The sequence below is a fragment of the Haliotis rubra genome, unplaced genomic scaffold (assembly GCF_003918875.1).
Source record: "Haliotis rubra isolate DU_JTF1 unplaced genomic scaffold, ASM391887v1 Scf72, whole genome shotgun sequence".
NCBI lineage: Eukaryota > Metazoa > Mollusca > Gastropoda > Lepetellida > Haliotidae > Haliotis > Haliotis rubra.
The window spans coordinates 2,483,461-2,544,408 of record NW_025767435.1 but is presented as its reverse complement, the minus strand read 5'-3'; the positions used below and the strand labels follow the sequence as shown (position 1 = coordinate 2,544,408).

General features: G+C 40.4%; 2 protein-coding genes across 2 annotated transcripts; both read left to right on the top strand.

The window, feature by feature from the left end:
* The first annotated feature begins 4,888 nt into the window (after positions 1-4,888).
* LOC124259415 (SH3 and PX domain-containing protein 2B-like) lies at positions 4,889-19,229 on the top strand. Its single transcript, XM_046693557.1, has 3 exons — positions 4,889-5,688; positions 17,995-18,092; positions 18,568-19,229. The coding sequence occupies exons 1-3, from the start codon at positions 5,427-5,429 to the stop codon at positions 18,700-18,702; spliced, it is 495 nt and encodes a 164-aa protein (XP_046549513.1). The 5' UTR covers positions 4,889-5,426; the 3' UTR covers positions 18,703-19,229.
* A 23,358-nt stretch (positions 19,230-42,587) lies between these two features.
* Positions 42,588-46,201, top strand: LOC124259401 (ankyrin-3-like). Its single transcript, XM_046693532.1, has 2 exons — positions 42,588-42,936; positions 43,855-46,201. Exons 1-2 carry the CDS (start codon positions 42,934-42,936, stop codon positions 45,388-45,390), a joined length of 1,539 nt encoding a protein of 512 aa, XP_046549488.1. The 5' UTR covers positions 42,588-42,933; the 3' UTR covers positions 45,391-46,201.
* Positions 46,202-60,948: the final 14,747 nt, after the last annotated feature.

The window sequence follows — 60,948 nt, the reverse complement described above, 5'->3', positions numbered from 1 at the left end:
AGGAAATCCACCAGCACAATCACACTTAGTATATTTCCACAAAATATCTTGAGCAGATACATCCAACCATCAGGTATATGCAGTGTATCGTGTTGAAAATAGGTGTAGACCCAACTGCATTTTCCCCAGTACATCTAGATGTTTTGATGGGTTGGGACAAGTAACCCTGTTGATGTGAAGAAACAGAATGAGGTATGACTGTACTAGAACAATGAGTCATTTGCCCACCCTTGTGACCTTTATTTTAAATATCTACTAAAATAACATAAAGTACACAGTCTGAACTTTTGAATCCTGGGGCCAGGTGCAACAGCTTTAGTTCCTGTCATCATTGTTCTGAATGGCATAAGAAATATAAATGTTTCAAGACGGCTCCTGGTCCAGACACTTATGGTCACCAAGAAGTCAAGTTCAAAGGCGAGAACACAGCCTCACACTTTTGTGTCTGGCTTTTCACTAAAGGTCACAAAAACTTTTCGTTCTTTGCCCATAATTTCAAGGGTAATGCTGACTTGTTTCCTTTTGGATTATCTGATTCAAACCAGGAGTATTCCTGACAACATTGAGTACAATGGGTCTAAACTCATGTCCATTTCAATACCAAATTGGCCAACCTTCCAAAGATGTTTGATCTGCAAGAGTTGAAGAGAGGCTATTTCCCTCGTTATTTTAACACCTCTGTCAACCAACAGTATGTAGGACTTTATCCTGATGCTTCTTTCTATGGAGTGAACAGCATGTCTACACAAGGCAGGAATGATTTCCTGCAATGGCATGCAGACCTAAAGAACAAACTCTTTGACTTTGCTCAAGAAATGGAAGACTGTTGTTGGTCAGACGTCCAAATTTGAGGTAAGCTCTCATGAACTTCCGACAATTATTATTGTCTGTCACAGAGACGACCTATCTTGTCAAGGACCCTAAAACACAGCAGATCACAGCAGTTTTTGACAGACCACATCCATGTGAAATTACTCCTTGGCCTTCTTTGAAAGAGGGAAAAGGACAGCAATGGGTGGAAGTCAAACCTGGCGAGTCTACAGAATGCAGGGGTTGTTGTTCATGAAAAAGAGACCCTTCCAAGTCTCATTGCCAAGGTACCTGGAGATGGATACGCCAAAGATCATTGCAGTCTGATCTCCATGCAGTGGCTGGAATGGTTCATCCACTCCCAAGGCAATCACATTCAACACGCTTTGAATGAAGGGGGATATCAGATCCCAGGGACCAAGTATAAAGTAGATGTGGGCTGTCATGACAGCAACACTGTCTACCAATTTGACGGTTGTCTCTACCTTGGTTGTCCTATGTGCTATATCCTCATGACCGAGACAAAACAGTACTGCCTCACACCAAGCAGTCTGTCAGTGAGTTGTATGCCTTAACAACGAAGAGAAATGCAGCCATCAAACAGAAGCATTATGAATTTGGGAGTTTGACATCAAGTCAAAACCAAACCTAAACTGAAAACGTATGTGTCCACTTTAAATCTTCAGGAACGTTAAGATCTGAGAGATTAATTTTTTGGTGGACGAACCAATGCCTCCAAATTCTTTCATGAGACAGGGATTGGTGAAGACATTCTCTATTTTGATTTCACTTCATTGTATCCTTGGATGAACAAGTATGGTCAGTACCATGTTGGTTACCCTCAAATCATCACCAGAAATTTCACATCTTTGGATCAGTATTTTGGGATTGCCAAAGTCAAGATCCTACCCCTTCGTGGACTGTATCATCCTGTTTTACCCTTGAAATCTTCTCGCCTGGGAAGGGTATCTAATAAGGCTTTGATACGATCATAAAATGTAACTTCCTCTTTCTCCTACAATATCATAAAAAAATGAAAACGAACTAAGAAAAGGATAAAAAATAGTTCCTAGGACAGTTATGTTAAAAGTCATATTATAAAAATGGAACTTACCATAATATCCGCCTTCATAAACTTTGTTAAGGTGTTCTCTTGTACCAAGACATCCACTACAGCACCAACATTGTTGATACTGTCATCAAGATTAGAGCGATTCTTCTCAAGATCTCCTTGTGTCTTCAAACAATAGGCCAGATGTTGATAACATCATAAAACGAAATCGGCCGATTTGGGACTGAATACCTTTATCAAATTATTCCTCCCACCATGCAAGTTTAAAAAATCAATGCTTTCCTGAACATATTTGTTTGCAGTGGAATAATATGCTCAAATATGAGGACGAAATCGTAACTTTTTGGTCGAAGCGGCTTCTTTTGCACGTATTTTGAATGTTTTATTTTGAATATGAATGCACGCATGTTTGTAAATACCTCAGAAGACTCACTCAGCAATATACAAGCTATATGCCGGCGGTTTGTAAATAATCGAGTCTGGACCAGACAATCCAGTGAAACACGTCATGAACATCCACCTACACAGTTTGGATGCGATGACAACCAAGTCATCGAGCCTGACCACCCAATCCCGTTAGTCGCCTCTTTCGACAAGCATGGGTTACTTAAGACCAATTCGAACCCGGATCTTCACGGGGCTGATAATCAAGTAAGATGAAATATTATTCATGCTTCGAAAGAAGGACTTCAAAATATTTCACCATTGTTCATAAGACAAAGTAGCAGCGAGTTGAGAATCCTCAGTGAAATGTCCTGCGATGTGAATGGGGTCGTATCATAGAATAGGTGTTTTTAACAGTAATGTGAAGATAAAATTCCCAGGATGTTACATAACACCCCTTGGATTAGACATAACTACATATTCTGAAGTTCATTTTAAGCCTTGACCTGAGGTTTATCGATATGTGGATCTATAAAAATTATTACATTTAGTTTCTTTAGTTTAGGTTCCAGGGCATGGCGCCGTACTAGTAAAGCAAAGCATTTGTCTTGTATGTCTACATGAACAGATTCACATATAAAATTGCATTGCAACACGCTTCATGGAGCAGATACTTGATGATGATTGACCGAGGTCCTGTGTTACTCAGCTGGTAATATCGCCTTAGGGACGGGGCTAGAATGAGCCAGCAAGCGAGTATTACTTTAAGCCGCCTTTAGCTACATTTCAGCCATATCATGGCTGGGGACACCCGAAATGGGCTTCACACATTGTACCCACAACGTGACGAGCGGGCGGTTTAACCACATGGCTACCCCACCGGCCCCGGGCCTCGTCCGCTTACCTTGACTTCAATGGATGGGATGGTCAGTAACTGGCCTGGGTTGATAGCATGTCATGGAACCCGAACACGTTAGAAGTTGCTCATATTGTCAACCTCTGGTAAACTGGTCAAGACACGATCAATGTTTCTTACTACGGCGCGTACATCGGTAGAAAAGGTTAGAGACCAGGGCCTCCTTTCACAAAGCACTAAGCTGATCGTAAGTCACTAAGGTAACCTTAGTGCAATGTTAAAGAATGGGAGTTAAGGTTAACCTTAGTAAAGGTTGCTTCGTGAAAGGAGCCCCAGGCCCCGATTTCTCGAAACAATCTTAATTCTGAAGTTTGATCAAGTTAGAGTTTTGGCTGAAATTTGAGCAAACACTGGAAAATCTATTTGCCATAATATAGTGAAATTGATATTGAACTTAAACTTAATAGGCAATCTGAGTTTGGTAGATACTTTACTTGAGACGTTGTTGCTTTTTGGTCTTAGAAATGCAACTGAGTTAGAAACTCAGCTGTTTCAAATTGTCAAACTGAGTTAGAAATTTGAGTAAACTTTTCTTTGGAGAAATCAGGTCCAGGGGAAACAGCGTTGTCAACGCGTCGACTAACGCACGTCGATGTTACATACGGCGGTTACGAAATCGTTACACTAAGGTATCGTGTTGTGAATATAGTTGAGCACAATTTGGTTTCATCTTAGCAGAGGTCAAATCTGGTATAACCTAATTATAATAATGAAGATTCACACTGGTGATGACGTCATTATTAGGATAGTTGTCTTGTATACTGACTGAGACATGCACGAACTACAGTAATTGTATTTCAGCCCTGAAAACCTGTCTGTAGATCGTAATCATAAGAAACGACTTGAGTGTAATAGAAGTTTTCAGAGCCTGAGCATCGATGTAGGTGGTAGGAGTTAGCCTAGTGGATAAAGCGTTGGTTCGACACATGGTTGCGACTGGGATTAACTTTCCACAGTACAGCCTTGTGTCTAGCCTTGCTCCAAGGCTGTACTGAATGCTGAGCCCATGGGTGTATAGTAATTCTATCCTTCGAAGAGGCGAGTCTAGGTAAGCGGACAGTACAGTTATTTATTATTTTTTAGATATTATCATCTAAACTATTAATTTTTTCCTTAGAGACTTGTGCAAATCTGCCTTGCGCGGACTGACGTTAAGTGCTTGAAGTATTACTGAACGGACGTAACACCACATTTTCATGAACGTCAAATGCCCTTTTCGATTCCCAGCTTGTACATTCTAATATGCCTGAAATATTGCTAACAGCGGCCTAAACCCTCACCACTTTTACAGGGTGTGCTTCAGATCACGGAATTTGTTTTACCTTCAAACCTGTGTTCGACATAAACGACTCAGCATGTCGGAATAGCTGTCTGACTTCGCCAAGCAGGTGTTAATTGTAAAATCAGGTACCTTCCTCTTTAGGGAAATAAACCATTGCTGCTACCTTTTCAGACCAATAAATAAACGTTAATTCGGCCCAGATTTATATCCATCAAGACACCGGATGATAGCGATGGGTCTTTTTGAAGATAATCGTTTTGAAATAATTGGAATCGGAAGCGTAAATTGAGAAGATGAAGAGACTGTTTCACCATAGTTACACGAAAAATGAAGAAAACTGATGTACTTGAAGCCCTAGCCAATCTGCTGCAACCTTGAAATATGATCTCTTTATGAAAGTGTGAGAAGTTCTATCTGAGCCTGTCGGTCATGCAGCCAGGCGCGATCATTCCGAGACCTCTGTTTCAGCGGTTTCGGCAGATTCATTGTGTGTGTTGTTGCAGATGTTGTTTATTTTATCCACGCATACAGTAGCGATGGGCGCGGTGCAGCCAGTGGTGTGCAGACGATAACTCGCTACTCGAAGTTTTCAACAATCTTGGGATGATTGTGTTTTAGTCTTTCTTGTGTTTTAATGGATGATCGGTTTCCACAGTGCTAACACAAAAGAAAATCACCCAGCTGCGTGGCTGATGATTTCAATGACAGTATCTTAATAACCAGCCATAATTTGAAAGGATCGGTGGTTTGCGTTGTTTACGGCCCACTGTGGACTGCCTTGATAGCCGAACCTGATAACAGATCTCGCTGTATTGAGATGTGAAGAGAGCGAGCGCTGTCGTCTGCTCGACCAACATGGCGGACGGGGAGCGTAAAACGGTGTAATTATTTCCCTCCTTACAATGAAGTCGACAAAGAAATGAAAGTTTATAAATGTCTCAGCCGGCTTAGAAGTGTTGAGAATGGCTTCGAGTGTGTGGGACTCGCTCACATGCGCTAATTTATTTGTAGCTTTCGCTGCAGTCACAGGATTTGCCGAGAAGAAGATGGGACGATTGAGTATGGAATATGTGTTCGTGGTTGAGGTGTTCTGGTCTGATGGTAGGACTTCTCATATCAAGAGAACTTACAAAGACTTCCTCAGGTTCTATAAACTCCTTGTGTCACAGTTTCGATCAAAGGACGCACCTGACGACGACGTTCTACCACTTCCTCGACTAGAAGGTAACATTAGATTATTACTCTAGGAAACTTCAGTAAGAAACGAAATACACAAAGTATATAGTTATTACTTCATCAATTCCGAAAGTTGCCTTTTTAATGTAACTGCGTATCTATGTTTTGGTATACAATCTGTCACTGTTTTGATGGTGGTCGTGTTTACGTGTTACACAGGAGTTGATTCATTTGTATTTATTTAAGGTGATCCGTATATCAACATTCAGTTTTGAGTGTTACACATAGAAATTACGTCACGACTTGTAGCCACGACAATATATCCTGACCCCCTGTCGCTATGTGAGGAAATACATGTATATTAATGTGTATCTAGGTTCTAATGATCCCCGAGATGCGGTGTGCGTATGACCTGGATCGGTTTCCAACAAGTGCCGGTTGTTCAGACGAGGTCAAACAGTAAACACTGTTGAAACAGCGACGTGGCAAGTACCCGCCTCGGTGCAGAAAGTTTCAGTCACGTGGGACATTCTCCGTTAACTTTAATATCCGTGAAATATATCTTGCCTCTTGTCAAAACACAGCGTTATTAGTTACCGTACATGTTTAAATTTGCCACTGACATTCTGTTGCGGGTCATGCAGTGTAGTACATAGGGATTCTGAATTTATAATCTACGGTGAAGACATGTATTCAGTGATGCTTTGAGGAAGGTTTGTGTAAATATGATTACTTCCCCTTTTCTACAATTTACATAAATTATTATCAATTTTCGTAAATAATATTATGGTTAATGATTTATAAAAAATCTTAGCATTGATCATAAATGATTCAATTGACGTCCTCAAAGATAATACATCTACTTTTCAATAAAACCTATGCTAGTATCGTTTTATTTATACATGATATTAGAAACGGTATTCACTGTCTACGCATAGGCAGAAGGGCAGTTGGGTAGCACTGAGGTAAGGCGTTTACCGTCACGGATACACCCAGGTTCGATTTCCCAGTCGCATAATGTGTAAAACGTTTGTGTACCGAGAGATATGGCTGTCATATTGATGGTCGTCACGTCAACGCCTACTATCTCATTCAGTGATTTGATCATGGAATGTTGCTGTATCCGATGGCAACGTTGATTATGAGTCCTATCCAGGTCAACCCACACCCGGAGAGCAAATTGCTGTTCAGGTATAAGTATACACGGGTATGTGTGTGTTATGTGTTGGAGACCTGGAACCATCAAACCGTGTCGCCCTTGCTAAATACACTAAACTATGTCAGTGAAAGCAAGCGGACTGATTCCCTCTTGTAAGCGTTACACAGACGGCAAATTCATTCATATTGAATGAGCATGTGTGTATAGATAGGTATCTGAACGTCTAACAACGATATGACCCCAGGTATAAACATGACAGGAGAATGAGCTGGAAAACAGCAGGAGGTCCTGACCTCCTTCTTTGTTGACATTGTTTTATGCTGAGTGGGTTTAGTTCGTGCGAGAGTGATCGAAGTCAGGAATCTATTCAGGGGTGGAAATAACCCATTGCCCGACGCCCGAGTCCAGCGTTTTTTTCTGTCGGGCAAGCAAATTTGTATATCACACTGTACCGGTGTCCATTTGACTTTCCAATATTAATGATGTTGTTTATTTAAAAAATCAACAAGAAAACGGCCGGTATAGTGGAAAATTTATCAGGGCAAGTGATTTTACATGTGCTAAATGTACCGGAGTACACTAGCAATTTTAAAGTTATTTCCACCCCTGCTATTGCCCATGCGTATGGTTATGAAAGGGAGCATGTGTATGTTCACTATTCATTCCTTACATGTACGCTTTGGGGTATTTGAGCAAATGAGACTCACATCAGCGAAGTATGTTTGGTTGTTAGAGATGTATAACGAATATAACATATGGCAATTTGGATTTAGCTCTGAATTTGGCTGTATTTCAGTTATATTACGAGTCGTCTGCGAGGAGTTTGGATTGTCATAACATGGCAGCCCTCATATATTATTCTCGCATTCAATCTGTATTTGTTATGGTTGCATATATTTAATAATTTGAAAGAGAGTTCCACAAATGGTACTAACTGGTATGTCTGGGCTCGACAATAGGTACCATAAGACGGGGGATAGCCCAGCTTTACTGTTGAGGGGTGTGTGTGTGTGTGTGTGTGTGTGTGTGCTCTAAAGTCGCAGTTCACAATCACATGCATTTGCGGCCGAGGTTAAATCATCATGGACGTGTATACTAAGATATGTCTCAAATGAAGATGTCATCGCAGCTAGGAGAGATTCCCAGATGTTGATGCTTGTCTTGCCGACGTACAGACAATCACTGTCACTGTTTGTCTGTCTTAAACAGCCCCTGGTATATAATTAAAATATCCCCGAGCACATTCATTATTAATAACGCTACGAACTTCTTAACACATTGGCTACGATCAAAGTTAAGAATTCTTAGGGCTACGAACGTTTCGAGAATAAGGGCCCAGGTTCATTTCAGTAGCCTAGTGGTTAAAGCGTTTGCTGGTCACGCCGAAGACCCGGGTTCGATTTCCCACATGGGTACAATTTGTGCAGCCCATTTCTGGTGTTCCCCGCCGTGATATTGCTGGAATATTGCTAAAAACGGCGTAAAACCAAACTCGCTCACTCAAAAAACTGTTTCATTTTCATCCACAATCTGACACGGAGGAATACTTTCTTTAGCTCGGGAGTGTAGAAATTCCGGCTAGCAAGTTGAACGTGACAATGACATCCCGTATGTAATTTTAACCGCATTCTAGTCACTTATCTCGACACACTTAACACATGCACACGATGTGTGCTCATTGAGATTGCTAATAATTATTCCAAACTCGTTACCGACAGTCTTTAGCCAAGTTTCAAAGGTAGTTTCTTCAGCACTTGATTGTGTTTGTTCTGGCACGAGTCGATTCTCAGAAGTAGATATCCGGACATCATCCCAGATTTAGCTCGGCCCTTGACGCAATGCTTAGCGAAGCTAGAGAGTTTGTATGAAACAGAGGACATGCATCTCCTGCCTCACTTGAACCACTTTAGAACTATACCCTCTTGGAGTATCAGGCTCGACAATTAGATATCGGTTCATCCACATAAGAAAGTGTCCAAAATGTTCATGCCAGAGCATCTTGCATCGTATCTGCTTTTGTAGGTTTCTGTCAGGAGGCGCCCATCACCTGATTGTTGGAACAGCAAGGGAAATCAATTACTCTAAGGTTTGGAGGGTCCAGAGGGGCGGTGCGGTAGCCTAGTGGTTGAATCGTTCGCTCGCCACGACGAAGACCAGGGTTCGATTCCCCTCATGGGTACAACGTGTGAAGCCCATTTCTGGTGTCCTCCGCCGGGATATTGCTTGAATATTGCTGAAAGCGGCGTAAAACTAAACTCACTCACTTACTTGGAGGGTCCAGAGAAACATATATCGTCAGTTTCATCAAGTCACGTAAAGATCTATTTCAAACATATGTAGGTATAAAAATATGAATTATACACACTGCTGTCTATAATATCTGTATTGCGTTATACATACGTCTATTGCATGGCAAGTATCATTACATGAACCATTAAGCTCCAATGCACTTAAAGTCTACTTCAGATTCTCTGAGTAAAGATAAGATAAATAGATGAAGAACAGCTTCTTTACTGCAATAGGAGCGACGTTTCGGTGTAGGTTCTAACGCCGTTATCAAGCTATTGATAGAACCGACACCGAAACGTTGCTGGTAATCTTATAAAGTTGTTCATCCATATATCTTACAGTTACTTAGTACTCCAACTTCTAAATGACCCTCAAAGAAGTTCTCAGATGCAGTGATCAAGGACACAAATAACAGGTTACATTGTGTGTATGACATTCCTAGAATAGCGATCTGCCACTTTCTACTACCGTTATACAGAATGTTGTACGTGGAGTTACGACCACCTGTAGTGCTTCAGTGACTCTCACGTAACACCTGTAGTGTGTATATGTGTACGGAGGGGCGAACCTTGTAACGCTGTAAGCACGTGGGGTTACATATGGGCAGTATGTGTTGATATACTCGGTCAAGGACAATAACACAAGTCTGTTAGGTGAACCTGGAAGTCACGCTTTCCTATGAAGAATTGCCTTCCTGTATTCTCCCGTACTTTGAGTCGTGACTCAGGCTTTGTTTCGTTTTTACTCATTTGCGTGTTCAGAGTCACTTGTTCGTGCCTTTTCTGAACATGTACTTCAACACATCTACAAGTGTGCTCTGTTTTGTCAGTTAATGAGTTTTTGTTAAGATTGTTCACAACAGAAGCCCTTTAACTCCATTTATGTGTAGAGACGATGTCACTAAGTGGACCTGGCAGAGTTCATATCAACAGTGATGTGTTATATCGACACTGTGGTCCCATGTCAACAGTGATGTCTTATATCGACACTGTGGTCTCATGTTAACACTGCGGTCACTGTGGTCTCATGCTGACACTGTGGTCCGATAACGACACTGCGGTCTAGATAGTGGCGAGTCTGTGGTCTAATAGTGTCACTGTGGTCTCATGCTGACAGTGTTGTCCGATGACGACACTGCGGTCTAGATAGCGGCTGGTCTTATGGTGACACTGTGGTCTCCTACTGACACTGTTGTCCGATGACGACACTGCGGTCTAGATAGTGGCTGGTCTTATGGTGTCACTGTGGTCTCACGTGGACACTGTTGTCCGATGACGACACTGCCGTCTAGATAGTGGCGAGGCTGTGGTCTAATAGTGTCACTGTGGTCTTATGCTGACACTGTTGTCCGATGACGACACTCCGGTCTAGATAGTGGCTGATTTTATGGTGTCATTGTGGTGTCATGCTGACACTGCGGTCAGGTGTAGACTCTGGTGTCATGTCGACGCTGTTGTCTCAAACTCCACGGTTTCCTCATTTTTGTGATACCGTCGCTAAGCCTCTGTCTAGTAAAATCAGACACACGAGCAAAAGGAAATGTGTTTTATTAGATAAACTGAAGTTGTGACGTCAAACCGAAACAAAAGTTCCATGGTTAAGGGACCCAGTGTAGTAACTGTGGAATTGTGACATAACACGGTGGATACTTGAGTATGCAGAACTTGGACTCCACGTCTTTCAGCTCCAGATTTCTCCTCACGCCCTGGCTGCAGGACATCGCACTGGTCCATGATGCGGACGTTGTTCATCACCTTTGACCCGATAGGGAATAACACCTTTGGCCCCGTTCATCACCTCAGTGGATACATTTGCTAGCTGTCAGTGACTCATGTGCCACGCGTTGACAGGTTGACATAACACTGGACCCCGATATCAGCTATGAGGAGATAGCTCGACTATGATAAACAGAATACCTGGATGATTGAATGTTTGTTTCATCCGATGTTGATATGTGCCATGCACAGATGTGTGACAGCCATTGCTACTTTCTTTACATGGCCTGTATTCGTAAGTGGTGATCGAGTTAGGTTGTACTGTGTATTTAACCACAACACACTGTTGTACACGTGTCCATGGCTGGAGTGAGTGAGTAAGACAGTTATGTTGTACGGTGTATTTAACCACAACACACTGTTGTACACGTGTCCATGACTGGAGTGAGTGAGTGAGTAAGGCAGTTATGTTGTACGGTGTATTTAACCACAACACACTGTTGTACACGTGTCCATGGCTGGAGTGAGTGAGTAAGACAGTTATGTTGTACGGTGTCTATAACCACAACACACTGTTGTACACGTGTCCATGGCTGGAGTGAGTGAGTAAGGCAGTTATGTTGTACGGTGTCTATAACCACAACACACTGTTGTACACGTGTCCATGGCTGGGGTGAGTGAGTGAGTAAGGCAGTTATGTTGTACGGTGTATTTAACCACAACACACTGTTGTACACGTGTCCATGGCTGGAGTGAGTGAGTAAGACAGTTATGTTGTACGGTGTCTATAACCACAACACACTGTTGTACACGTGTCCATGGCTGGAGTGAGTGAGTAAGGCAGTAATGTTGTACGGTGTCTATAACCACAACACACTGTTGTACACGTGTCCATGGCAGGAGTGAGTGAGTGAGTAAGGCAGTTATGTTGTACGATGTCTATAACCACAACACACTGTTGTACACGTGTCCACGGCTGGAGTGAGTGAGTAAGGCAGTTATGTTGTACGGTGTCTATAACCACAACACACTGTTGTACATGTGTCCATGGCTGGAGTGAGTGAGTGAGTAAGGCAGTTATGTTGTACGGTGTCTATAACCACAACACACTGTTGTACATGTGTCCATGGCTGGAGTGAGTGAGTAAGGCAGTTATGTTGTACGGTGTCTATAACCACAACACACTGTTGTACATGTGTCCATGGCTGGAGTGAGTAAGGCAGTTATGTTGTACGGTGTATTTAACCACAACACACTGTTGTACACGTGTCCATGGCTGGAGTGAGTGGGTAAGGCAGTTATGTTGTACGGTGTCTATAACCACAACACACTGTTGTACACGTGTCCATGGCTGGAGTGAGTGAGTGAGTGAGTAAGGCAGCTATGTTGTACGATGTATTTAACCACAACACACTGCTGTACACGTGTCCATGTCAGAAATGAATGAGTGAGTGAGATTGTAGGATTCCTTGAGGCAACATCACAATTAGATTCGGGGCATCGTCAGCAGAGGATAAGGTGCCGTCTTGCGTATTACGCAAAATATATAGAACACGACCCAATTCCTTTTGAGTTGTTTGCTTAGCATGGAGGACTGCGAAACTCAAGAGAATATCTGCACTCAACATAGTTACCCAGTGTATCTTCCTCAGCTTGCTCACCTGTATTTTAATAGGTCTGTATTTACTGATCGGATGCAGGCACCACACATGGCCTCTAGTCTATGGCGTGAATAATGCATTACAAGGTGCTACATCTCGCTTGTTGATAATAAGACACATATATTGCTGTTGAGGGTATATGAGCTGTTACACACTTGAGGATACCCAGATACCCCAGAAACACCAATTAAACAGACTTATTCTAAAAAGAAAATTCAACAAATTCGTGTAAATAAAACGACAAAACACTTTCCACATCTAGTCGATTGTACAATTCCGACTATATTGGACTATGTGTCTGTTTGTATAGGTGTATGACATCGGTCTGTAAACAATCGCATCTGGACCAGATAATCCAATGACTGACATCATGATATACGAATGAGTGAGTGAGTATGGTTTTACGCCGCTTTTAGCAATATTCCAGCAATGTCACGGCGGGGGACACCAGAAATGGGCTTCACACATTGTACCCAAGTGGGGAATAGAACCCGGGTCTTCGGCGTGACGAGCGAACGTTTTAACCACTAGGCTACCCCACCGCCCTCATGATATACGACGACAGAGCATGTGTTTATGAATCACTATCAAATAGTGATGATACCTGGTGTTCGAGGAGAGGGTAGCATATCCTGACCCTCCGGTGGCAACCGTCATAAACGCACGTAAAGGCTAGTCACCTGAAATAATTCGGGAACGAACGGTCAAAAGTCAAAATTGGGGATTGCATCAGACAATTTTTGGAAATGTCCTCCACATGTCTGTAGCCACATAGACTTTTTGAAAGCTTTACTGAGGCCTTGAATGGTGTAACCTGTTGTAACTTTTGAGTCGTGTGAAGCTCTTTGAAATCTTGATGAAACGAGCATGCTCGACTGTACCTCAAACGTTGTGAAATGTAAACACCAAATGCTGGAGCTGCTGGAATATTGCTCGACATGAAAGGGAAGTTGACTTCTGGAAAGTTGAAATAACCTCTTTTGTCCTACAGCCTTGCTGAGAGATTTCTGTCCTACTCAGTCTTTATGCATATTCTAAATATGAAACACGCGAGGCGGTCTCACTTGTTTCCTTTATTTCAACTTCAACTTTCAAGAAACCCAATACACGGGGCGCAATAGTGTAACAATACCTCCAAGAAAACTACAAACAGTGGTTAATTTTTAATGTATTCTGTAATACTGACCCTGGAACAAATATATCCATGAAAGCCAATGCAAGTCTAGAATATGTGGCAAGTCTAGATTTCCACAGTTTCAGGAAAATGAATTTTTTTTATTTGGCCCCCTTTTCATTATATTTTACGATTAGTGTTTGTTAACAGTTTTTTTATGCAAAATATGTTCATTTCAGAGACTAGATGTTAGTCTGGCTATAATACATTTAGGACAGTAGTGCGAAATAATGATATTTGATTTATGTGACAAGTTTCGTCTTGTGAAATATAACACACGACTCAATAATACGAAGACAAGCACCGCGCATCCTCAAATGCTTTCTTTGTTCATTCGTGAATCCAGTCACGATTTTCTATTCTTAAAATCAAGCATGGTTCATATCACAAATAACTAGCGTCTAGTCACTCTTTGCACAGCGATGAAACGGCGAAAGATATAGCACCCAGGGGAGACAACTGTAACCGCGGCCGCCATCTTGATATTTGCCATTTGGCCCGTGAACCATGCTGTTTCATCTTTTATCTCGGCGTTATTGTTTACTCGCTCCCGCGAGATGTGGCATGAATTGCTGGAGTCTGACCTCCTTGGCAAGAATACCGTTCCTTTACGACCATTAACTACAGTCCAAGCTGATTGAATAACCGGCTTCAATTCTGTGATAAGAGAAGAACGAGGCATTAATAGAATTCTGGCCATATTGTTTTTTCATTTACTTGGTTTAGAAGTAAGAAAAAGTAAAGTTTTGGTATAAAAATGTCTCAGTAAACGCTGCCCATGCACTGGCGATGTTTCTGCGTCAGACTTAGTTGGACCCTCAAACAATCAGATTATTTATAATGTTGTGTAATAAATATTGGTGGATTTAACTTGATAACAACAAATATTTTAAATGCTAGCTTACTGTTGTGTTCTGGGTCCAACACAAGTTGGGAATATACGTTGTTTCCCGTGCATGAAAAAACCTCACGAAAACATGTTTCTCTATGTATATAATAATATATATAATGCCCGACATATCGAAAAAATTGAGTTCAAGAGTAAACGATGTCATAGGCATGTTATTCTGGTTATTACCGTATCCCGACCCTCACAATTGCCCTAGTTTCGTTTCCCCGGGGGTAAGCGAGGTATGTCAATGGCCTTTAGCACAGAGCCACCACATGGAATGTTTTTGACATTTTCAGGAATACAAACGAGCCCAAGTCAGGTGGGGACACACTGCGTTGACTTACTTCTCATCTACGTGTGTAAACACTGAACAGTATGGGGGAAATGAGAGGGTGATTCAGGTCGCTTTGATCAGTATTTCAGGTATCTAGTGTAAGATTCAGTGTTGTCAAACCCACAATGATTTGAACTGTTGACGCTAATCATTTCATGAGAAACACACAACTACGATGTGTGGCGTCCACAAACCCAGGATCGTGGTAAGGGCGAAACTGGGATTCGAACCCACCATCGGTGGATCCTTGTCCTGCTTAGTGACGTTTTTGTTCTGCTACGCCCATCGTAATGCCTTAAACCGTTGAGCTATGGTGCCGATCAGTGAGCAGAGAAAATATATCTGAGACATATTTCAAAAATCGAATTTAATCAGCCTCGTTTGACGTTTGACAGGGCCTTTGCGGTTATAGAAAATTCTGTTTCCTTAGCAACAGAAACGAAATACAGTACAACCAGAAATTGTTGAGAATTTAAAGATTGTAATTTTTTAATTTTTTCACTCATTACTCACGTATTAAATGTGAATATTAGCAGAACATAACACCAGATTCAAAGACAGGTGAACAGTTAGTATTTGTCAAGTCACCATGGGCAGCAATGCAGGCTTCAATGCGGCGGGGCATACTACTGATCAAAGAAGTTAGAAAGTCGTGGTCCATGCTGTCCCACTATCGGACCACCTCTTCTTTCATTTCAGCAATATATGTCAGATTTTTCTTATTGACACTTTCCTTCATAAGTCCCCAAACATTTTCTATTGGATTTAGGTCAGGGCTATAGCTTGGCCAATCTAATAATGTCATATTTTGGGTCCGAAATCAGGCTTTGAACGATATTTTGGGTCATTGTCCTGCTGGAAAATCCGAAAAATGTCCATAGAACACGTGAGCAGATGGAAGTAAATGTCCCTCTAGAATATATGTGTACCGCTCACTGTTCATATTGCCTTCAAATACACAGAGGGGCGTTGCCCCTAAGACAGATATGCCACCCCACACGTTAAATTTCGGACTGTACTTTGGGCGCTGATACAAAGGTTTTTCAGTTTGTTTGGTCCAGAATTTCAGTGTATTAGGAAACAGCCACACAGAACTTTCATCTGAGAAAATCACATTGTCCCAGTTAAAATTTCTATGCTGTAAGCACCAGTTCAACCTTCGCTCCTTTTGTTCAGGTTTCATGATCGGTGATGGAATTCCTCGACTTTTCTGCCAACCCATTGCATGCAGCTCAGTTCTAATTGTCTCCTTACAGACAGCCACAGTTCCTCTATCAATCATATCCAGCCTTAAGTTTTCTAAACTCCTTCGTTTGTTTTTAGAAACAAGAATACCAAGCTGCCTCCTGTCACCGACAGTCAATTTTCTGGGCCTACCTGCGCCTCCCTGGTGCTCAATGCCATATCCATTTGCAATATTTTTCAAAACACGATAAACAGTGGACAAAGGGATGCCTGTTCTGCTTGAAATCACTTTAGCTGATCTGATGTCCTTGTTATAATACTCTAAAATCAACTTCCTCTTCTCTACATCATCCATACTGAGGATCACTGAAAATGTCGTCTGCTAGCAAGTAAACAAAGGGGGGATAACTCTTCACAAACTAATGAAAAAGGATTAACGGAGTTGTCTTTCTTGAATGAAACCAAGTACTTGATAGCTGGTCAAGGTTGTTTATACTAGAAATCCAATTAAACATATTCCTAAAATTCTCAATAATTTCTGGTCATACTATATATTTCTGAGTCGTGTGCCAGTGTATATGGCTCATTTTACTTCCTGTCTTATGTTGGTACCTACGATGAATCCAACGCCTTAACGGAACATCACCTTCATCTATTATATATGGAATCCTGGAATGGACATTTTGGCCGTTAGTCACATTGCCGCTATGTCGCATTGTCGCGCTTTGAATAATATTTTTTTTATTCATCCAAAGGGTGACAGAGCGACAATATTCAAGGCCACTATGTGGTATTGTGGCTCTGACGACCCATCTAGATGTGTAAAAAAGCCTTAAAATGCGCGACAACGCGACATAATGAATATGTTGCGTTGTCGCGCTTTGGCTAATTTTGCCACTTTAAGCTTGCTTTCGTGAGGGCGACAACGCAACAATGTCCCTTCTAGGGTTCCATAATTTAACGATTGATTTCAATATTCCCATCGTGTACACATGTAAAATATGAAAACCCCGCCCCACTGAGGTAAATTCTTATCTTAAGTAAGTCAACAAAAATACATTCACAGGCTGTCTGTTTGTGGGTTCTGACTTTTCAGTTTTAAGGAACCATATATTTGAAAAATGGGATATTATTACTACGTATATAATACGGTGGTGAACGTACATATATGCGTCATCACACATTTACAGATTCACATGTATTATCACATGCAGTCTGTCTACAGTCCGTCTTGCTAAATACCCTGGACCCATGCGCCGCTTAATTTTCTTTTCGCAATGGAGGTCGCAACCTTCATCTCTGTAATATCGAACCCTGTAACGACTTACTCCCTCAAGAGAGTAACGTAATTGGGTGGCTGTATATACCACCGTGAATTTAAGGAATGCAAAGAGAGCAGGATACATGTTACAACATACAGGTAATATAATATACTGGATAACTGGAGAGTGGCAGTCGTTTACCGTTAACCTATGTCAGCCTGGTACACACATCCGGTAATACCGTTTTACGAATCTTGAAATATTCTTGACCTACTACAACGAATATCTCGAACAGACACCAAGACTAAATGTACAGGAACGTACTTGGCTTCCAAGGTCGCACAATAGAGAAGGTAAATACTCGGCTTTGTGCAGTTTAAGGTCTGTGGGTCGTCAGAGATCATTGCTCCACTGAACTAATAGCCGCACAGTCTGTTTGAAATTAGCTGACTTTCCATTACTCCAGTGAAGTCAGTGTGTTGTCTTCATTAATTTTATTTACGGGGCGGTGGGGTAGCCTTGTGGTTAAAGCGTTCGCCCGTCACGCCGAAGACCCGGATTCGATTCCCCACATGGGTACAATGTTTGAAGCCCATTTCTGGCGTCCCCCGCCGTGATATTGCTGGAATGTTGCTAAAAGCGGTGTAAACCTAAACTCACTCACTCATGTATTTATTTGCCAGGTAAACGCTGGTACAGACGGTATACGCGGGGCCTGGCGGAGGCCCGGGAATTGGAGCTACATAACTTTGTGAAGGAATTGCTCAAAGCCAGTCCAGAGGTAACTTGATGCGTTTGTTGTTCAACGTCATAAGTGTTTCCCTTATCCATTCTTGTCAGTGTGTTACAGATCCAGTTGATAAAACTATCTTTGTTTCTCTGAAATATTAACCCGTGAAGATCCGGGTCAGAACTGATCTTCAGCGACCCATGCTTGTCGTAAGAGGCGACTAACGGGATCGGTTGGTCAGACTTGCTGACTTGGTTGAAACATATCATCTTATCCCAATTGTGTAGATCGATGCTCCTGGTGTTGATCACTGGATGTCACTGGTCACTTGATCACTGGTCCAGACTCGATTATTTACAGACCGCTGCCAAATAGCTGGAATATTGCTGAGTGCGGTGTTAAACAATAAACAAACATAACAATTGACAATTGTAATAATGAATAATTGTGATCATTGTAATGATAATTGTAATGAATAATTGTGATCATTGTAATGAATAATTGTGATCATTGTAATGAATTTCAGATGGCGTCCGAAACTGTAGTCATCGACTTTTTCGAGCAGAGACCAACCGACCCTGTTCCCTGTCCAAAAGAAGACAAGCCGTTCGAGGTCCCTAACGGTAGAGATCACAGTCAGACAGATCTCAGAGCAAGCTGATCCAGTCTCCACGCAGACCGTGGCGCGCACAAACCACACACGCCATCATATCTCCGCTTGCTACGGATAATTTTATTCTGATCAGAACGTTGTTGCCAATGATGGGACATTGATTTGAACACACGATCAAACGGGATGACACAGGGGAATCCTTTACTAGACATCTGCTTCTGTGAATGATGTCAGTTGTTTCCAATGAAAAGACATTGATTTGAACACACGATCAAACGGGATGACACAATAGGCATCCTTTACTAGACATCTGCTTCTTCTGTGATTCCGACAATGGGGCATTGTTCTGAACGTGCGATCAAACTGGTTGACAACGAGCTACCATATTTGCTACCAATGTGAATGTGTCAGTTTTTTTCCAATAGTAGGAAGATTTCAACACAACGTCAAACTGTTTGACACAACAAGCATGCTGGACGTCAGCGTCTGGGAATGCCAGTTTCCATTGATTGAACATTGCTCTTGCCACACGATCAACTGTTTGGCACTATAATAAAACCGATGCCACCTATGTATTTAACGACCTGGAATTGAGCCTTTAACATCCATGTTCCGTTACACAGATGACCAGTAACTTTTAATAACTTATAAATAGGTTCGCCACAATCCGTAATTTACATGACGACTTGGAAAGAATTATTACAAAACAAGAGGGTCACATCCATTATGCCCCAAAATCTGAAAGTTTGAATTGGTCTACATCAACCCATGCTAGTCGTAAGAGGCAACTAACGGGATCGGTTGGTCAGGCTCGCTGACTGGGTTGAGTCATGTCATCGTATCCCAAATGCGTCGATAGATGGTCATACTGTTGATCACTGGACTGTCTGGTCCAAACCCGATTATTTAATAACGGCCGCCATATAGCTGACATTTAGCTGAGTGCGGCGTTAGACAGTAAAACAAAGCAGTGTGAAAGTCGATCCTTCGATACAAAGGTGCTGCTGACTGATTCCGTTTACTATCAACAGGCACAGTGTGGAATACATAATATCACAAGACGAAACAAAGAGATAATGAGAATAGCATCTGTTTGAAGTAGTTTGTTTTGTAAAGGTAAGGCCTTATCGATATATAATTGTATTTAGGACACCTGTAGGCCACGATCAATTAGTCAGATTTTCATCTAAATATATTTTTCAAACGAACCAATCACAACATTTGTTCATGTTAACTGATGAAGATGTGATTCACACGAACTATGAATATTTTGCAGGAATACGTACATAATGTATGTTATTGTAAAGAAAGGAGTGAGTGAGTGAGTTTAGTTTTACGCCGCACTCAGCAATATTCCAGCTATATGGCGGCGGTCTGTAAATAATCGAATCTGGACCAGACAATCCAGTGATCAACAGCATGAGCATCGATCGTAATTGGGAACCGATGACATGTGTCAACCAAGTCAGCGAACCTGACCACCCGATCCCGTTAGTCGCCTCTTACGACAAGCATGGGTTACTGGAGGTTCATTCTAACCCGGACCTCCACGGGTCTGTAAAGAAAGGACCATACAATACGTTCCTCTTGTGGGGGTAGTTTGGGAGAACGGAATTAGGTCAAGCGGGAATATTTGGTAGTGAGTTTGGCTAGAAAGAACATTTAATATATATTTATTATCATCTAATTGTACGATTTTTTCGTTGGATCTTCTGGTGGTACAGTGGATAAAGCGATTGCAATGAGAGCGGAGGGATGGAGGGTCGATTCCCTTACTGCGTCAGAATAAAAGACATAAATAGATTGTTCTTGTTAACTGGACTGTTGGGGTCATACAAGAGCAATATTCACGGTAATCGAAATGGTTGAATCTGCAGAATTTCTCTTATTCTCCAATCGTAACTCATACTGTCGTGAATTTCGGAGTGAGAGTATTTTATCACAGGTTTACACTGACAGCTGACGCAATGTGATTCCCTGGCGATGTAGTATTTTTGCAGCCAAATCTGTTATTTCCTCGGAGAATGGACCAAGGGGAGATAACCGGGTTGAGTTCGAGGGGTATTCTGAATGTATAAATCGTGAATGTGGGAGCCTTGGTACTGGGAGTTGTATAACATGTCGAGACGGTTGCATTTGACACAGCGAGATTCGACTGTGTTGAGAGTTGAGGAATCAGTGAAGGTACGTGTTATGGATATGCATGGATTGTGGGCACAATGACGTGAGGCGTAATAAAGTTTCACTGTGAGTTTGTTTTCATTTTCCCGAACAGAAGAATAAGCGGCAGTACTTCACACGCTATTAACTGCCAGATCAGGTCATTGTGACCTGATGATGTGGCAGTTACTCATACTCTCCATCACCGGTCTGTTTGGCTCAGATTCCATTACCATCAGAACTTGAACCAATTCCATCATGTATGACTTCCTTGAAACTTCATCCAATCACTGCCGTTGTAGTGACGTTGGTCTAACACCGCTTCTAACAACACGGGGTGGTGCTTTAAGACCTGGAAATATAATCGGAGCGAACACCGATTTGACGTAATGGATTGGCGAATCGTTTTGGACATAACACATTCTCCACTTCATATTGACAAGGAGGGACATATAAGTCTAGTGAATATTACCAAAGAGTGAGTAAGTGAGTTTAGTTTTACGCCGCTTTTAGCAATATTCCAGCAATATCACGGCGGTGGACACCAGAAATGGGCTTCACACATTGTACCCATGTGGGGAATCGAACCCGGGTCTTCGGCGTGACGAGCGAACGCCTTAACCACTAGGCTACCCAATCGCCCCTATTACCAAAGAAGAATGACTGACCACTAATGGATATGATTATTTGAAGAAAAACCCACTTTTCATTATACAAGTTACGATAGTGAATATTTATTTAATTATCCAAAGTGGGAATTCGGTTTACATTTAAGACAGGATTGTGATTTGATGGAAAACTCAAAACATCTGTACACTTGAATTACCTCCCTTCTGTTGAACCTTCCTCGTTGCCAAGTCAGCATTATGTTAGACATTTTACAGCTGGGAGAGAATCGAACTCGGTGGTTAAGTGTGGTGAGCGAATACCTTAACCTCTATGCTAACCCACTCAACAACGACGGGTGCAGTCACACACGACACGTTATGATAGGCAGCGATGTGTATACAAAGGCAAAAGACTTCACTCTGGTCATCAGGTAATACATAACACGAACACCATGAAGTAGACGTTATCGAGTATATTCATATACATGTATAACATTACAAAAGCCGACCTCCACACAGCTGCAGCTGCAGGGGTTATAGCTGCATACCACACCGAGGATCTGTGAGGGTACCGATGAAGGGATGGTGTACCAGCATACTCTCACATCAACTAAACTATTACATCAGTTTACGATAAAATGGGCGGATTGCACACTTTTTTTGCATTAACACATTTATAAAGTAATCAGTTTAAACTGTTATTATAACCACGTTTATTATGAAAGTATGAAAAGGAAGCAATTCACCCTGTTTCTGTTACTAACGGTGAATGATACATTAATTTCTATATCGACCAGTGCACGCTACCGTAAATCCTCGTATCAACGCCTAAAAATTATGAGAATAGGGTAGAACATTCAAGCTATCACCTGATTTGCACGTTTTAGAAAATAATCGCCTGTAGTGAGGACCAGCCTTCGGCTAAATCATGATTTTCAGAGTTATATATTTGCCTATATCAACATGTTGTCCATTCTTACCGTGGAGTAAATGATCGCACAGTTACAGTCCAGCAGAAACAATTAAGCTGGAATGTGAAGTGTAGTGATTAGCTTAGTGTTGACATGTCAGGCTTGAAACGATGGCCTACATGAGCACAACATACAGAATGTTGGCTTTAGTGTTCCCAGTGTTCAAACAGGACAGCCATATTTAATCGATGATATTTAGTGTATATTTGTTGGTTGAATGTACGTAGATCTGAAGATGGTGGTAGCATGCACTAGAGATTTTGTGATGAATGCTTCACTGTCTGCTACTAGATCTACTTATCTATCCAAGCCTGTACATTTCCAGGTCTGAAGATACAGTTGTAATGGACACCTAAGGACATGGATCTTTTTGATAACAAACACTTTACAGATACCTACGTCAGTGATCAAACACTTATACTTCCTGGTACCCATCAAACACCTCCCACTGATCATGGATCGATAGCACACTGACCCCTAAGTCACTAGAAGGCGGAAATAGAATCGACATATATAATTCGCTTATTATCGCATTATCAGTTACAGAGTAAACCATTAACGCCTGGCTAGGTTCAAGCATGGGCAATTCACTACAGTCACTCACATCTAACCTGTCATCTAGCTGATACCCTACCGCGCGATCTAATTTCTGTCGTCAATCCAACCCCTAACAACAGATCAGAATAATAATATCCAATATCTGCCTTGTTACCCAAACCCTGTTATCCAACATCTCTATGTTACCAAACCCTGTTATCCAACATTTGCCGTATAACCCAAAGCCTGTTTTTGAACAGCTGCCATGTGACCCAAAGCCCGTTATCCAACATCTGCCGTGTAACCCAAAGCCTGTTATCAAAAGTCTGCCATGTGACCCAAAGCCTGTTATCCAAAATGTGCCATGTGACCAACCCTTGTTATCAAAATCTACCATGTGGCCCGACCCCTGTTTTCAAGCCCTTCCATTTGACCCAAACTTTCTTATCAAACTAACGTCATATGACCCAAGCCGTGTTATCCAACATATGCCATGTGGCTTAAATCTTCGTTATTTAACCCCTACCAGTGGATTAAAGTCGGACATCAAATATCTGACATGTGACCCAACCCATGTTTTAAACCCTACCATGTGACCCAAACCCTGTTATCCATCTTCATTCCTCTAGGTTACTCAGCTCCACCCACATGACAAAGCAAGACGATGAGATCCAGCGACGTGACCCTCGCTCTTCCACCTGATTACAACGTGATTCAAACTCAATCATGTGACCCAACCAGTAAAACGGTAATTTGTACTGGCACTGTCAGTATGACCATAGAGCTTTCAACGCTAGCGTACTGACACATAATTCACTGGTTCTGTTAATATATATACACACATATATCTTTAAAGAATCCCATTTTCAATCAAAACATCAAACCGCTGTGTCGTGGCTCGGGTGGTGCTACCCGTTGTTGTTGACAAGTCTTGATCGTGGGGTGCGGCAGTCTCGGCCGCTACAGTCTCCCGAGTCTGCGAAGGAGTAGAACCGGAACAGAATAGTCTCCATATCCTCGGGAACATAGTCCCTGATGCCTGGAACATGGGAGAACATTCATCAAACAGTGTATGGAACATGGGAGAACATTCATCAAACAGTGTATGGAACATGGGAGAACATTCATCAAACAATGTATGGAACATAGGAGAACATTCATCAAACAGTGTATGGAACATAGGAGAACATTCATCAAACAGTGTATGGAACATGGGAGAACATTCATCAAACAGTGTATGGAACATTGGAGAACATTCATCAAACAGTGTATGGAACATGGGAGAACATTCATCAAACAGTGTATGGAACATGGGAGAACATTCATCAAACAGTGTATGGAACATGGGAGAACATTCATCAAACAGTGTATGGAACATGGGAGAACATTCATCAAACAGTGTATGGAACATGGGAGAACATTCATCAAACAATGTATGGAACATAGGAGAACATTCATCAAACAGTGTATGGAACATGGGAGAACATTCATCAAACAGTGTATGGAACATCGGAGAACATTCATCAAACAGTGTATGGAACATGGGAGAACATTCATCAAACAGAATGTATGGAACATAGGAGAACATTCATCAAACAGTGTATGGAACATGGGAGAACATTCATCAAACAGTGTATGGAACATAGGAGAACATTCATCAAACAGTGTATGGAACATAGGAGAACATTCATCAAACAGTGTATGGAACATGGGAGAACATTCATCAAACTGTGTATGGAACATAGGAGAACATTCATCAAACAGTGTATGGAACATGGGAGAACATTCATCAAACAGTGTATGGAACATGGGAGAACATTCATCAAACAGTGTATGGAACATGGGAGAACATTCATCAAACAGTGTATGGAACATGGGAGAACATTCATCAAACAGTGTATGGAACATAGGAGAACATTCATCAAACTGTGTATGGAACATAGGAGAACATTCATCAAACAGTGTATGGAACATGGGAGAACATTCACCAACAGTGTATGGAACATAAAAGAACATTTACCATACCCTGCAATGAAATGATTAGGCATAGAATATCGGCATGGATATGTTGTGGTACATAGGATAACATTCATCATATCATGACTGTAACAGAAGACACATTCATCAGATCTGGGACACAGAAGAACACTCTGCAACTACCTGCTACTGCCATTTCAACCATCTGTCCCCTTTATGCTCCCTACCAAGTGGGTGAGTGAGTTTAGACTTACTCGCTCTTTAGCAATATTCCAGCAATATCAATGGGCTTCACACATTGTACCCATGTGGGGAATCGAACCCGGATCTTTGGCGTGACGAGCGAACGCTTTAACCACAAGGCTACCCCATCGTCCACTACTCATACCTTTGTTTGGGCTGTGTTACTACTACTACTACTACTACTACTACTACTACTACTACTCGGATGTTACTTACTGATAGTAAGCCGTCGGTTGAATCTGTCAAAAGCCAGCCACGCCGTGAGGTCTTCGGGGTCGGCTCTCACGCCGTTAATGGCTGTCACGAACATCCCTGAATCGTCAATCATCTCGATTCGAATCTGGAAAATATATACGCTGTTTATTGGTGTCTGAACGCAAACAACCAAATCATTTCTACCTAACAAGGGAACTGCAAACATGCTTTAACGTCACAGTAGAGTACAGTACAGGGGCACTTCGTAATTTCGAGCTACCCGTAGTTCCAGGTAAGTAAAGTGCCAATATCCGGCCTTTGTTCCTGTATGTGTGCGTGTGTGCGTACGCGTGCGTGTGCGTGTGCGTTGTGCGGTAGTGCGCCAACCTACTAAGATGCCTTGCCGCAGTTGGACATGGACCCCGAGCCGACCAATCCTTGTTTTACCCCTTAATTTCGAAGGCCAGGCAGGGTAATATCAAGTACTAGTGTTAACGACCTTTGGTATGACGTGGTAGGGAATCGAACCAGCAATCATAGTTCCGTTCTCCGGTCAGACGCACTATCCACTAGATCACGGAGGCGATCTTCCTTGAATATGCAGAATGGAACAATACCTGGCCATGATGTGTACTCGCCACTGACATATGCAGTTGGCTTTAGAGTACACGAATTATTTCATAATTGCTTTCCCTGTGAGCACTTCTTTATTCATTTCTGTCAGTAGTTGATCATATTTATTTTCGAAATAGAATATATAGAGAATCTCACCCAAGTGTCTTCTGATATCAATTATATCAACACGAGTTGATAAAGTTACAAATATCCGAGGCTTGCCGAGGATATTTTTACTTTTATCAACGAGTGTTGATATATTTGATATCAGAAGACACGAGGGTGAGATTCTATTTATCATCCAAAATCACTCTTCATTAATTTTCAATGAAAAATGTACATCTCTGAACATGGTACTGCCATTAGACTTGCAGTGCAGCGATGTCATAGCATTGTGACGTCATCAAGTACATGACGTCATAGCATTGTTAGGGCATTGTACAAAATCTACTGTCAAAATGATATCTCCTAGGAGATATCGTTTGATCTCACACAAGCGATATCTCCTGTGGAACACAGTTTTGGATGATAAAACCCGAATTCATATCATTAAAATTAAAAGTTGACAAATAAATAAAAGAAATAACGCTAGTTGCTGATGGTCACGTGATCCCACCTGAATCGGCTATCTCTCCCAGCCGCCATTAGCAGGAAGTTTTCTAACGGTTGCTATAGACCATTCTTAGCCAATATGCATGACCTCGAGGTCAAATCGAAAGCGAGGCTTACATAGGTTGACCCAACCTTGAAAATGGCGACCTCGAAAAGGAAAGATTACTGCTGTGTGCCTTTGCGTTGGAGTGATGCCCGTAAGGATTTTACGGTATCTTTTCACCATATTCCCAAGAATAAGATCAGAAGAAGGCAGTGGTTGACGAAAATACGGAGAGATCCTGGAAAATGATTCATAGTAAGTACAAAATAATTACGGCACATGGCATAGTCTAGATCTGCCGTGTAATGTACAAACTGTTCACTATGCATGGTTTTAATATTAGGGGCACATGTACAATGTGAATGTCACACACACAGAGACACATCCAAACCCCACCCCCCCCCCCACCACACCACACACACACATTGTCATGTTCAAAATCAGTGATCACCCCCTAGTTCATATGTACACAATTTGCCCCTCCCCCTGCCTCCCAAAACAAACTGGGAGACACCCCAACCCCCACAAACACCGCACCTAAAATCATCATCACCCCCCTAGTCATAAATTATGATCGGTCCAATATATTAAAAAAAATTAAACATATGGACATGTGCAGACACTCTTGTCATGATGGCAAGGGAATTTTATTTGCAAATATTCTGTATCAGTGAAATTAGATTGGCTGCAAATCAAAGTAACATTTCAAGTACATATATATGCAGGACATACACATGCTGTTAAAAAAATCTTAAATATGTATCTACTTTCAAAATTACTGCATACTGACCAGTACTTCAGGGATACAGGACATATTACTGGACAATCTAATTACACCAACTGAAATATATTTAGTGTTTAAATATCCATTTCAGATGCTGCTAATTAAGAGTCAGAGAGCATGTCACCAGCTCATGAACCTCCCATAAGGAATCTACCACAGTCACCATCTCAGATACAGTAAGAATGTCAGATCGTATTAAGTTAATTTTGCCAACTGACATGGTTTTAAAGAATTTAATACAACTGAACTTTGACCTATATGCTATGTTATTTACATATAAAAATATTGATTGCCCATACTGTCTAAAATATGAAATGATGTTAGCCTCTATTCCTTGATGTATATTTGTAATTCCAGAGATATATTTATTGTTTGTGTGGTCGAAGAGATAATACTGATGCTTTACAATGCTTATATTACAGTGAAGCAGAGAGTGATACAGCAGCCACTGACCCCAGTCCTACATAGAACAACTCCAGCAAAACTTACATGAACAGGAGAGGCAACTCAAGGAAAAGGTTGACAAAATAGAAAAATTGAACAGAAAACTTGAACTTGAAAAGTTTGGAGTTTGTAAATTCATGTATGATGATAAAAATTGATTGAACATTTTACAGTATTCCATCATTTCAAACATTGGCACTGATTAGCTGGAACTTTTTCATTTGTTGAATATCTTCCCAGGTTTTGTGAAGTACCTTGCCCAAACAGCACAAAAATTGACAGACATGAATGTAAATGAAATTGTTTGGTGCTTTTGTGTTGTGTAAATGATGGATGAAAAAAGAGACAGCTGTAATACATACACATTGATGGATTTAACTGAATAATAGAAAGGTCTTTCATAATGGCATAGTTGTAGATGTAACTCATTTGCTGCTGTTTAATTAATGATTGATGAAAAAGAATTTATTTCATCCTGTTTGAAAAGAGTTAGTTGGGAATCAGAAAAAAACATCATTCATAGGTAAGAGATTATGATAATGTGTAAGGGGAGAAAACTATGATAAATTATGAATTGATCCAGCTGTAATTGTTGCCATTCATGTCAGACTAATCTAAAAGGATACTTCTATCAACATAAATATTGCACCCAATATATTTTCAATTTGCATCCTCTGAAAATTGTATTGTTATTCATCAGTATTACAGTTGGAAGCTATTGTGAATGTGTCTATTGTTATTGGACTTTTAAGACACCATTTCAAAATAAATTTTTATTAACTGCACTCCAGGTGTTCGTTATTTATTTGGGTTAATTGTTTGCTGTAGTGTGAATCCTGTTATGTTAATCTGATAATATGTTCTCCTTAAAATGTCTTCAGTTACAGTGGTACAGAATAAATACACCTGATCTACAATAAATCAATTTTATGGTATAGTAACACAGTATTGAAAATTGGTTCAAATATTCCCCATGCAGGTACCACTTGTCCATTTAGGTAAAATAATTATTCACCTCCAAATCAGTCAAGAAAGAACTTGAAAAAAATCATCCAGTTTTGTCTTGCACATTGTGTCCGACCAGAGACCATATAATAGATATGGTCTCTGGTCCCACTCATGTTGATTGAAATAAATAGTTTCTACATGATGATGTGGCGATTCGTTTTTCCTCTGCGATTGTAACATGCAGCTACGCGCACATCGCCATCACCACTAGTCCTGTACAACTGAAAATAAATGCGTGAATAAATACCCTATATCTATAAAACAGAGTCGATAGGACAAAACATTTTAAACAGAAAAAATACTAAACAAATAATTTCATCACCTGAATAATACAAAAAATGTGTTTGGTCCAGATCCACTCGAGGAGAGCTATCTTGATCTACATATTACTTATAATTTCGATTATCCAGCTCAAGGATTAACAACACTACTCCCATGTGGAAGTGGATGATTTGAATCCAGGTCAGGAAATACGTTTAGTCTTTTGCTTTGTTCATATGTTCATAAAGTAAACGTAATTGACTTCCCTTGGTAATATTTCCACTATTGTGACTTTAGAGTAGCTTCCCTTCATGAATGCTGCGCAACATGGTAAACGTTACCTAGATATCTAGGTCATATGACTTATCGTGATGTGTCGTGATGTACGGTAATTATTCACCCTTCAATCTGTGGATATGCTACAGAAACATTTGTGTAGCCCTTTCCCATTTCTCTGCGATTTCCCTGAACTACTGGACAGTTTCGTAATGTACCGTTCAAGGGAAATTTGAAACCAGGAAGTACACATTGAGATTTGTCGCCATTATGCAATTGTGTCCTTGCCCCATTTAGCCTCGTTTTGGTACAGATATGAATATTCATGAGGCCTCATTAAGAATGGTCTATACCAAACTTTACGAGGAAGGAAACAGTTGCGAAAACATTGTAAACTTACGGTATTACAACTAGCATAGCCGTATTGAATACTTCACCATCGTATAATCATTTCTTGTTTGTGCTATTTAGCCAGCACTAAACATAGTGTATACTTTCTTTTGGCTGCCAGTGTATAATGCTAATAAAGAAAACAATCCCTGGCTTGGGCTTAGGACATATCATATCTTTAGTGTATACAGTACATCCGTACTATTCCAGAGACCCCACTTTTCGAAAGACACTTAAATCTACGTTGAGTTATATTAAAGGGCTTTGCTCTGTACAATGATTCCTTCAACCGGTATTTCAAGTATCTGGGCGTTATCACAGTTGATTATTTTATTGATAAGATTTCTTGCTTCTTCAAACAAGGTAAACATGAAGGGCAGTTGGTTCGATATGACTGACTGACTGAGTTTAGTTTTACGCCGCTTTTAGCAATATTCCAGCAATATCACGGCGGGGGACACCAGAAATGGGCTTAACACATTGTGCCCATGTGGGGAATCGAACCCGGGTCTTCGGCGTGACGAGCCAACGCTTCAACCACTAGGCTACCCCACCACCCCCTGTGACATGAAGGGCAGTTGGTTCGATATGACTGACTGACTGAGTTTAGTTTTACGCCGCTTTTAGCAATATTCCAGCAATATCACGGCGGGGGACACCAGAAATGGGCTTAACACATTGTGCCCATGTGGGGAATCGAACCCGGGTCTTCGGCGTGACGAGCCAACGCTTCAACCACTAGGCTACCCCACCACCCCCTGTGACATGAAGGGCAGTTGGTTCGATATGAAATAGATTTGCTGTTATGCCTTGATTCATGATTATTATAAGTATGTAATAGATGCCGAATTCACTGCGGCCATGTTAGGAAACATGATATGATGGGTAACACGTGACTCAGACTTTTGATGTCGTGAAATACAATATACTGAGGCATAAATACTCTCATGGTGGACGAGTCAGAGACGAGTCATGTTAAAAACCAACGTTATCGTTTTCTGTACGTTGTCCTTGTTCAATAAAAGTATCTCCCCGGAAGTACGATCACAGTGTCACTAAACACGTACGGTCCAGATTGAAGGGTGTCTCTGTATATCAAGTATCACTCACTGACTGGAGCACTCATTAATGTTGGTGCAATGTCACAGTTTCAGTAAACCCTGGTCAACTCGAACCCATTTCTCTCGATATATCATTTAGGGCGACCTATGTATATGGACCGACAGAATCTTTATCAGCACTTTTCATTATGTTGTCATATTGTCACTGCTTTAGTCGAACAACACAACTCGACAAATAGTCGTTGGTTCCGAGTTTTACTGTAAGTGAATGACTATTGTGTCCCCGTTTCAGGACACTGCAGCTATCGCTTGTACCAGTGTATGAAAGAAGGCCCGTCCGACCGCCCGAGATTTCTGACGGACGGTCTTATTTTACAGCAAGCCGATAGTCTGGTAAAAAAATTAAAATTATGTCCCATACATCTGAGTGAATTCATCATATCTTGGTGTCTGTTCTGGTTAAATCCATTTTGAGCTCGTAACATTTTGAAGTTACCAGCCCTGATGTCTGGCTGGGTTTCTGACTTGTTTCATACACTGCTTGTACAATTACCAGTTGAAAAAGTGAAAGAGCATCTTATCTTACATTGCCATAGTTTATCTGTCAGAGTAACTGGAGTAATATGAAGGAATCTTAAACTTCTTTAAATGTAATATAATAATATGATTTATTAACGAAACTGATGAACAACAGTTCCTGAAAGCATTGATGAGCATGAATAAAGCCTTTTTAAACCCAATGATGTGCCATGCATGTGTATAGACCAATGAGCTAAGTCAGCGTTAGTGTTCCGACCCATGTGTTGGCTAAGCTTTGGGTTTACCGTCGGCGTTGGGCGGACGTCGTCCACAGTCCACGTTGTGTTTGTGATTGCACATGCGCAGTTTGGTGTCGTACAGTAGTCCCTTAGAGCACGTGATCACCCGCCGAGCTCTACCCTGAAGGCACACGAGGAAGTTGCCGCAGTTGTTCATGTCAGCCACGATACCGTTGTCAACGTTACAGCGGCTGTCAACATTGGTAAGCACAGCAGCAGGTGCTGTAAGCAAGCAGAGCACAAGCAATGAGGTTAGGAATAGTGAGTGAGTTTAGTTTTACGCCGCTTTTAGCAATATTCCAGCAATATCACCAGAAATGGGCTTCACACATTGTACCCATGTGGGGAATAGAACCCGGGTCTTCAGCGCGAGATGCGAACGCTTTAATCGCTAGGCTAACCTACCGCCCCTGGGTTAGGAATAGCTTATCCAGGAATGAATAATGATAACCTTCTTAAAAGCAACGGGGCGGTAGGGTAGCCTAGTAGTTAAAGTGATATTGCTGGAATATTGCTAAAAGCGGCCAAAAACTCTCACAAACTCCCTAAAAGCACCGCAGTCACCTATTATGTACGAATGGAACATTGTTTAGAAGGGATATTTGTTTGACAGTTTCGAAATCTGCTTCTTGTTAGGTCGAATCCCAGAATAACCATGATCCATGGCTTGTCACCACCACACCCTTGTTCGCGGTTCAGCAATGTAGGTAACGTTTGATCTTTGTCACTTCCGGTCTCCCTCCAATTTTAGATGCCTCCCCGTGATGTCACTGACGTACTGTACAGAACAGCTAATCTTAACCATTAGCCATCCAAACCCGTAAAATAGGGAGGTGTGGTAGCCTAGTGGTTAAAGAGTTCGCTCGTCATAATGAAGACCCGGGTTCGATTCCCCACATGGGTAAAATGTGTAAAGCCTATTTCCGGTGTCCCCCGTCGTGATATTGCTGGAATATTGCTCAAAGCGGCGTAAAACTCAACTCACTCGCTCATAATATCCGTAATTGCCACGTTAAACTCATTACAGACCAGCTCACATCTTCCATTTTAAAATAGCGATGGCGACGCTGTAGTATTTCAGAGAAGGGATCTATATATCTTAGAGCAACTCTAGAGCAAGCTGACAGCCATCACCCTCCACCACAATGTACGATACAGTGAGAGGCCTTTACAATCATGCAGATCACCCTGTATTGCGTAAACATGCTTCATATCAACATGTCAACAAGCGCTAGAAGTTGATTGGTTCACCCCACTGGTGAAGGAAAGATACTCTCAAAAAGACATAAAGGCACGTATATGCGGTGTATGATTGTATTGCTTGGCGATGAGCAGCATTGCTTATGAGGTAGTTGGATATTAGGATATCAGTAGTTGGCGAGACCCTTAAAACATTATTACCGAAAAGTTATAAGTCCCTCGTGTAAATACACTTTTTTACATCCGAAAGTGAAGCAAGATGACATTTATCACTTCGGTAAGGTGCTGACAGACCAAGTATCGTTATCTGGTCGAATTTTAAATTTCAACCCTGGATCACCGGATCCTGGTCGAACAAAGAGAACGAAATTTGTATTTCAAAGATCACTAGTTCGTCATGACAATCACAATACCGACTTTCTCTTTCACAATGGATTACATGCCAGTGTAATGCCTGCGAGAAGAGCAAAATGTTTTTGTCAGCTGTTAGTGTTTGTTGTCAAGGGGATGTGGAGGTTCACAGCTTACCTTCATGTACGTGGCAACACATGAGGATGACGATGCTGAAGCTGAACCGCGCCATCATCAGTGACGTCCTTGTCGACATACTACTGATGGGCTGAAACTAACAGAACAAATACAACCATTACCTTTCAAATGCTACGTTAAAGGTGGGGCAAAGGTCTTAGCGTGATCACACGTTCCGTGTTATAGCCTGGTTCGAATTCCCTCTTTTGTACATAATGCGAAGAGCAGAGTTAACTGCAACGCGAGAAATTATGCAAAAACAAACCAACAAACAAAAGTTTTTTTCGGTTCATGGATTTCAAGCCCAATCATTCAGGTAGGCAGGCAGAAAAGAAATATTTTTAAAAGTCTTAATGAATAAATATTTACTATTTCCTCAAATTATTTAAAAAGATAGAAATAGAAAGAAAAATACGTGGGAGTGGGGAAATGGAGAATCTTTTGTTCCATTGGTGCTTTGTAGTGTTTAACATTATTTTTCAACAGGTTTTAATAATGTTATTTTATATGATTCATTTGAAACTTGTACTTACATGAGGTCGGCGGAATATGAAATGTTTTTCGGCGAATTCATGAAACATTTTTTCAAAGAAAATCTTGGCTAATAAAAAACACAGTCGTACTAGAAACGACCTTCGACCTTTAACTACAAGCGTGATATATGTTGTGAACTAAGACAAGAGAGATGTAAAGCCCCAAACAAATACACCGGTGGATTATGACGTACATGATACTTGTTCAACACTCCCAAACTCATCCAGTCGAAGTAGTCGTACATCGGTGGAGGAGATTATCGTCCACGTGTCACCCCGGGGGTGGTCAGAGGACGGATGACGCAGTAACGCCTATACTGTAGGAAGACTGGTACATACTGGTCATTGGTCAGTCGGTCTTTGTTCAGTTTGAAAGTAAGCTCTATTTATCGCATGCTTCCTTGTCCATGTTTTTGACATGATAGTCATATTGGCTGCAATGCCCGTTTTATCCTCCTGTCAGTCCACGAGAATATTATGCTTTATACCAACATAGGATGTAATTTACAATGCTTTATATAATTTACAACACGCAGAAAATGTATTTATACATTTATACTCATGGACAATTTTTATCTGAAAGGGAAACGCCTTCAGTTCGTTATAACAGACCATTCGATATATCCGGTCTCATCCTATTCAGAGTAGAATGTGTGCGGATGCTGGTTTAACTTCTGTACTAGCTTCCTATACCTATATAGGTTACATGCAATAAGCGATTTATGTGTATATGGTCGTGATATATGTGTATACGGTCGTGATGTATGTAATATTATACAATTATAGACTCTTGTAGAGGTCGATATCGGTTTATATTGACCTGAGTAAAACAATATCGACCGAGCTTGCGAGGCCGATATTGTTTTTCTCAGGTCAATAAAAACCGATATCGACCTCTACAAGAGTCTATAATTGTTTTATTATATAATGAAAGAGACACGGGTTTTAACATAAACTTTTAATGCACACACTGTGCCATCTATCCGAGTGATCTGATTGGCTGAAAAGCGGGGTAAGCCCCTTCATACGGGTTTCCTTGTCTATTTTTAGTAACCCAAGTCAATATCATAATTTATCAGAAAACTCAAGTCAATATCGTGTTTTGTAGTCAATCATGTGACGGTATTTTGACCAATCGTGGTACAGGAAAAATACTACCTATATAATAAATGTGTATATGGTCGTGATGATGTGATATATATGTCTATACGGTCGTCATATACCGGTATGTGTATATGGTCGTGATGATGTGATATATGTGTATAAGGTCGTGATGAAGTGATATATGTGTATATGGTCGTGATGATGTGATATATATGTATATCGTCGTGATGATGTGATATATGTGTAAATGGTCGTGATAATTTGATATATATATGTGTATACGGTCGTGACGATGTGACATATGTGTGTATGGTCGTGATAATTTGATATATATGTGTATACGGTCGTGACGATGTGATATATATGTGTATATGGTCGTGATGATGTGATATATATATGTGTATATGGTCGTGATGATGTGATATATGTGTATATGGTCGTGACAATTTGATATATATGTGTATACGGTCGTGACGATGTGATATATATGTATATGGTCATGACGATGTGCTATATGTGTGTATGGTCGTGATGATTTGATATATATGTCACATTGTGTATACGGTCGTGATGATGTGATATATATGCATGTGGTCGTGACGATGTGATATATGTGTATATGGTCGTGATGATGTGATATATGTGTATATGGTCGTGATAATTTGATATATATGTATATGGTCGTGACGATGTGATATATATGCATGTGGTCGTGACGATGTGATATATGTGTATATGGTCGTGACGATGTGATATATATGTGTATATGGTCGTGATGATGTGATATATATATATGTATATGGTCGTGACGATGTGATATATGTGTGTATGGTCGTGATGATGTGATATATATGTGTATATGGTCGTGATGATGTGATATATATGTGTATATGGTTGTGATGATGTGATATATATATATATATGTATATGGCCGTGACGATGTGATATATGCGTATATGGTCGTGATGATGTGATATATATGTATATGGTCGTGATGATGTGATATATATGTGTATATGGTCGTGACGATGTGATATATATGTGTATATGGTCGTGATAATTTGATATATATGTATATGGTCGTAACGATGTGATATATGTGTGTATGGTCGTTATGATTTGATATATATGTGTATATATGGTCGTGATGATGCGCTATATGTGTATATGGTCGTGATGATGTGATATATATGTGTATATGGTCGTGATGATGTGATATATGTGTATATGTGTATATGGTCGTGATGATGTGATATATATGTAAATGGTCGTGATAATTTGATATATATGTGTATATGGTCGTGATGATGTGATATATATGTGTATATGGTCGTGATGATGTGATATATATGTGTATATGGTCGTGATGATGTGATATATATGTAAATGGTCGTGATAATTTGATATATATGTGTATATGGTCGTGGTGATGTGATATATATGTGTATATGGTCGTGATGATGTGATATATATGTGTATATGGTCGTGACGATGTGATATATATGTGTATATGGTCGTGATAATTTGATATATATGTATATGGTCGTAACGATGTGATATATGTGTGTATGGTCGTTATGATTTGATATATATGTGTATATATGGTCGTGATGATGCGCTATATGTGTATATGGTCGTGATGATGTGATATATATGTGTATATGGTCGTGATGATGTGATATATGTGTATATGGTCGTGATGATGTGATATATATGTAAATGGTCGTGATAATTTGATATATATGTGTATATGGTCGTGGTGATGTGATATATATGTAAATGGTCGTGATAATTTGATATATATGTGTATATGGTCGTGGTGATGTGATATATATGTGTATATGGTCGTGATGATGTGATATATATGTGTATATGGTCGTGATGATGTGATATATGTGTATATGGTCGTGATGATGTGATATATATGTAAATGGTCGTGATAATTTGATATATATGTGTATATGGTCGTGGTGATGTGATATATATGTGTATATGGTCGTGATAATTTGATATATATGTGTATATGGTCGTGGTGATGTGATATATATGTGTATATGGTCGTGATGATGTGATATATATGTGTATATGGTCGTGATGATGTGATATATGTGTATATGGTCGTGATGATGTGATATATATGTAAATGGTCGTGATAATTTGATATATATGTGTATATGGTCGTGGTGATGTGATATATATGTAAATGGTCGTGATAATTTGATATATATGTGTATATGGTCGTGATGATGTGATATATATGTGTATATGGTCGTGATGATGTGATATATGTGTATATGGTCGTGATGATGTGATATATGTGTATATGGTCGTGATGATGTGATATATATGTAAATGGTCGTGATAATTTGATATATATGTATATGGTCGTGATGATGTGATATATATGTATATGGTCGTGATGATTTGATATATATGTGTATATGGTCGTGATGATGTGATATATATGTGTATATGGTCGTGATGATGTGATATATATGTGTATATGGTCGTGATGATGTGATATATGTGTATATGGTCGTGATGATGTGATATATATGTATATGGTCGTGATGATGTGATATATATGTGTATATGGTCGTGATGATTTGATATATATGTGTATATGGTCGTGATGATGTGATATATATATGTGTATATGGTCGTGATGATGTGACATATATGTGTATATGGTCGTGATGATGTGATATATATGTGTATATGGTCGTGATGATTTGATATATATGTATATGGTCGTGATGATGTGATATATATGTGTATATGGTCGTGATGATTTGATATATATGTGTATATGGTCGTGATGATGTGATATATATGTGTATATGGTCGTGATGATGTGATATATATGTGTATATGGTCGTGATGATGTGATATATGTGTATATGGTCGTGATGATGCGATATATGTGTATATATGGTCGTGATGATGTAATATGTGTCTAAACGGGTCGTGATGATTTGATACATATGTGTATAGTCGTGCTGATAAGTACTAATTTGGGTATTGTGTGTATTTGTGTGTAAAAATCTTGGAAATATGAATGACGACTGTCAATACGAGAACCTTGTACCTGTAGAGAATATATAGTAGCAGTATTGTGGTAGCGGAAAGCTTTTACTTCCAACCGTAAACACATCTACAAGACCCAAGTTAATACTTAAACCTACCTCGGCGTTAGGTGGCTGAAGTATTGCAATGCGACGTGTAAGTTTAGACCCATTCAACCACAGATCCCCAATATTTATCCAAACGACAATTAAAGAAGAAAAATACATGTCTCACCTGTCTAACCAGCTGTACAGGTGTCGTGCAAGGTAAAGTCCAGCACACACAGTAACACCCCTACAGGCGATGCTGGCACATCATTAAGTCCAACCTGTCGCATGTAGTTGTGAACCCACCCATTCCGGGAGGCAAGGCCCTGTCGTCCAGGTATTGTACAGGTATTGTACCACGCGGCTTTCGCGAGTAACGGGCGAAACAAAGGGCTGGGTGAAAAACACTATGGACTTTGTCACAGCCTACAATAAATGTTAGCGATGCCGACAAACATTCACAACTAATCTGAATTACTGAGATATCTCAATCGTCGCGAACGTGATTTTGTAACAGCTATAATCTTTTAATCTTTTAATTTGCTTTCAATAAAAACACTGGGACAGTGGATCGTAACAGCGTTCGTCCGTCGCGACGGGTTCCACTCCAACATAGGTTCATTTATGAACCTATAGCATGGCAAACGTGAATGACTTTTCAATCACGTATTGCATGATACAGATGCTACAAATAAGGTAGGGGTAGACCATCAAAGAAATATCGCAGCTCCATTAGGATCGTTCGATCGATCTGTACGAGTCAAACACTATTGATTTCGGATCAATACTCATTACTTAAAACATGAGTAACTCCCTTAAAGTCAAACAACGAGAGTTACCGGTACACTTCGCGGTTGCTGTTGGCCTCTGGACAGCTTGACGTGTGTGACCTTTGTATGAAGAAGAAAGCAAATCACGTGAAAAGATGGAAGTCTACCACGGTGTTGACACAAAATCGTGTGAGAACCCTCCACATGCCGGTGACTATGCAAATATTGTCCCAGGTAAATAAAGTCTGGGATCATTAGACTACCGTGAACATTCGACTGCGGTACCGGTGCTGTACCCGTTTGTTCTCGCTGTTTACATTTACCGTTATACTTATTTGAGACACTGGCGAGTTTGGACAGTCTTATATCTTAAAACGCATGTTTCACGAAAGCTACATGTGTGCGTTTTTTGAGTGGACGTTAAACACAGTTCACCGCACCTGGTTAAACTGGCACATCACAGAGCGACGTTGCCTTCATCTTGAATTATGTGAAACTATGACAACGTCCTGGTTCAGGGAAATGAAAAATACTTGAAAATGTTAGAAAAAGGAGAGTGAAATATTAGAACGTTTGCCTGCCTCAGACTGTGGATTGCACATACAGAATACAATGTCATGTTTCCCTATAGCCCACTTTGAAAATTCTTAGATATCCGTCGACTGACACAAAAACCAAAAATAATATGATATGCAACTTTGAGCCTGCCTTCCAGTATTCTGTGAGTAGGATTTGAACAGTATTTCAGCCTCATCACGCCGCGGCCAAAGAGTGTGTGGTTGGCGGAATTGAGTTTGACGCCGCTTTCCAGATAGCAATGTCCGTTGGGCCAATGTTGGACCAACATTGGCCATCATTGGGCCTACGTTGGCCAATGTTGGCCCAACGAACATTGCTATCAGGGTTAGAACAGTATCCCAGCTGTAGTATTTCAAAACCAGCCCTAATCTAACATTATTGATGTTAAAAATATGTGTATCTGTTTTGACAGAAGTGACACTTACTTCCACATCTTACTTAAGTGTAACAAGTATTTCGGCTCTCGGTCTTGATTACTGACTTTAAACCAGAAATGTTAATAAGTTAATAAGTACTATTAACTCTTAAAACGTAAATAGTTTCTTTTCAAGTGTTTAGTTTTTAAACTATGGTTTATTCTCAGATTCAAAAAGTGTCATTTGTGTAGATTCCCGTGACAGTATATTCCTTAACGGTAACAGTTTAAGTCCAGGCCAAATGACCCTCAGTTTGTAAAACAAAAAAAACCCTACGTGTCTGTCTGTCTGTCTGTCTGTTGTACACACGTCTTTGTATTCCGACAACGTGGACAACGTTTATACTGTCGACAACATGTTTTCCTTGCCACGGAAGTCGTTGTTGTTGTTTTTGTTTTTTTTACAATTAAATCAAACGCCCTTGTCTCTGAATACATGTAAACAAAGGGAAGTAATTGATCGTAGAACAGACCTCGAGTTCACGTGTCCTGATACACATCCATGGTGGCATTAATGGTCATTAGTCCGGGTCGAAAGTCAAGTACAGACAAAATAGACTTGCCTGTGGACTGATACAGAAGGTAATGAAACCAACACACCTACCACTTGACATGTCTCTTTGTCTGCTGACGATCACATCTGTCACAACTGAATCTGTCGTGAAAGAGTCTGATCCGAGTGTCCCAAAAGCCACAAAACCGCGAAGGCTGTTCATAGTATTTCAGTTACAGCACGATGTCAACGTAGGCGATAGCGACGTATCGTAGGCCGTCTTGTCTACCGTGTGACAGTCATTAACACGCGAGCATAATGGATCAAAATGGATCATCAACACAAATCCACGGATCATGACACAGTTATGGGGCGCATGTTTTCACAAAGAATGAGTAAGTGAGTGTTGTTTAACACGAAAGTCAAGGCTGGACCACCATGAGCGTACACTTTGAAACACCCAGTATGCATTCTACATGCATACTGACATAGAAGTGTATTTTACATATACGTTATAGTTTTGTATTTAAAACTGTTTTGTTTTATTTGTTTGTTTTAAAAGTAATATGCTAATCTGACTGACCCAACAGGGTAGGGTGATACGAAAATTAAAAATAAATATATACAAAGGCGTGTTAAGCAATGATAACGGTTGGCTCGAATCATTTCGAAAACCTCGGGGCAAAAGAAAGTTTACACTTAAAGATTGGACGTGACCAAATCGTTACAAACGCTATGAAAACTACTTGGCTGAAACAGTCGCTGAAACATTGCAAAACTGCAAATCTAAAGTCCAAATCACTACGGATCCCGGTTCAATCACACCTCTATGACATAACTCTCCCTTTTTGTTTCAATTTGACCTACCACCTAACAAAGGTGTGTTCTTTCTTTCAACCGGCAGCCTGGTTAAGTCAGTGAACGCAAATTCATTAAATAACCCTTCAGGTACAAAACTGCGAGAAAATTCAACATTGAAAAAGATACTTACAAATGACAGAGGTCGGTGCGAAAACTTCCAGCGGGTTTTAACAACCCTTTAACCTATCCTACTTTCTCCGGATTGCCAGTGTACCGGGTCTTTATAGTGTCAGCATGACGAGTTGTCTCCCCTGGTCACACCTGCGTACCATGCAACCCAGGTAGATTCAGTCGGGAGGGAAGAGGTCGCATGGTCGACGGTAGTATCACCATATTTACTGTTTTAAGAGCTCTTCAGTGTGTGTGTACTGAATACAGTAGGCCCTAGACAATGTAGTTAAGATTACAAGGAAGAATATACGAGACTATACGCCCAATACAAACACTACACATGGTTTATCTTACGAAGGTATTTTCATCTTAAATGAGAAAAACGTTTCGGAGTCTAGAGAGTTGTTTTAGAAGTTCATGTTTAGAAGTTGTCCATGAATAATTAACAGTTACATTAGATATGTCGTTTTCATATATCCGTCTAGTCATAACACGAAAACCTATTTAACAGAAAACCGAAATAACGAAAGCTATAAATAGGTTATCATCATTGATTCTTTTATCGGCGATTGTTATGTTCGTTGAATGTTATTTTACGTGTTATGTTGTGTTCCCGTATTATGCTCCATCGAATGTAATGTTTTGTTGAAAAGTGTGTCCCGTTGAATGCTATTTGAATGCTATGTCCCATTGAACGTTATTTTCCACTAAATGTTCAATATGATGTTATTTCTAGCAAATTGGATTTGAATTCCTCATACAATAGGGGAGGTGGGGTAGCCTAGTGGTTAAAGCGTCCGCTCGTCATGCCGGAGACCCGGGTTCGATTCCCCACATGGGTACAATGTGTGAAGCCCATTCCTGGTGTCCCCCGCCGTGATATTAATTGAATATTGCTAAAAGCCGCGTAAAAGCATATTCACTTATTCATCTCATACAATAAATATTCTGTGTGTAACTATTAAAATGGGATTGTTTGTATGTTTTTGTTATAAATGTCAAAATGCGGGGTTTGATGCAGATCGGTTTTGTAACTAATAATAGAATAACTTCCTATCACACAATGCATTCAGCACACTGAAAACAATCAGAATACATGCGACGGCCTTTTCGCTTCGATGCACGGTCAAAGTCACTCGGCTCCACTCGGCTTGTTCCGCTACTGACACATCACCTGTATGTTGGGGCGATTCGAGCTGGTTACTACAAGTCTTCACGCAGTTACTTCCCTTTCTATGACAGCTGGGCAACTATCTGCCATGACACCGGTCTTGGCCTAGAGTTGTTTCCGGGCTATAGGGATAAGGATAGCATAGTCTAGGGCAGACACGTGTACATTATCAGTATCTGCCTGTAGTCCAGTGAAGACATGTGATCAGCGTAGCACTAGGTCCGAGTTTCTGGTCAACGGGGTGAGGTTGGGCGTGGCAGGTGTTTTGACAGCTCTAGCACTATGGAATATGGACTGCGCACCTGTTATTCAAGTCACTGATGAAATGGAAAGGCTTTCGTCTCCACTCCTCCTGACATACTTCCAGGACAACTAGGAAGGATGTCTGGCGGCGCAATATGGTATGTACGTTTGTACATTTCAAGAATTGCTACGTGTTGTTATTATGATCATGACCCGGTGTCAATGGAATTGTTTCCTTCAGTCAGAAAGTTCCGACCTTTAACTGCCGTGCATGCTTAGTGAATTAGTCATTCCAGTATTTCATGGTTGTTTTGCCAGCCAGTATTATGTGACTACTAGTACTACGCAATAACATACTTTATGAGATGTGCATGCTAAAATCAACCCAATCAGCACGTTTGAGTGTATATCTGCAGTTTTTCAATTACAGTAATGCAGTTGAATTGAGTTGAGTTTGGTTTTACGTCACATCGGCTTTATTCCAGCCATATAGTGACGAGATCAAGTCTGAATTCATACACATTCACAGTAGTATCATAGTTGTTCAATGCAAGCAATATATTACCATGTTTGTATTTTGGTACTAAAGGGAAAATAAATCTACAAATGTTATAAATTAACGTTTCAGTTCCATCAGTTAATATGAACATCATTAAAATGTGCACTTCTATATATTCATATCTTCGGAAGGAATTACATACTGATACATTTAATTGCGGCAACTCAAGATAATACATGAAACAGTATGTGTATATAGAGGTGGGTTTTGTATGAACAAGGGGCGGTGGGGTAGCCTAATGGTTAAAGCGTTGGCTCGTCACGCCGAAGACCCGGGTTCGAATCCCCACATGGGCACAATGTGTGAAGCCCATTTCTGGTGTTCCCCGCCGTGATGTTGCTGGAATATTGCTAAAAGCGGCGTAAAACCAAACTCAGTCAGTCAGTTGTATGAACAATCTGCTCAGATTTGTTGTATTATATAGCAAGTCAAATTACAGTCATTATTTATGTATATAGATTGTGGCAAGACGACTGATTGTAGTACTTAGCTGACTGGTACTTTTTCTCGTTGCCAGGGTGACGAAGATTGGTTGCCCGATGAGGAATTCCGGATCCTGAGCCGTGGTGCAAAGGAGAAGGTTTACCTGAAGATAAAACGTCGTTCCGGCCTTGACACATTACGTCATCAGGAACTTGAGGCCGCCTCTGATTGGTTACCGCTTGAGAAGCATCAAGACTGCACGAGGGCGGGCTCCATCCCTTCAGAAGAACCAGCAGCTCACAGTCTCCCAATAAACCTAGACTTTGCTCTCTCGCACAGGACAAGAGACAGAGACAGGCGACCCTTTTCTAGCATGGCTGACATTGGAGGAGGGTATCCCGATTCAATGAGATCACCTTTATGCATGTCAGTTGAGACTGGCATTCCTTCTGCGGTTGAGTCTTTGTTGAACGCTGGCTATGACATCAATTGTAAGGACTCTGATGGGAACAGCCCGCTCCATGTCGCCATTTTCTCTCGTTTCTATGACATCACTAAACTGCTGCTTCGACATGGCTGTGTTCTAGGTGTATACAACAAGGCAGGGTTCACCCCCCTCCACGTTGCGGTCCTCCATCGGGATGAACATGCCCTCAGCATCATCTGCAACTACCAGAGGATCCATGGCAACGCGAGGAGACCCATACCTCCTGACCACTATGCGTGTCCCGCCATCGATCTGCGGGCGTTGTTTTCCGGTGAGACTTGTCTCCATATTGCAGTAGAACAGAATAATCTGGAGATTGTGAAGATTCTAGTCCAAGAAGGTGCCTCAGTAGATGCGGTCAACTATTACTCACAGACACCCCTGGTGCTGGCGTCACGGTACAACTATCACAACATAGCTAAAGTATTGCTGAATTACGGTGCTGACCCAAACGTTACAGGTTCCTTTGGAAACCAGAGAAACACCCCTCTTGGCCTTGCAGCTAAATACAACTACTACCAGCTGGCCCGAGTGCTCGTGGATCATGGAGCTAACATCAACCTCCGTGACGACAGTGGACCCAGCCCTCTGTTTACAGCACTGTTATGTGAATCAGAAGATGTCGCCACCTTCCTCCTCACTGAATGTCCAGAGAAGGGTCTGGACGTGACGGTTTCGCGCAGGAATGGGGAAACAACCCTGCACGCACTCATGTCTTTCAAAGGAGAAAAAAGAACCGAATTTGCTCGAATACTTGTTAAAGGCGGATGTCCGGTGAATCAAGCCAACAGAGCCCGTCAGTTTCCCCTCCACGAAGCCGTGGCGAGATACGACCGGTCCATGGTGTCCACTCTTCTGGATCTAGGCGCTGACATGCATGTGTTCGACAGATGGGGACAGAATGCTCTTCACATAGCAGTAGCAATAGGTCAGTTGGACACAACAAAGCTTCTTCTAGCATCAGGGGCGGACATAGATTCACAAACATCCTCAGGCCGGACGTCACTATTTCTTGCCCTTGATCAAGGTCACTTCAATATCGCTGAGTTTCTCATCCTTCATGGGTGTGATCTGACCCTCGAACCTTACCTTCTTGCCCCCCGATTCCCCTCTTACTACACGCCCCGTTCCGGAAAGTCGTAAGAAGCCCCCGTTTGCACTGTCAGCTGATCTTGCCCTTCTGTGTCGCCTACAGACTCAAGCCTCAAGTCCGTGTTGTCTGTTTGTCCTGTCTGTCCGCCGATTAAGACAGTGGTTCACTAAACTGGCAATCCCTCTGGAGAACACTTACAATCTGCCTATCCCGTTGTTTCTACAGAGGTTCCTGTGCTACAACATCAGCCGGAAGTCTGACTTGACGCGGCCGAAGTAGCTAGTTGTCCTCTGTTCCACAGAAGGGTCTGTTCTGTTGTTATGGAGACTGTGACAGAATATGTTTAATGTGAAACATAACGAAACTTCTGAAATAGTTCAACACTCGTTATTTTAGCAAAGGGTGTCACAATTATCGAAGACAATATGCATCGCGGTACTTGCCACACGATACGATTTGTCCGACGATACTTACAACATGATCTGTATAACTTGCCAGAGTATCGACTTCCTCATGACTTTGATAAGTTTCACAAAACTTTAATTGATAAAATATGCTTTTCTACAAAATTCAGAATCACTAGTATTTGACATATCACACGATACGTACTACAGGGTACACAACGATATTTTGAAGATACTTTGTTTCATGGTACTTACATGACACTGCGTGTTTCACATTACTTACAAGACACTGTTTATTTCCCAGCACTTAAAAGACACTGCTTGTTTCGCGGTACTTACAGAACAGTTTTACAGTACTTACAAGGCGCTGATTCGCGGTACTAACCAGACGGTTCCAGTGTACTTACCATACACTTGACATCCTCCAACAGGTAAATAGACCCTGGAATTTAAACACTTTCTGATTTGACACAATCGTGTTTGGTATCGGTGTGACTGTATTGTGGTGGTAAGTATCGCGATGTGTTGATATTTCGATTAATCGTGACCTTCCCGGTATGTAGATTCGTTATATCTGAAGGTGAAGGACGTGCATGTCTAAGTCTAAGCTGTGCCTGTGTGTGAGGTATTACTAGTATGTTGATGTCGGGACAACTGTTGTTGACTGAATTGCCTCTGACGTGTGATACAACAGAAACTCCGTTATCAGATATGTTGACTGTAGTGTATTTTTTTCGTATTGTTGTAATGGTAATAGTATTTACGAGTAATAAAACAAATGGAAAAAATCAATCGCATTTTGTTCGTTTTCATTGGGGGCGGTGGGGTAGCCGAAGGCCCGGGTTCGATTCCCCACATTGGTACAACTTGTGAAGCCCATTTCTGGTGTCCCCCGCCGTGATATTGCTGGAATATTGCTAAAAACGGCGTAAAACCCCAGCCAGACAGTCGTTTGCTGGAATATTGCTAAAAACGGCGTAAAACCATACTCAGCCAGCCAGTCGTTTTCACTGCGAGTACCAATGGAAGAAGCGTTGTTTCAGGTTAAGCTATTCTTGGGTCCGAACTTCACGCGACCTTGATTATCGTTCTATCAACACCATATCGTTGATCGTTGGTTTCAGCTTTGTGGTTAGCGTCTTAGGTCTGCGTCATTAAGCTCACAGCGTGATATACACGGTCAAATGGGCGTTAACGTAGCTCGCACACTAGCCCGCTATATGTGTACCTTCATGTCACAGGGGGCGGTGGAGTAGCCTTGTGGTTGAAGCGTTCGTTCGTCACGCCGAAGGCCCGGGTTCGACTCCCCAGGGCACAAAGTGTGAAGCCCATTTCTGTTGTCCCCCGCTGAGATATTGCTGGAATATTGCTAAAAGGGGCGTAAAACCAAACTCACTCACTCATGTTGCTGGAACGTGTTAGTAGCGTTTCTGTGATACTGCTTCCGATATGACAAAGGTTTGTGTCCGGAGGGTAAAACCGCCTTCTATACAGGTCGTAAGAGGCACCTTAATGGATTGGATGGTCAGGCTACGTGACTTTGTGGATTGGGTGTAATCGCACCACGATGCTCATAATATCGATCACTGGATTGTCTGGTCACGAATCAATTATTTAAAGGTGGAATATTGTTAAATGTGGCGATAAACGATGCACGAGATACACATACCACCGTATTTTTAAAATATTTTAAAAATATTTTTATAGGATATTTATATAGCGCACATATCCACGCACTAGTGCATGCTCAAGGCGCTGGTATTTTCCCCTAGATCATTGGATATCAATCTCAACGGCACATGTATAGCCATGCATTCGTTCTATTGCATCACACACACTGGTTAAATACCATGATCTGCACCTACTTTATTTAGGATCAATTAATGCAAACCATTTTAAAAGATTATCAATAAAAGCGTATCTGCAAACTACATGGCGCGCTCTTGGCTCCTTTTATGTACGGTTTGTTGACTTTGTTTTCAATGTGTAGCTTACAAGAGTTACCTCCCGTTGATCAGCCCTCATTCACGCCGAGCCATGTCCAATGCAGCCGTGGACGGACTGTCGGCCGGACACTGTCATCGATTATTTGATTCACACGGGTGCTCGGCAGACTTTCTTTCAGCATTTTTATCGCCGCGAGACTATCACAATAACGGTACTCGGCCTCGGCTCGTCCTTTACTGCTCGATCTCTATTTACAGTTAGAAAAAGTTTGGAGGCCACTTAATGATCTCCTAAATTATGTAAGAAGTAAATTTGTGTAAAACTTGGCATCCTCCGTGTGAAATCGAACAGATTAACATACCCAAATCAGGGTATCATGGGGCAGTTTTAAAGTGCTTTTCACATTTATTTTCAGACATGTATGACAGATAGTGGACGTGTACATCATGCTTTTATTATGCTCATTGTTGCTTATCTAGTAACATAATGCTTTCTCATTGTGCCTGTGTGGTTACTTGTCTAACACTTTCACTGTGAATGTTGGTTATAAGTGTACAATTAATTGCCACTACGTGGGTGAAAAATTGCTGATGCTGTGTCACCCACTCCCTACTCGCCCACACAACAACCAAATATTTTTGTGTCAAATGTATTCGAGTGTGAGTCCGGTTTTACGCCGCTTTTATTAAACATCCCAGCAATATCGCGGGCTTCACACATTCTGTCCATGTGGGGAATCGACCCCGGGCTTTCGGCGTGACGAGCGGACGCTTTAACCACTATGCTACTCCACCGCCCCTTCAAAATCATTTTGTAGCTCAAACTGGTCTCACTTATTCCACGACACAGAGAAAAAGCAATGATTGTGTTCAGCTCGACATTATGCTAAGCCAGATTGCATTGGTTATTATTTGTGAAATATACATATATAAAAGGAGCTTTATGTTGATGTCCTAATATCAGGCCCTTCATTTACTGATATTCAAACTCTACACTGAACATGTCCTTCGTGGATAAAAGCTAAGGCGGAAGTGTACATTAAACTGATACGGGATACGCCCGAGGAAGTTGACAAACACATTTGTTTAGTTTTTAACTCTGATGAAATATTTATGACGTTCACGCCCCAAATGTAATGACAGATTTACACAGAATTGTTTGTCGTTGAGCTTTTATATTGTTTTCATTCCGATAACTCTGAGATTGTGAAGAAGTTTGATATTAAATGCATACACTGTCACACGACCCCAAAGCACACATGTCCATGTTAATTTGTTGAGCGATATTCTGTTCGTCGCCAAAACATTTATTTTGCTAGACACAAAAAGTGACAAAGAGACAATAATATCATTTCAGACAGACCATAGAAAATATAATTGTAAAATCTAGATGGACGCTCAAAATTCCTAATGTATTGCAGATGCGAAAGCGGAGCTTGATGCAAAAATGAGAAACTGCGACTTTTCTCGAGAACCTGTTAGGTGAAAGTGAGTTTAGTTTCACGCCGCTTTTAGCAATATTCCAGCAATATCACAGCGGGGGACAACAGAAATGGGCTTCACACTTTGTCCCCTGGGGAATCGAACCCGGGTCTTCGGCGTGACGAACGAACGCTTTAACCACTAGGCTACCTCACCGTCCCATTTGTTTAGGAGATGACCATGCTTGTATACACATTAGGGTGGATTGTAGGGTAGCCCTGTGATTACATCATTGACAGTCCACATCGAGTTCGATTCTTCACATGAATAGAATATATGACGGCCAATTTTGTTGTCAAACCTGTAACAGAGAGATTACTGTGAAAAGCGGAAAGTTATGAACTCAAATACGTCCAAATTAAATATTATCCTGGGATTGTATAACTTGATAATCATCACAGCATTACTTACGTTTCCCTTGTACAATGTTTATTAATTATCAGAATTGTGAACACGCACTCTTATCAAATGCTCTTAATAGTTCATATGACGTCAGAACAAGACTATGACGTTATATTCAACGCCTCCCATACACTGTCGCTAGGTTGGAATCGGTTGTATAAATTTGATTAACTTCTACGTCAGGTGACCATGCCATATTCAGAGAACAACCGTGAAACTTTCACGAATTAGCATGACGTCCCGATAGAATTAATGTCTTCAGTTTCGAGCCGTCCAGCGCACATGCACCTTTCCTTCAGAGCAGCGGGGTGATCACTGGATTGTCTGGTCCAGACTCGATTATTTACAGACCGCCGCCATATAACTGGAATATAGCTGAGTGCGGCGAAAACTAAACTCACTCACGCACTCAGAGCAGGGGAACTAGATTTTGCTGCGAAATTATTTCACCAGGTACCTGCAGCAAAATAAAGAATAATTCCCTGCTTGAAGATAAGAAATTCGTAATTAATATATTTTTATAATACTGATAAAAAACTGGTATGTGTTTCTGCCGGGGCACGTTTAGCCCAATATGCTGAAAACTGTTCAGCAAAGTTACGTCCCTCACATATCTGTGTGTAGAGTTCCGTCCCTTTGGTGTAACATAATCCTATTATTATGGTTCGAATGCCATTTTCAATCAAATACTGGTTCTATGTTTGCCAGCACTGCTTGTGGGTTTCAGCAAAAGGGTAAACGTCAAAACCCTGCACCCTTTAGGCGTCTCACACGTCCTGATAATAATGGGATACTATTCAAAGCGGTTTTATACCCAACCCTCTCCACCTTGCTACTGTGTCCCGTGTCTTTACAGATGCTGGGGACAGACTAATAGAAGTCAAGTTTCTACTCAGCTGGTGTCAATAAAAGTAAGTTTATTGTTCGTCTTTGGGTATGATCAGCTCACCTGAATCTTAACGGGTTCATGTAACACGCCATTAATCTTGCGGGTGCATTACAAATTCATGATTTTTATTGGAAACACAATGTGAGCGGTACTACACAACCCAGGTTAGAATTTGTTAGTAAAATATTCGCTTTGTTGGACGTTCTGATTTATATGAATACTGAACCAACCTCATATTACTAGTTGCTATAAAATGACTTGTAATAGAACATTATTAGCGATTCGGACATGTGCATGATATAGTGACCGTTATTAGGATCTAGAGTGTAAACGTTGTGTACGGGCAGAGATATAACTTATAAAATATTGCCTTTATATTGCTGTTGATGCCGATTAAAGAGATTTTGAAATAAGCGTATGCATTTTTCACAAGAAAACCACCAAGTTGGGGTTATAGAATAATTTGAATTCAAATTTCTGTCATAAATTGGCATCTTGTAAAACGATATTGTAATACAATAGAGGTTGCAATACCATCAATCTTGTAACATGATTCTTGCAGATGCGGCTCTCAGTGAGTGCAGGGTGACATAATCATCGCTTCATAATGTTCATTCTATATTCAAATATCATATTATATTTGCCGTACAATTAACCGGGAAGACGGTTTATCTTGTATGTAATTAAGGGGGCTCTGCTAAACCGGCTTTAATTAACTTTCCTCCCTCAACTTTTTAATCACAGATACCGTGAAATTTTCATCGCGATAAAAAATGTAAAAGTTTAATTACAATGCGCTCGTCCGTTGCTCTGGGTGTGAGGTTTGTGCGCCAATACGGGAATGCCCTAATTAATCTGTCTGCAAATTTCACTTTAACCACCAATGCATTGAATTAGGCTTTTTCATCTTTTAAAACTATTTTGTAATTGTCATTTATCATCTTCATCATTGCGTCAGGAAATTGAGGTTGGATTAAGGGGTGTTATGCGCTAATCCTTGTCTTAGTCGCGAAACCGCCAAAATGGCCGCCTCCACAGATAGGAGCGTGATACGTCGCTGTGACGTTCAAGGTCAAACCACAAGGTCATCTGTAAAAGATATAACTTGCCGATTGGCGAGAATCTTTTTCACGCCTAATGGCTAAGCGATTGCTTTTATTCATCAAAAATCATAGCGCTAAGCCGCAAAATTTTCATAAAACCGCAGAATTATACGAAATCAGCGAAGCGTATACTGGACGGCGTGTTTCTGTATCATGGGTTGGGATGCCATTGACTTAAATACATCTGGTAAACACCAGGCAAAGTTAAGGATGGAATCCACCCCTCACAAGAAGGACGCTCGAAGATGTATTTTTCCTGCTGTTTTCAACATGAAAATATTCTCTATTTTAATTGTTATGACATCATGATGTTACACTTGAATTCGCTTTTAAATATTCATTGATATATTTATATCGATAGGCTATTATTTAAATGATTTTCATTACAGGTTTAAATACGACACAGTATTTCCTTCCCAGTTGGGACATGTTATCCGTTAAAACATGCACCACATGAGACGAAAAAATATAGAATGATCTGGACCGTTGCTTTCAGACTTTTGAAATTATCTCTCAGATTATATCTCTGACCACATATTAAAGTCGATTTATTTTGATTTTCGACTGTCTGCTAGTCTCAAATGAAGATTTGTTTAGGTTGTCAGTCTTCCCGTCGAAACAGCTCATCATAAAATACTCCATGTTCCGGTGAAACTAATAAATTACGCAACACAACGTTTATTATTTACAAACATAAATTAAAAATACACATGTGAGTTTCCTCTACATTTTTTTCAACAAATGTAATAAATATTACACAAGGCGAACTTGATACAACGAATACAGGTCAGGCCTAGGGTGGTTCCCGTCCTTAAGATTATTTTGTATCAGTCTTTATATTGTTATGCAAATAGCCCCTACCGTCGTAACTCTGCTGCAGCGACTATGATCAGAGTTTAATTGACTTTTGAGATTAAAACCCCGCAGGATTGTGTCCGCGGGTTAGAAAGCGATATTCTTTAACAAAATGTAAATTGCTACAATTATCAAGCTGTTTTATTCAACAATTTTAATCATGGCATACACGATTTATAGGGACATGTGTTGTGTAAAAAGGAAACAGTCCCCGCCTTGTTCTGTGTTTGTCTGTCTGACATGCTCTCTTCCAGCCTTACAACCTCTATCTCACAGCAAACATCGATATAATCAATACCCATAGGTTAGCCTAATTTGACGAGTTACAAACATTTGAATATTAAATACTTTGCGTCCGATATTAATATTTTTTTAAGAAAAGTATCCATTATTGCGTTTTCTGCCTAGCAATACATGAACAAAATTAAATATTTGACATACAATAAAGAAGAACAATGTCTATTCCTGAGAAGAAATGTCAATACATATGCTAGTATCTTTTTAAAAGCCTCTGTATTAAGCAATATCACAGTATGACTCACCTTATTTCTATGAATATAGAATAACACTATATTTAAAATATACATTTTTTTGTTTGGTACCACTATAGTGGCATGTGCTCAAAAGAAAAATAAATTCGTTTTTGTCATAACTGACTCTTACATATACTCATGCCAATAAAGGTTGTCACCCCTCCCTCCCCAACCCTCCAATTAAAAAATTGAAGGTGGTGACAACCATTATTGGCATGAGTTTATATAGATTGTGAAATGTACTGCTATCAGTATGTACTCGAGAAATGGATCCCATAAGCTTGTGATTAATTAAGTTGATTTTCACATTATAATTTGAATATCGTCAACAACAATAAAACGGTTTATCTGTACACGTTATTGTTCATCCCTTTAAAAGACAAGGAGGAATCCTACTGGAAATGTTAAATTTAATGGTACGGAAACTTTTAACTATTAGCATGAAAGTTAGCAGACAAGAGTTTAGTTCTTTCTTAAACGTTGAAGTTTTTATCCCCTCACAAGATCGGGTTCATGAGCGGATTTTTCAAACTTTCATGAAAACTCCCCATGAGCAGGTCCACCGCTCAAGATGATATATTTACCATATGTTCCCTTCTTCATCTCCATCAGCTAACACATTCAGCTTGTGTAAAACCAAAACGTGTATAAGTAGAAAACAGCTCCTTTAAACCCTCTAAAGTCAGCATTTGCACATATTCTGGTCTTATCTGTTCATGTAGTGTAAATATACATTCATAATGTCATGTATTTAGATACTTTAAGTCTAATTCCCAGCTGTATAACCACGTATAATTGTATAGCGATTTCTAAACGTTTCCCCGTTCCTTCAATTCTAGTTTCTGTGGGCATTTAAACAAACTATTTGACAATCTATCTATATGAGCTGTGTACTTTCTTTTGACAGTGAGTGAGTGAGTTTTACGCCGCACTCAGCAATATTCCAGCTATATGGCGGCTCTTTTGACAGTATCCGAAATACCCGCACATATTAAATTTTAGATGTAACGAAAAACAACAGCCAACTGCATTGCAATAACACACAACTTGTTAAAGTACATTAACATGAAAAGCTTTATAACAGAAGGGTCAAATCATCAAGTTATACATTCAAAAGTTTCTGTATTGACAACCGAAAATCTAATTTCTCTAATACATATCAGAATATACATATAATATCAAAGCCTATGTTAATCAAACTAATTAAAATGTATTTATAAATACTAACGATTCAATCAATAACTGAAACTAATTAGCTTTATCGATGATGTCACTTGGAGGCTGTTACCACAGTACCACTACAGAGTTAACCGCCGTAATATTGCTGGAATATTGCTGAGTGCGGCGTTAAACAACAAACCAACCAACCAATTACTGTGTTAAAGCGGTATGCCATGCTTTGGTCAACCGAAGTATGACGTAAATTAGTTAACATGGTACATTGTGTCAACCAAGGTTAACATCGGTTATACCTTGATCACGACCTTGGTAGTCAAGGATTGTAGAACACAAACCTATGTTGTCAACATTCAAGGATTATCACAGCGAGGGAAACAGAATCTCGGCTTCACATGTTAACAGAATCTTCGGAAGTAACTCTGCATTAACAAGGCGCTTTCTTTTCATAACAAAGCGAAAATATAAACATTTTAACTCCCGCGTACGTATTTTAGTACACTAAAACAATTTTCAAATATCTGGTTATTTTACTCCTGGAGCCGACGCGTCATCTCGTTATCAAAGTTTCAAATGAAAACACCATGTTATCAATTCTCGTATAATACGCTTTGATAGATTGACAGATCTAACGACACCAGGCTCAGACATACGAGTATTTCAGAGCCAGATAAAGCATACATGCTCATATTTTATTTTAAAATGCCTTTGAAAGTTCTATTAACTTAAGACGTAAATCTGTTTTGAATTGAGTATTAATTTGTCGATCAGATTAGACTAGGAAGTCTGCTTTATCCGCTGTTGGATTATGAAAGTGTAATTGAGACACAGATAGCCACAAAGAAAAGGTTTTACACTTAGTTAATACCGGATGGGCACTACTTTGATACTGACAAAATTAGTTGACTTAAAACAAATTTAGTCACTTGTCTCGTTTAAATATTTGTTTCAGGGAAGTTTTCATTCAAAATACAACCGAATTAGAAACTATATAAATTTTCAAACTTGAAAATAACTTTGCGACGTAAACATTAATAAAATGACAACGTAAAGTGTTGATTGATATTAGAACTGAAACCGACATTCTTATTCCGTCATAGAAACGATTGTAGCTTATAAAGTGTTTATAATAATTATAAGAGTTTGGCATCAGTTTTTGTATTGATATGACTTTATGAAGTAGACATGTCATGTTGTTTAAAACTAGATTGGAGAAGTGAAGTTATTGAGTGTATGTGTTTCAAAGCATCAGTGAATCATTTAGAGAAAGCCAGCGATTCATCAAACACCTGTGGCATTTCACTCTTAAGATTATTTTTTAGATTAAGAATGTTTTATATTAGTACTTTCATATTTAACAAATCTACCTGTAAATCGGATGAAGTTGTTTATGCCAGAGTAAGAGAGTAAATATCCCTCTCAGCCGTATTGCAGATATTCACATATATATATATGATTTGTCACATTAAAGCAAAGGTAAAGGGTGTTTTTGAAAGTAGTTCAACATATACTAAAAGTGAGTGAGTTCAGGTTTTACGCCGCTTTTAGCAATATTCCTGCAATATCACGGCGGGGACACCAGGAATGGGCTTCACATTGTACCATGTGGGGAATAGAACCCGGTCTTTGACGTAACGAGCGAACGCTTTAACCACTAGGCTAACCCGCCGCCCCTCGTATACTAAGAACATGATGATTTTCAGTGCCTTGAGCATGCACTAGTTGCGTGGATATGTGCGCTATATAAATATCCTATAATAAAAAAAATGATATAAAACATTGCGCTGGGCACAGACCCAAACAATTACATTATGCACTTGAAACAAAGCTGTTTCCCTGTCTTGCCTAACGTGCCTCACGTAATTGGCGTCTCGCCGTTATAATGTCTGTAATCGAGAAACGTCCTCAACCCATGACGGCACTGAGCAATCCACGCCAACAAGACGCCACGTCTCCGACAGAATTAGCCCCTGCAAACATCGTCTAGATGCGAAATCTCAGCAAATAATCAGACTTCAAGTAGCATTTTTTGGGGCATGACTTGTCGATATGTGATACAGCCAAGTCTCCCTGAGATCTCGCTCTCGCAATGCACACCATCGGGAAATGCAACGTAGGCAGGGGAGATAACTCACGTCTGAACAGAAGAGTTATTAAGGTATGTTTGTCGAAGAGACATGCGCGAGGGTGTAATGGCATTGATTGGTGTCCTGAATGCTTGGTTCTGCTTTACGCCTCATAGACTGCGCACTGCGTAAAGTGGCAACAAAACCAGTTTGGGAGACTTTGCCAATTGAAACAAACTCGAACTAAGTGCGGTTCTAGAGTACGCCAATTAGATATGATTTAAGCATTCAGTTCAACTTTAAATACATGTATACAATCTTACATTTACATTATCATAAAAATTACATTCTAACAATAGGCCCCTTGTGAAGGGCACGACTCTTTGTATCTTTAAACCAGAGAAAACCATTGCTACGGTCAAGGTCATTCTCAACTCACCGAGGAGTAAAATCTTAACTTTGAACTGACATTTTTACAGAAAAAATAGAGCAAAGAAACTGCACTGTGTGTAGATGGTAACTGACTTGAGAAAATCAGGCTCGCTGACTTAGCTCACCCGTATCATCATTTCCCAATTGCGTAGATCGATGCTCATGCTGTTGATCACTGGTCTAGACTCGATTATTTACAGACCGCCGCCATCTAGCTGGAATATTGCTGAGCACAGCCTTAAACAAACAACCAACCAACCAGCCAACCAACCAACCAACCATCCAACCCGTGCCCTCTTTACACCAGCTTCATCACCAGGTGGAAACCACGACGTAATATACAGAGCAATATACGCACTTGTTTTGTTTGTTTGTTGTTCAAACATTCGGGGCATACCAGTCACACGATGAAACGGTTACAAATTCATATTTTGAAGGTATTATTATTATTTTATCATTATTTCCCTATTAACGACCTCCTCTTTAGTTCTCGTCTTAACATTGTATCAGTAATATGTGAAAACAGCCATACCATATTTTGATGTGTATGTTTGGTCAGGGTTGAGTTGAGTTGAGTTGAGTTGAGTTGGGTTGAGTTGAGTTGGGCTGAGTTGAGTTGGGTTGGACTGTACGTCGCATCGTCATTATCTCAGCCATATAGCGACGAGACCAAGTCTGCATTCATGGACATTTAAAGTACTAAGCTTAAATGAGTTGGGGGTTTTCAGAAACATATTTATCCATTACATTATTACTCAGTCATAGAACATAATTATAAACAACCAATCCATCATTCACATTGCATAGTTACAATTTATGATACAGATCAATCTCTCTCGAGTAGTTCACAATGAGATGACCACTCATGCGGGAAAACAGACCTTTCAGATTTATCGCTTCGTAATGAGAATCCCTTGCATTTGAAAAGTCCACACAGTCAAGCGCAAAATACTTGATGGTAAACACTTCATCGCAAGAGACACACATGGGAGGTCCATCTCCATCCTTTTGAGCAGAAAGTCATGAGTAAAGCGACTGTGGCCGATACGATATCGTCGTGAAATTACCTCGTCACGTCTTGACTGACAACCCACGTAGGTATAACCGATCAATAGGAAACGTTCACTCCATAAGTGCTGCATTCATATTATGTCATATGAATCATCCTTCCGATTATGAAGCAATGTAAATGCCATCGTATAGAGTGAGTGAGTGAGTGAGTGAGTTAGTATTTAACGTCACATCGGCAATATCTCAGCCCTATCGTGACGAAAACAATTTATACAATATAAATGTCAACATTAGAAAGAGTAAAATCTGTCGACGATAGACAGTAAAAATCCTAGAGTATCACAGATATGAATATAAAACTAGAATGTAATTCTAAAACATTTTAATTGAAGAAGACAGTACAATATAAAACACGGGCCATAGATAGCCAACAACTGAAGGTAGATCACCATACTAGGAACCATGGGGACTTACAGTACATTTGCTTCCTGCATGGACCCTATCTTGATTTACACCACCCCTTCAGCTATTGGCACCATCGTATAGAGATCATTGCAAGTAGGAACTATAATACGTGTAATTTATGAAGGGTCTGGTTAATCTGCAGCGTTTATATCTATATGTACTCTGAATCCCTAAGTTAAGGGGTGATCAAATAAAATTGTTATCGGATAGCAAGTCACACGTCTTCGTTAATAGACCAGCTTTCCGTAGATTTGAGAATCTATTTTCTTCCCCCTAACAATAGGCTACGAACATCACAGACCGTCCTATCTACACGTAGATACGTCTATCTTTCAACTAAGTGCTCAACTTTGAAGACCGTTCCTCTCAGACCACACAGACACGTCCATTTGCCCTATCACCGGCACACGACAACAAAGCTACAAATAACAATCCATTTGAGGAATGTCCACAATGCACGTGCCTCTGTCTCGTGCCCACTGCTCGCCATCACCGACAACTTGCCGTCCGAGCTGGACAATGGCAAATATACATAACCCCTATCAGAGGCGCGTGCCTGCCACCATCTTGCTATTGTCTTCCATGCTTCTACGTTAGCAGAACGGTTGATGATTAAACACTATCATCTTAATTGTGGCCATTATCACAGGAACATTGCTGGTGGCTCGCCTGACCAAAGGGTTGGAACTTCCAGCTGGTCAGTTGGCCACTTTTCGCCCTTTGATTAACAATCAAGTTGGCAGAAGAGGTTCGAGATTGCTGGTTTCATGTTGCGATTGCTGGAAGTGGCGGTGTCACATTGGTGAAGGTACAAGGAAAGGCGAAATGTTTTGTATTGGCGGTTGTCTACTGTGAAATTGATCATGACTGTTGAAGGCAGTAATTTTGGTGATTTAGTTGCGATAAAGAAATATGACTTGGCAATGAAATATGTATCCTAAACTAACCTTCGCCCATAGACGTCAATCAAACGTCCATTTCACAGGAGGGTCGTGATTAGACGGGTCTTGTTGGTTTATTTTAAGATAAAATGTGTCTGTAATCAGATTTTGGAGATCAGATGCTTCTCATATCAATTCTGACTCATTTAAGAATGACTGAAAATACAAAAATCTTGTAGACATTCATGCCCATTCATTAACATAATGTAAGTCAGTCAGTTCTTAATGAGACATGTCAAAGATCGGACAACCAATATGGTAAAATGCGGGTCTGAATTATACCAAATACAGAAGAAAGGGCAATAAATATAGGATAATTAATATCTAATAGCTCCTCAAATATCCCTTGAATAAAACCCTGTCTAACGAGTGTGTGTGAACTATAACAGAATATAACGGTAATGAATATACGAGGGGCAATCAGAAGTTTTGAGCCTAAAATACTTTTCATACGTGCATGATAAAAATGACTGTATGATATTGAAGAATGGTTTATATCATTCACATGTGCATGTCAATATTACGTTTATGTGAATTATATATACCATTCTTCAATATCATACAGTTATTTTTATCATGCACATATCAGAGGTAGTTTAGGCTCAACACTTTTTGATTGCCCATCGTACATATACGTCGATGGTTGTCACATGGATCAAGCTTCGCTCTGCTCGCAATCAAATATACAATTGATTCAATGATAAATACTCTACTCATTTACCGGTCTGAGTAATTCTCAAAACGTTATACACTGCCTTTGCAAGGTGAGGGTTTCTTCTGTGACTCAAATATACTCAGTATATGAGCTTTTACAAAAAGTATGAAAGAAGGGCAAGCAGCTTTGGATATAAGAAAAAGGTTCAAGTACGTATCAGTGTCTTCGACTACTCAGCGAATCAGGTGCCATAATCAACGTTCTACATCATAGGGGACAACGACATACTCTCATCAAGCCTGACCCCATGACCCCAATTTTAGCCGGCTGTTAGGACAAACATGATCTACAGGTGACCTATGCTGACCCCGAATCTCAACAGAGGAAGTAAACTAAAAAAACCCATTATATTCACATGTGAATATTCACAAAGTATATCAGCTTTCCCATAAAGTATGAAAAGTATTCCATCACTACTCAGTGAATCAAACCAATGGTTGATGCCATAATCAACATTCTACTTCATAGGCGAACGACGACGTAAAATCAACTAAACCAAAAACGCCATGACCCTAATTTTCGCCGGCTGTTACGACATTCATGATGTAGACTTGACCTCTGCTGACCTCGAATCTCAAAAGAGCAAGTAAATAAAAAACCCTTACACTTACATGTGAGTTATAAATGTTATGTGGCCATTGTTACCTACATAATTTGTTATATAGAAGACAGTGCAGTGCAGGTGCACTTTAGCTTCTAAACAATTCCCTTATTACTTGTTGCAGTGAATCCTGACTTCCTGCTCTCTTTGTTCGTGAGGCTGATACGACAATATTCACGCTAAGGAACTGACAAAATGTTTTGGGAAAATAATACATATATACGTGTGTAAAGTTGTACATGAAATCACAATATTACCTATTATCATTATTACCTGTAATATATTATCATCATTGTCACTACATGAATTATCATGATTATTAATGCATTATTTCCTCTTAATGTACACATGGTGAATTGTTCATCGTCGGAGATCGACAAGACGAGGGTTGTTTGAACTTTCCTGTCCTTAAAAACGAAATCATTCACATGAAAATATTGCTGCAGAAATGTAGACAATGCCGTAAAGCTCATTAAACACCAGCTTCCAATAGCTTGTGTCACTTGATAATATCGTTTACAAATTAATACCAATTATGAAAGCCGTTCTGCGTATTCTCGCTGATGCACAGCCAGCTTCTGACGCCG

Bases quoted from the DNA above. Each gene is read 5' to 3' on its own strand.
- LOC124259415 (XM_046693557.1), top strand. From the start codon at position 5,427: ATGGCTTCGAGTGTGTGGGACTCGCTCACATGCGCTAATTTATTTGTA. The intron at 5,689-17,994 runs GTAACATTAGAT...TTTATTTGCCAG, and splicing joins ACCACTTCCTCGACTAGAAG to GTAAACGCTGGTACAGACGG. The intron at 18,093-18,567 runs GTAACTTGATGC...AATGAATTTCAG, and splicing joins TGCTCAAAGCCAGTCCAGAG to ATGGCGTCCGAAACTGTAGT.